The sequence below is a fragment of the Papio anubis genome, chromosome 7, assembly GCF_008728515.1.
Source record: "Papio anubis isolate 15944 chromosome 7, Panubis1.0, whole genome shotgun sequence".
Lineage (NCBI taxonomy): Eukaryota > Metazoa > Chordata > Mammalia > Primates > Cercopithecidae > Papio > Papio anubis.
In genome coordinates this window covers 111,376,204-111,446,440 of record NC_044982.1, presented here as the reverse complement: position 1 = coordinate 111,446,440, position 70,237 = coordinate 111,376,204, and the positions used below count along the sequence as shown (strand labels likewise).

Sequence of the window (70,237 nt, the reverse complement as noted above, 5' to 3'; positions counted from 1 at the left end):
ATGAGGTCAGGAGATCGAGACCAGCCTGGCCAATATGGTGAAACCCCGTTTCTACTAAAAATACCAAAATTAGCCGTGTGCGGTGGTACATGCCTACAGTCCCAGCTACTCAGGAGGCTAAGGCAGAAGAATCACTTGAACCTGGGAGGTGGAGGATGCAGTGAGCTGAGATTGCACCACTGCACACTCCAGCCTGGTGACAGAGTGAGACACCGTCTCCAAAAAAAAAAAAAAAAAAAAAAAAAAAGGAATAATATAGATTGTGTGATGGTTTGGCAAAAATCATGAGGTGGGCCTTGAATGACTGCAGTTTGGGAATCTCTGGACTAAAGTGGGGGGCTTGTTTTTAGCTGCACATGACGCCCATGCCTCCCAGACGCTGATGTGCTAAGGCCCTAGGGCTCTCAGCAATGCTGTGTGCTTCCCAGGGTCTCCAGGCACCTACTGCCCCTTGAATCTGAAAATGACCTCCACACACCAACCTTGCTCCATTGACCCCTCCTCTCATCCTACCTACTCTGGTAACTACAGGCGCTATTTCAGAGGCAGCTGAAAGATTAATTAAGAGCTGGGAGATGGGGCTCCAGGTGGGACACGGTTGGCTCCAAAAGCAGGGGCTAGATCCCCTGGTTACGCCTTTGTAACAGGGGCCCAAGTGCCTTTGCCACCTGCTCCAAAGGAGGGTCCTGGCGGATGTGGGAGGGGAGGATGCTGGGGAGCACTGTAATCACCATGGCTGTCACGCCCCTGAGCCAGCCTCCCGCTCTTACCTGCCCCTTGGGAGCTGAACTGTCGTCACATTTTCTCAGCTCTCTCTTCAATTGCAACTTGTCCTTTCTCCACATGCGGCCCATAGATCATCCTTAAAGGTTGGCGTGAGCTAGGAGGGAGGGAGGCCAGGAGGGGAGCAGCCTGCAGGGATGTCCCCAGGAAAGAGATTTCCTTTGGCCCCAGGTACAGTTTGTTTTCTGGTGGTTCCAATCAAGAAAGATGGATTTGGCCAGCCCCCTACCCAGCTTGGGGCTGGCTGGGGCCCTCTGGCCCTGCTCAGTACAAATCTGATCCAGCCGGATCGGCCTAGCCTGGGGCTGGTCATTTTGAGCAAGGTCATTGTCGCAGCTCTCGCCACACTGCCCTACCCACTCGTTCTGCACCATTTGCTCACTGGGGTCCCATTCTGGCCACTCTCCCACTGGGCACTTGCATTGGATCCCGAAGGCCTACAGATCTGGATTCAGGAAGAGTGCACCGAGCTGAGCTCTTATACTCCAAGCAAGGTTCCGGGTGCTTCCCCAGATAGCATCCTTTTAAAAAGACTCTTCCAGGACTCCAGGATTGTGTCAGCATCTCCGCTGGAATCTGACCAGGCCAGAGAAGATCGAAGTGGCCTGCTCAGACTGCTGCTGCCTGCTTCCGGACTAATGTCCCTGGGCCCAGCCCCTGGCCTCCCTCAGGGTCAAAGTTCCAGGGTGATGTGTAGGTTCCAGTCCTAGACCCCCTGGTGGAATCCACCTGGGATGCCCACACCCCAGAAGGACCAAGAGGACAGAGGACATGCGGCTTCTCAGGTGCCCTTACTTGGCACTGAGGCGCCCAGCTGCCCGCCCAGGGGCACCCCCATTGACTCCTCTCTAGCTGTGTGAGTTCCCCCCATGCCTGCCCCTCCAGCTGGAACCCATTTCTAGCCCTGGCTCTGCCATCCACTTACTACATTACCTGGGGATGGGGAGGAGTAGGGATGGACCCTGGACAGATGTGTCCACTCAGAAACCGCAGGCTGGCTGGCCTGGCCTCCTCCATGTAATTCTAGTCTTTGTCTGGGGCCAGCTCGGGCTGGTTACTGAGGTCCTAGATGGCTCCCTGGAATGCATCTTAACCAGATTTTGTAAACTACATGGCAAAGGAGGGGCACTATTCCTTCCTGGCCCCAGAACTTGACCTAGGAGGCTGGGTCCGCAGAGAGCAGGGCTGGTCAGGGAGGCTGTCCTGCCGGTTATGTGCCCTTCACTCTTGGAGAGTGGATGCCTTGCTGCCAGCTTCTTCTGGGAGCTGGCTGAAGGACCTCACTGCTCCTTTGCTGTCTTCTGGGTTAGCTGGGAGACAATCTGTCACATTTCTAGGGTGTTTTGGAGCAGCCCTTCCTAGACATCAGGAATGACAAGGAGAATTCCCAGGACCCCCCCCTCCCCTAAGGAATGGGGGTGCACCAAGGCCAAGAGGCTAGGCAGTGGGGTTGTGACAGGAAACTAAGCCCAGGATGGAGGGCATGTGGGACCCGGGGCGTGAGCAGCCGCGGAGTCCTCACCACAGCACCCCAGGTCCCAGGGCTGAGAAGTCAGACATTCACAAAGGCACGTGTCAAGGGCGTGCAAAGGAAATAAGTCCCAACTACAGCCCATTTGGATGGGAAGTCCCGGCATGGCCCGGGGTCCAGGCAGACCACTTCAGCTACAGTTGAGGCCCCTGCAGGGGCAGTGGGGGAGAGGCGGGCGAGGGCAGCACATTAGTCCAGCTCAGGTAGGAGCTCTTCAAACCAGACGTTTCTAAGGGATTGATGTACTTACACACTTTAGTTCCAGGCATCTTTGCAACACCTAAACTGGAAAGATCTAAGATGTGACAGTAATTCTGTTTGCTTGGTTTTTTTTGAGACTGAGTCTCACTCTTGTCGCCCAGGCTGGAGTGCAGTGGCACGATCTCAGCTCACTGCAACCTCCGCCTCCCAGGCTCAAGCGATTCTCTTGCCTCAGCCTTCCGAGCAGCTGGGACTACAGGCGCCTGCCACCACACCCAGCTAATTTTTGTATGTTTTAGTAGAGACGGGGTTTCACCATGTTGGCCAGGCTGGTCTTGAACTCCTGATCTCAGGTGATCCGCCTACCTCAGCCTGCCAAAGGGCTGGGATCACAGGAGTGAACCACCACACCTGGCCAGATGTGATGATAATTCTAAGGAGTGGAAGATTCCAAGAACAGATTGGAAGAGTACAAGAGTGAGGCTTCCCAACTCTTGAGGCCCCAGCAGCCGCGCCTTACTGGCTTGTGCCCGGGGGTCGGCGGGGGGTGGGGTGGGGGGCAGCGTACTTTCCTGGGCTTGAGTCAGGGCATGGGGGCAGTCACTGTAAGATGTTGATTGTGCTGCCTTTGAGCTTCTGATGTTTCTGAAGATGAAGCACTGATTCGTTTGGAAAGTGTGGCCTCTGCTTGCTGAAGGGACAGAGCCATTTTCCTCCTTTCCCTAGGCTGGGCCAGGCCTGTTGGGAACCCACCTCGGGCTTGTGCCAGACTCTGAGGGGGATTAAGGCAGCAGCACGCTTGTTATGAGGAGTGAGGAGCGACTCAGCCCAGGGCAGCTTTCCCTGCCTGCCAAGGGCGCAGGGGCAGGACGGGTGAGGGGGCCTGGACTGGGGACACCTACTCTGCTTACCTGTGCCTGGGTTCTCCCATGCTCTGGAGAGAGGGCCAGGGCTGCCTCTGGCTTGGCTCCCTCTTCTCCCCTACAGAGACCCCCAAGTCTCGGAGCGGCATCTGCTAGGGACAGGAAGGGACAGGGAGAGAAGAGTGAGCAGGGGATGGGGTTGTGGGGACTCAGCCTCCTCCTGCCTGCTCCCCCATCCCCCTTACCTGCCTAGAGTCAGATTTTCCAGGCTCTCTAACTCCTATGCTCTCCCTTCCCCAGAAACCGCCAAAGGCAGTAGGGAATGCACCTGCCACCTTACATTCCACCCTGAGGATTTTCTACCACAGGTCCCCTGCTTGAGTGAGTTCAGAGTGCCCTGAAAGTAGGAATCCCAACTTCTCCTTTCCCAGAGCATTTTATCAGAACACAGGGTGCTACTCTCTATAGCTACATTGTCTAATAGGGGAGCCACCCGTATTAGACACATGTGGCTATGGAGCACTCAATATATGCCTCATCTGAATCCAGATGGGCAGTGAATGTAGAGTACACAGATACGCCTGTAAACCTACCACTTTGGGAGGCCAAGGCAGGTGGATCACCTGAGGTCAGGAGTTTGAGACCAGTCTGGCCAATGTAGCAAAATCTCGTCTCTACTAAAAATACAGAAATTAGCTGGGTGTGGTGGTGGGTGCCTGTAATCCCACCTACTCCGGAGGCTGAGGCAGGAGAATCACTTGAACCCAGGAGGCGGAGATTGCAGTGAGCCGAGATTGCGCCACTATACTCCAGCCTGGGTGACAGAGTGAGACTCCGTCTCAAAAACAAACAAACAAAAAACCCACAAATACGTCCTGGATCTCAGAAGTGCAGAACAGCCAAACACATAAAAGATCCCATTAATAATGTTTAATGCCTATTGTTGAAAGGTTGATATTTTGGATATACTGGGTTAAGTGAAATATATTTTAGAATTCATTGCACTTCTTTTTTTAATGTGGTTACTAGAAAGTTTAACTTCCATATGTGCCTTTTGTGTGTGGCTTGTGTTATATTTCTCTGGGCCTGTGTTGCTCTAAGGGCAGAATTTCAGACTTCCCTGAACGCAGCACTGCCTGTGGGATCACGGGGACCTTTTGGTGTGGATCATGTGAACCCCGGCAGGAGTTTCTGCCTGTTTCCTGAGAGTAATTCTGGGGTATGTGGAGACCATGTGGCAGGTGTGGCAGAGCTGCTTGAGGAGGGGCTTGAGGGCTTTGCCCGCTCCTGGTGAGGGGGTGTCAAGGAGCCTGTGCCCTCCAAGGCAGCCCTTAGCGAGGTCCCAACATACTAGGGCCCTTGTGCATAATGGCTCTGGAGCAAGCGGGTCCTGGGTTCAAGTCCTAGCTCTGCCATCAACTAGCAGGTGGCCCTGGGTGCTCTGCGCCTCAGTTTCCTCCTGTTAAACTGCAGTTAATAGTAGTGCCTCCCTCATGGGATAGTTGTGAGGATCAGACGGGTTAACGCATGTAGAGAAGTCGGAACGCCTCTGGCACACAGCAAGCGTTCAGCACACATAGCTGGCGGCGTTGGTGAGCTTGTCTGAGTCATTCTAAGGAGGGAGGAGACAGGAGGTGGTGGCTGGGGCAGGCAGGCTTGAGTCTCAGTGTTCCCCATTCACATGAGTGTGACCAGAGCCCCGGTGGCCCAGGGCCGGGGTTGGGGGGGATCCAGTGAGTATGTGCCTTCTCCTGGGAAGCTGAGCGGAAGACTGGAGTCCTGTGCTGGCCTGTCCGGCTGGAGAAGGTGACCTTGAGGCCCGGCAGGCGGAGGCAGGCCAGGCTGGTGAGAGGCTAATAGCTGGAGAACCCAGGAGCCTCAGCTCTGCCAGACCCTCTGAAAGCCTGGTCTTAGCACTGCTGGAAATTCTTAAGCTGGGATTTCAGTTTAATTACATATTGATTAAATGGAACAAAGGCGTGGGGGCTCCAGGGAGCAGGCTCAGTGAGCGCCTGATGGAATTTCAATCCTGCTTTTTCCCTGCCTCCCACTCGCTTAGAGGCTTGGAGCTATCCCTGCTGGGGAGGTCCGGGCTCTGCATGAGCTCCGCGGGCATCATAGGCCCTGCCTTGAACAGAGGCGCAGCAGGTGGCCCTTGGCCACACAGAACTGGGTTTTTCTTCCCTGCCTCAGTGCCCAGCACACCCATCCACCTACCAACCCAAACCCAGATCAGGCCTGGAGAAACGCCCATGACCTGGACAAGGTCACGTCCAAGGTCAGAGGCAGATCTGGGACTTGTGCCCAAGAACAGTCTGATTTAACAAGTATTTATGGAGTGCCTACTCTGCACAGGTTATGCCGTAGGCACTGGGAAGTGAGTCGGCTGTGGTCCCTGTCCTTTTTCATGGAACCCTCCAACTGATTGGGGGACCAGGATGGTCTTCCGGAGGAAATGACATCTGGCTTGAGGCTTAGGGGACAAGAGAAGGTAGCCAGGTAAAGGCAGAGAGGGAGGCAGAGGATGGGAAAAGCATTCCAAGGAGATGGAACAGCATGTGTGAAGACTCAAAGGCAAAGGGGGGCACTCTGGTGGGCCAGAGGAGGCTGGATCAGGGGAACTTAGGCAGGGTGTGGTGGAGTGGAGCTGGATGCATGAGGCCAACCCATCACTCAGAGGGGAGCATACAGTGGACACAGTGGGCATCACAACATCCTCCCCACCCTTCCCCCAACAATGCAGTTTGGAAAACTGACCTTAATCATGGGAGGCCATGTTGCCAAATGGGTGATTCTATTCCCTAACCAGTGATTGGTTCAGGAATAGGCATGTGACCCAATTCTGGCCAATGAAAGGTAAGGAGCTATTACATCTTTGAACTGCTGAATCAACTAGTCCTGAGGCCCACCTACTTAAGCATTCATGTTTTGTGAGCCAATACATTTCTTTATGGTGTAAGCCAGTAGCACCTGGACATTTTGTTACTTGCAGCCCAAAGCATCTTGATTGATGCATCTGTGTAGGCCATGTTGAGGACTTTGGACTTCACCTTAAGAGCAATGGGGAGCCATTGAAGAATTTTAACATGAAAATGTTTTCTTTTAAAAAAATATCAGGCCGGGCACAGTGGCTCAGTGTAACCCCAGCACTTTGGGAGGCCAAGGTGGGTGGATCACCTGAGGTCAGGAGTTCGAGACCAGCGTGACCAATATGGAGAAACCCCATCTCTACTAAAAATACAAAACAAATTATCCAGGTGTGGTGGTGCATGCCTGTAATCCCAGCTACTCGGGAGGCTGAGGCAGGAGAATTGCTTGAACCTGGGAGGCGGAGGTTGTGGTGAGCCGAGATTGCGCCATTGCACTCCAAACAGGGCAACAAGAGCAAAACTCTGTCTCAAAAAATAAAAGAAAAAAAAAATTTTTAAAAAATATCACTCCAGGCCGGATGTGGCGACTCATGCCTGTTATCCCAGCACTTTGGAGGCTAAGGCAGAGAGATCACTTGAGCTCAGGAGTTTAAGACCAGCCTGGTCAACACGGTGAAATGCCATCTCTACAAAAAACACAAAAATTAGTCAGGTGTGGTGGCGTGTGCCTGTAATCCCAGCTACTCAGGAGGCTAAGGCAGGAGAATTGCTTGAGCCCGGGAGGCAGAGGTTGCAGTGAGCCAAGATCACACCACTGCACTCCAGCCTGGGTGACAGGAGTGAAACCCTGTCTCAAAACCAAACCAAACCAAACAAAGACATTGCTCCAATGATATGAGTGTACTCAATACCACCAAACTGTACACTTAAAAATGGTTGAGCTAGTACATTGCATGTTGTGTGTATTTTACTACCATAAAAAAATTGAGAAAAGATATATCACTCCAGGTGCAAAGTCAGGAAGGAGGAAGGGGTGAAATCAGAGACAGCAGCTGCAAGGAAGGGGCTGCCTAGCAGGGCAGTGAGCTCCCCCTGAGGGGTGAATAAGTAGAGGCTGGATGGGCATCTGTCAAGGGGCTGGAAAGACATCCCATGCCCTGGGCGGGGCCTGTGTGGGATGCCATCTGTCAGTTGTCATCCACTATAAGGTTCAACGTGTGCAGGTTTTCTTCCTGTTTCGCTGGGAATTGCAAGCTCCTTGGCCCTGAATGAAATTCCCAGACTTAGGGGGCCGCCCAGGAGTCAAGGGGACTCTTAAGCAGCACTCCCTATCCCCCTTGTTTGTTTTATTTTCCCTCATAGCACTTACCAACTGCAAATATTTGATGTATTTTACTTACTTATCTTGTTTATTATCTATTCCTCCTATGCTACCTGTGTTGTTCGATATTGTAGCCACTGGCCACAAGTTTGATCACTTGAAATGTTGCTAGTCCCAGTGACAATATGCCGTAAGTATAAAATACATACTAGCTTTTGATAAATCTTCAAAATCTGCTTGTGATTTAGTACAAAAAAGTAAAATATCTTATTAATTTAAAAATATTACATACATATTGAGATGATAATATTATAGATATATTGGCTGAAATGAATGATTTTACAAAAATTAATTCTCCTAATTTTGCTTTTTTAATGTGGCTACTCGAAATTTAAAATTAAATATGTGGCTAGCCCAATTTTTCTATTGGACAACATTGCTCTAGACCAGGGGTTGGCAAACTGTGGGCCAGCTTCACACAGCAGCCTGTTTTTGTGCAGCCCACAAACTAAGAAGTTATTACATTCTTCTTTTTTTTTGAAACAGAGTCTTGCTCTTTTGCACAGGCTGGAGTGCAGTGGTGGGATCAGGGCTCGCTGCAGCCTCAGCCTCCTGGGCTCAAACAATCCTCTCACCTCAGCCTCCTGAGTAGCTGGGACTACAGGTGCCCACCATCATGCCTGGTTAATTTTTTTTATTTTTAGTAGAGATGGGGCCTCAGTATGTTGCCTAGTCTGGTCTTGAACTCCTGGGCTCAAGCAATTCCCCTGCCTTGGCCTTTCAAAGTGCTGGGATTACAGGTATAAGCCACCACACCCAGCTAATTACTACATTCTTGAAAGGTTGTAAGAAAAAAAACAAAGATAAATATGCAACTGAGGCCGTATGTAGCCTACAAAGCCTAAAATATTTACTATCTGGCCCTTTACAAAAAAATATATACCACTTCTGTGTGAGATTACAAGATCGACAAAGGCAGGAACTTTTGTCAGTTTTGTTCTTCAAGATGTCCCCAATGCCTACAGCAGTAAGTGCACTGCTGGGCACACAGTAGGTGTTCAATAAACATTCAATGAATGAATGAATGAATGAATGCATTGCCGAACCTTGCATGGCTGCCTTTTGTTCCTGCCTAGCTGCTGGCTCCCCAGCCGGCCTGGCTGCTCCCGAGAGCAGAGATGTGCCTTTTCCTGTGAGCCCCACCACACAGCTGAACATGGGGTAGAGCCCATGGGCCGTGGACAGAGGCAGGAACACACTCAGGGCAGCGTACTGCCTCCTCCCATCTTTCTAGAGACCAAAGTCACCACTGTCCATTCCTGCTGCCAAGAGCCTTGGGGGTAGGGGAATTAGACAGGAATTCATCACTCCTTAAACCAGAGAAGTTCAGATTCCTCTGAGGGACAGGGCTCTTGATGGACAGAGGGAATCAGCCTCGGCCTGGGGAGGCTGGGGTTTGCGCGGTTTATTCTTCAGCGTCCACTTCTTCTCCAGGGGGTCTGTCAGTGGCAGGCAAAGTGACTCAGAACCCCAGAGCCAGGCCCAGCGAACAATAGGTTCTGCCTGTCCCACGAAGGGTGCTGTGGCTTTGACGGATTAGAAGTCAGGACTTGGCCATCATGATTACATGCTTTAAAAAAAATATGAGTTTTCTTTTCTTGTTTTGGGTTTTTTAAGGTGGTGGGGGGCTCCTTTGTGTTTAGCTTTTACATCCCTTGCAATAAAGTTCCACCCGTCCAGCTTGTGCAGTGAAAAACAGGGAAAGGATTTCAGTGGCTTTGTCTCGTCTATATACAGGCCAGAGAGAAAAAAGGAAGAGGGCCGGGCATGGTGGCTCACGCCTGTGGTCCCACCACTTTGGGAGGCTGAGGTGGGAGGATCACCTGATGTCAGGAGTTTGAGACCAGGCTGGCCAACATGGTGAAATCCTGTCTCTACTAAAAATACAAAAATTAGCTGGGCGTGGTGGTGGGCGCCTATAATCCCAGCTACTTGAGAGGGCAGGAGAATTGCTTGAACCCAGGAGGCGGAGGCTGCAGTGAGCCGAGATCATCCCATGGCACTCTAGCCTAGGGAATAGAGTGAGACTCTGTCTCCAAAAAGAAAAAAAAAGAAAGAAAGATAAAATGTGTTTCCCTTGCTGGGCATCAGAAATAATGGTGGGAAAGCCCCAAGAGGTGCTCCAATGATGGGTGAGGTATTGATCCCTCCCACGAGGGAGGCTTGCTCACGTGGACGCTGTGTGATTTAGGGAGGAGTGCAGACTTTGCAATCAGACCCCCTCATAAGGGGAGATTACTAAATCTTTTGGGCCTCAGTTTCCCCCTCTGCGGAATGACTTAGAGTGAGGGTCAGAAGTATTGGGTGAGCGAACTGCCTGGCAGATAAAAGGCCCTCAGAAATGGCCATTGTCATTGATTATCTTTATTTAGGAGATAATTCCCTCCCCAAGAACCAGAGAAGGGAGAGGCCTAGGCAGTTTCTATTCGCTTAGTGTGGTCAAGAAGTTCTATGTGGCCTGGAGAGGCCCCAGTGCATCATGTCTTAGCACTTGGGGGTTGCGGGGTGAGGGTTTAGGGGAGGAGGGTCACAGTACCAGCAAGAAAGACAGCAAGAGATTGAGAGAGCGAGCTGTTCTCTAGCCTGAAAGCCTCTGTTCCTCCCTCCCACCTCGTTTTATCCTGGCTCAGAGCTACTGAAATGTGGCAACAAGAGATTGACAGCTTCCTTGTACTTCTTCCCCTCCCTCCCTCCCTCCCTTCCTTCTTCCCGCCAGTTTATTTATTATTTGTTATATGGGCTGTAATTAAGGAGGAAAAGTCTGTAAAAATTAAGTGATTTTAAAGGTGCCAAGCAGGAACAGGATGGGGAGCGGGGAGGAAGCTAGAGAGGGCCATACCCTTCTCTCTTGCCGAAAACCCTTTGGAGAAAGGGTGCCAGAAGGAGCACCCGGAACTACCCCCTCATTGCCTGTTCTGGAAGCCCAGCTAAAGCAAGCAGCTACTGTGCACCAAGCCCTGGAGTAAGACAGACCTGGGCTCTGGCTTCATGCAGCGATGGGCAGCCTGGTGGGCAAGGCAGATGCTGAAACAGGCAAGAACTCTATTGCAGATGACAGAGGGAAGCAGGATCCCTGCTCCAGACCCCTGCTCTCTTCTTGGCTTGCTGAAGTACAAGCAAGCTCTCCTGGGCAACTGCTCATGGCGAAACTGGAGATTCTTTCAAATTTGTCCAAAACATAACTTCCCTTATGAGTGGTTCTCTTGGGTGGGAAACAGACCCCAGGGTGGAGGCAGACCCCAGCACACAGTAGGCGCTTTCCTCAGCTGGACTTTCAGAGTGGGCAATGGGGAGTAGTTCCAGGTGCTCCTTCTGGCACCCTTTCTCCAAAGGGCTTTTGTCAAGAAGGAAGGGCACAGCCCCCTCCAGCCTCCCTCCCTGAGCAGACCACTTAAGCCAGGCTGGGGTGGGGACGCGTCAGGGAAGCCTTCCTGGAGGAGGTAACCGTCACAGGCGTTTGAGGTCTGCTCAGGAGTTTAGCAGTCTGGGGGCAGGGTGAGGGAGAAACATGAATTTCCTGTCAGAGGGAACAATGTGTGTGAGGGCTGGAGACACGCTGATGCCTGGTGCATCCTGCTGGCTGTGTGAGCACATGAATCTGTATGTGGGGCAGAGGGGCTTCAGGAGATGGAAAGGAGCTGGGTCAGGAGGCCTTGAATGCTGACCTCAGCAGCCTGCTGGTGATGAGAAGCCATTTGAGGGGGACATTTATGCCCTGACTTACAGGGGAGGGCCCTGAGGCTCAGAGAGGTGAAAGCCTTGCCAAAGTTTCCCAGACTGTGGGTTGGGCCTAGAGGACAGGGGCCGACCTCTGCCTGTCTCTGATACCAGTGTTAATGACTCTAATTCACTTTGGTCCATTAACAAGTCTTTATTGAGCAGAAGCAGGCGCCAGGAGTGCGTGGGTGTGAGGTGCCATGCGGGCGTCCCAGAGCCCTGCCCCCAGAAAAGATGGCCATCTGAGCCTCCCTGGACAGCCACTGGGAGGCTGAGATACGGCCCCCTGCCCCCATCTCCACCCTTGGGCTGAAGTGCTCCCAGATGTTGTCCTAGGCTAGTGAAGCCTTCATTCAGGGAGTAAATGGCAGACAAGGAGGTGGGTGGTCACCGCAGTCTCTTGTGATCTAGCTGTAGCTTGGTCCCTCTTCGGGTCCAACTTTGGGGATGTGGTGCAGGGATGTGCAGCAGGACTGGCCCAGCGGACACAAGCATCACTTCCTAACTGGAGGAAGGGTGCAGGGGTGGCCAGGGAAGGAAAAGAGTTAACCTGGTATCTGGCTGTCCCCGTTTTAGCTTCCGCTGGAGGCTGGGATGGGACTTGGGTGGGAGTTGCTGGTGGTATGCTGGTAAGAGGGAAGGAAGCCTAAGGCCCAGGAACAGGGCGGACAGTGGGAGTCCTAGAGCACAGGAGGACCCCTGTGATAAGGAGGTGCTAGCTGGAAAGTGCCACCTAGCTCAGCCTAGAATAGGAATAACCATGCATATGTACGAGACCTCATGACTATACATGCTAGGACGAAGCTCAGAGGCTCCAAAGGGCTGGCTCAACTATGCTTGGGACAAGACAGGGTCCCCAGCCCCACTACCCCTGTGGGCCTAGAAAGCTGGCTTATACAGCTGACAGCTGACAGCTGTTGAAGGAGCAGGAACCCCAGTTCCTGCCTTTGTTTTGCTCCTGTCTCTGCTGTAACACTGAGCAAATCACTGGCCTGCACTAGGCCTCTACTTTCTCATCTGTACAGTGGTGATAAATCTCGGCTTAAACTGCCTCCAATGGTTGTGCTGAAGGTCAAAGCCAGGCAACAATCACTACTCAGATTGGATTCCCCTGGAAAGTTTAAGGGGTTTTAAGAGGCAGGGGTCGCCCAGGTTCCTGAAGAAGCATTCCTACATGAACCCTTTTCACAGATGCAGAAACTATGGCCCAGAAAGGTGGAGATGCGTGACCAAGGTGACACTAGTGGATTGTAAGCCTGTGGCCTGGTCCTTGCCCTAGTTGACGTTAGTACCCTGGACAGGACCGCTTCTCCCCAGCCTGGTACCTATGTCATTCCCATCCCTTTGCCAGGGCTTTTCTGAGCCATTTGTTTTTATGTTTGTACGTCGGGCAGCCTGCGAGCAAGGCTGGCGTCCGCCTGTGAGTATAAAAGTGACAAGAGGCGCTGGTGGAGTGTGGAAACTGTCAGCAGTGCAGCCGCCTGTGAAATTAACATGATATCGAAAGCGTCAATGTTTATTTACTGGAAATATCTGGACAGGATGCAAAGCAGGCCTGCAGCTGCTGCCTAGGGGCTGAGGGTGAGGGTCACCCCTGCCCATCCCTCCTCGCCAGCCACCAGGCACTGCTGGCAGAACCAGCTGACCCCCTAGCTGAGACCCCCACCCTCTTCTTGACTTGCTGAAGAACAAGCTCTCATGGAGAAAGTGGGGCTTTACTGAAATCTGTCCGAAGTAACCTCCCTCATGTCCCAGAGTTCCAGCGATGGTGTCCAGGAGCTAGTGAATAAGGTGGGGCCTTTCCAAGGCCCATAGTCTCTGGCGCCTCCAGGGTAGAAGTCACTACCCCCAGAGCTTACTATGCTGGTCATTGCTTCCCTCTCCCCAGCCAGGAAGGCAGCTAGTTCTCCATGGCAGCCCTCCCCCAGCCCCAGCTGATTGGGCCAGGCTGAGGCCACTTGACTCAACTCAGCCAATCAGAGTGTGTCTCATGGGAATTTGAAATCAGGGCACAGAGATTAGGTTAGCTGCAGGGAGCTGAAACACAAGGTGTGTTGGCTCCCGGCAGGGGCTGCCATTTTGGGGTAGTCAAGCTCAGCTAAGTTCAAATTGATAAATGAAGGAGAAGAAAGGACAAGGAGGAGAAGAGAACAGACATGCAGAGGGAAGAGAGAGGAGAGACTCTGCAGCTCCAGGTGGAGATAGACACAGAGAGGTGGTTTTCAGTTTGGGAGAGGGAGGCCTGGCAGTTCATTCTGCAACTGTGCTTTCTAAAATTTCTCTGTAACCTTATATTCAAAGGGCACTTTGTTTGAGAAGGACAGAAATCCACTGAAACTGGGCTTAAGAGAGAGACTGACACCAGGACTGAGGTGACAAGAAATAGGCCCTCAGATAAGATGTAGAGTTAGCTGGGAAAGAATGAAGGGGGGAGTCTGTGGTCCACGGTATGTGATAGCAGTGCTGCTAATTATGCTGTGCCCCATAGGTGTTGGGTCCCAGACCTCGGGACCTGCTGAAAGCCAGACTCAGGGGACCACAGAGAAAAGCAGAATCAGGGACTCCCCCTAGCCTGGCTCTGCCCCTCCTCACATCCTCTGTGACCTGAAGACTTGGCTCTTGGTAGCCCCCAGGCTCACCTTTCCCAGCCTAGCTGCAGAGAAAAACTCATAACGATATTCTCTGGTTCCAAGTTCAACTATCCTAAGGAAGGGTGCTGTTCAGCGGCACTCGAGGCAGGTGCCAATTCCTTGTTCACACACAGCGACAAGGAGATGTGGGTGTGATTGATCCAGCTTGGGTCAGGTGCCCTCCCCTAGACCAAGTCATGCCCAGGGTCGTGGGTTGCATAAGAAGACAGCAGTTGCTATTCATACTGTATGATTTGGGGTGGCAGGGCAAGGAACACCTCACATAAACAAGGGCCCTTCTAAGCAGACACACACAAAAATGTCCACTCTTCTTTGGCACAGAGATCTGGGGAGTGAAGGGCTGCTCCTACCACCTATTGCTCTCAGGAAAAGCAGAAGGGACTGGTTGGCCTCTGTTGATGACAATTGTGCAGTGTTGGCTAAAAACTTAGTATCCTCCCTGTTCGGCTACCCAGAAGTTTTCATTGCACTTTGGCTGACTTCCTCCCATGATCGTATGGCAGGTGTGTTGACAGGTAAAGCTACCACTTAGCCCAGTGTTCCCCAGCTTACTCGGTGACAAGACTCACCATGGGTCCTTCCCAGACATTTTGATTCACAAGGGCTGGACTAGGTCTGAGAATCAGAATTCTGACTTTATCTTCTCTTGTGACCGGCCAGGAAACCCTGATTTAGGCCATGGAGGGTAAACCTCTCACCTGGCCTGAAATAAGAACAAACTAGAGGAATGAATGCCATTTGCGGTGTGGACTCAGTTATCGGGAGGTCTTTAAAGCAGTGGTCTGTACCCTGGCTGCACATTAGAATCACCTGGGGAAATCTTGAAACTCTTATTACCCAGGCAGCACCCTGCACCAATGAAATCAGAATCTTTGGGAGTTAGATATCAGTGTGTTTTAAAGCTTCCCTGGTGATTACAACATGCAGCCAGGATTGAGGACCGCTGGTTTAGGGAAAGCCATCATTTTCACTCTACCCACACTCCTACCGCGAGATCCTGCCTCTCCCACAATGTGGAAAAGATGGCCTTCCTGACCTTCTGGTCCTGCTTTAGCTAATTGGACCAAGAGTGGATACCCGACCTAATCCTGGCCCGTTATGGTTTCTCCTGGGGATTTGGAATTGAACACAGTGGCCAAGTTGCTCCGAGGAGCCGAGGCTGCCATCTTAGGGTAACTGTGCTCAGTTAGACACCTTGGGCAGAAGAGGAAGCCACTCCTTCTGCAGACAGGGACAGGTGACCTGAGCCGATGTGCAGCCAGAAGCTAAGCCAAGGGGACAGAGAGGGAGTGCATCCCCATCCCCCAGGCTGGCCTGGGCTTCCCTGAGACTCTATCCTTACAGAAACCTCCTTGTTAGAAGATGTCTGCAAACACTGTTCCTTGCAGTCAAATAGTTTTGGATACAGAGCACTGAAAGCTAAAACTTGTCCCAGCCCAGAGCCCCACACTGCATTCCCTGGAGGACCCAGCACAGGGCAGCAGCTGGCACCTATTGGGAACATCCACAAGCCAGGTGCTTTCCATGGCCATTGTGTACAAGTTTCCCAATAACCCTGAAAGGTGGGAATTATTATCCCCTTTTATACAGAAGTGAGGTAATGTGCCCCAGGGTGTCTGGCTGGTCAGTGCAGAGCAGAGACATAAACCTGGGTATGCCAAATCACTTCCAATGGATCTCACCGGAAACCAATTATGCAAAACAGAGCAGCGTGGAGGTCCCGCTGTGGTAAGGGAGTAGGGGGCTGCTGCTTGCCCGTCCCGCGTGGGGACCAGGGGTGAGAGGAAGGCGGGCTCCCATTGAGGACAGCTCCACTTGGGCTCAGGCCCTGAGAGATGCTGCTGAAGAGGCAGGGCCCACAGTCCACACACACAGCGTGCTTGGAAGCTGAGACTGGAAGTTATGATTACTCCCATCGCTGTCATTCAGGCTAAAGAGCACTCAGTGAACCACACGCCTGTTCCTCTGCCATCCGGCATGGTTTCTCATGATGCCAGGGACTCATATCCCTGATCACAATTTTCAAATGTGTATTATTTGAGTGATCCCCTCTTTGGAGTCTGTCTCCTCCTCAGACTGTAAGCTCCCTGAGGGCAGGAGCTTTGCCTACTTTGTTCCTCATAATATTCCCATGCCTAGCCAGTGACTAATGAAACTAGGTGTTCAATGAATAAGTGGGAAGAAGGAAGGGAGACAGTGTCCCAGAGCAAGAATCATTACATCATCTTATAGATGGGGAAAGGAAACCTCAGGGAGGGGAAACTGACGGGGGTCACAGAGAGTGACAGCTTATCTGGACTAGAACCTGGCCCAGAGTCAGGCGAAAGGACCCAGAGAGAAAAGTAGGAGTGAGAATCTAAGATGGGTGAGGTATGAGCAATCATAAAATAAATGTATAGATAAATATAAATGTATAAAATAAATGTATAGATACAGACTGGGTGTGGAATGAAGGAGCGGTGAGGACACGCTGAGCAAAGCCCCTTCCTGCAGCCGAGACCACACTCTGGTGAGGAACAGCCTCCCATTCCAGTGGGAGCAGGAGGAATGAACAGTGACGGCTCTCTCTCAGGCCCTTAGTGGCAGTAGATGGGCCACAAGCTGGAGATTGCAAAAGGCCTGCAGGGTCTCAGCACAGCGGCTGTTAGAAATCATGCTTGCCCATAATGTTCCTACAGAGAGAGACAGATAAGCTTGTCCATCAATGTGGTCAAAGACAATTATGACTAGTGGTCACGATGGACTCTTAATTTTCTACCCCAATGAGACAAGTCTCCCTTTTGGGCATGGCACCTGGTGTTGGAATGGATCTGGCTGTGTGGCAAGGACATGCCCTCCTTGCCCTTCACTGTAAGTCACCTGGTCTAGGGGCCCACGACAGTTCTGAATGTTCTGAATGAAGGCTGGGGACTGGAAGCTGAGCGAGGAATTCCCAAGAATACTAACAGTAGAAGCCAAAATTTATTGGTCACTTGCTCTGCACCAGACACTGTGGTGAGTGCTTTGCGGGAATGATCTGACTTACTCCTTACAAGTTACATGGGCAACTTGCTCAAAGTTACATAGCTGGTAGGTTGCAGAGCCAGGATTTGGACCCAGGTCATCTGGCTCCAGACCCCATGCTGTTAAAACCATGCACTTAGCCGCTTTGACCAGTCTCCACCTCAGCATATGCCTTGTGTTTCAACGTGATAAAAAACTCAAGGACTGGTAGTGCCTAGTCCCCATTTACACAGGCCCTAAACCAGGGGACTGATTTTGAATATGTGTGTGTGTGTGTGTGTCCTATATCATGAGCTGCAGCTTGCCAGAAAAAAAGTGAGCATGTGTGTATGTGTGCGCGTGTGTGAGATGGGGGAGAAAGGGTAGGGAACCTTCGGAGCAGAGGGAGGAACACATGATGAGGCCTGGAGGGGAAGGAGCTTGGGCATCTGGGGAAGAGAAAGGAGGTCAATGTAATCTCTTCAGAATTCTGGGGAGGTGACAGGATTGAGTCACAGAGGCTTCCTGAAGGCTGAGCCAGGTCCCCTGACAGCCACACAGTTCACCTCTGACCAGGATGCACACCTGTTCCCGGCCCATCCACAGGGAAGGGCATCTCTGGGATTCATTTTGGGCTCATTATCAGGCGCCTCTGAGGCACCCCTGCCACACCTGCCCTCAGCCTAGCCCCATTCTAACCCTTTGAGAATGAGGGTCGAGGGCACAAGGATCGCGAGTGATGAGGGGGGTGGGACGGGGGATCCCTGTGGCCACGCCCCTCCCTGGCCCCTCCCATCCCATAGCCTGGCAGCCCCAGCTGGTCGCCTAGGAGACAGTGCCCGGTGCGCTCTCATTGGCCAGCCGCGGCTCCAAGGGCAGGAGCGAGACTTCCGGAGGCTGCCCTTCCTCCTCGCCCCCCTCCCCCCCCACCCCCCGCGCACGCCCGCGCGCGCGATCGCTTGTGTGTGTGTGTGTGTGTGTGTGTGTGTGTGGGGTGGGGGGCGGGGCGGTGAGCACTGAGCACAGGGGCCAGCCTGGCCGAGCTGTGATTCCAGGAAGGAGGGAGGCCGCGGCATGGAGACGGGCATACTTGCGTGTCTGTGCCTCTGTGTGCGTGCAGGAGGGGGCTGCTCTGTGGGTCTGTGCATTCGTGTGAATGCAAGGGTGAGAGTGTCGCGTGTAAGTGTTCCAATGTAACAGCTATTTATCTGGTGTACATTGACGGTTTGTGCTTGTATGGGTGCCCGTTAAAAGGTTTTGTGTGGACCCGAGTTGCTGCCTGGCTTTGTGGGAGAATATGTGAGGTTGTACATATGTGAGCTCCTCCGTGTGCCCACTTGTGCTTGCCTGCACACAAGGGGCATTGTGTGTGTGAGCATAGAGGTATGCATACTCATCCTAAAGAACAAGCCTGGCCTCTGTCTCCTCTGTTCCGACACCTCAAATATTTCCTCCTTAGATTCTGAGATGTGTCCCTCTCATGCTCAAGCACCCACCATAGCTCCCCATTGCGTGGTGGTGCGCTACAGAACGCCTCAGCTTCCCTAACCACCCACACTCGTCCTACACTCCACATGAGCAGCAAGAGCCAGAAGGAGGGGGCAATTCTGTCTCTGGCACAGGGGAGTCTTCAAGGGCAAGGATGGAGTATTCAAAGCAGATTTTCCTCATCCTAAGCCAGGGGAACTGGAGCTAAGGATCTGGGGACACTTGCAAAGCTGGTGCCTGCCTTTGATCTCCTCTCTCTACATGAATGGTTACTGTCCCTTCACCCACCACTACCTTTGGGACACTGGGCTCCGTGGCTTCAGGGTGCTCCCCGGGTGTGGTCCTCGACTTCCCGCAAAAGTGTTTGGAGAGATTTCTATTGTGGGGGTTGGGCTGGAGGTCAGCTGGAGGGCACAACTGGGACCTGGGAACCCATCACAGGCTGTCCCGGCCTCTGCAGCCTTTTGCCTCAACCCACAACAATCCCCCATCTATCCCGCACTTCCAGCAGTCCTCCTGCCTCTGGGTGACCCCGGGAGCGCATCCAGCGTCCCTGTCCCTTCCAGGTGCCCCGCAGGAGAAAGGGAACCTCTGTCCTCCTGGCTCCTGGCCAGCCAGGTGCCAGCCAGTGGTCAGGCAGTCCTGCTTCACAATTCTGGCCGCAGGGCTTCCCCACAGTCCCTATTTCCCAGCTGGGGGCTCCGCCTGGACTCACCATGGGCAGAGGACCTTGTTATTCCCCAGAGATCATCTTGTCTGGTTGGGCTCTCAGAGCCTGTTGTATCCAACTCTGGCTGTACAGAGAGGGAAAGTGAGGCAGAGGGGCAAGGACTCCCCCTACCTGGTTGATGATTGGCAGGCTGCCTGAGAAGGACACAGGAAGACTCCAGAAAGGTGACCTCTGGGTGGAGGTGAGTGACTGCTCTGATGGCAAGGATCCTGGGGGTTTTGGACCTCCTGGCTCCGGATTGAGCTGCGCTTGAGAAATGGGCAAGAGGTGGTCCTGAGGTGGCCAGGGTGGGGCAGGCGGATGGGTCAGCAGACCTCTTGCTCTGTTCTAGGTGACTGCATGGCGTGGAGAGGGGGATTTATGGGCCCAGGTATAGGGCTGGGCCATAAAGGTCGTTCTGCTAGAGAGGCTGTGACTCTGCCTCACTTTGGCAGTAGCGTGGGGGCAGGGAAGTTAGATAGGGGACACCCCTGAGGCCTGGGGTGAACCCTGAAGCTGGAAGAGTGTGAGAGACCCAGTGTAGGCTTCTCCTAGGCCCTTGGGAGGGGTCAGTCCAGAGATGCTCAGGGTCTTATACAAGGTCACACCACCTCCTGGCACTGAGCTGTGGACAGAGCCCAGGAAAACAGATGCCGCGAAAGCTTCCCCCAGCCCCAGCTCTGGGTGCTGCGGAGGGGCATCTGCATGCCTCCTCCCATCCAGGTCTATTCTCTGTGCCCTTGGAGTGTCCTGCAAGAATTCTGGCTGGCAGGCAACGAGGGACGAGGCTTTCCTGTGCCGGCTCTCTCCTCTTTACGACACCATATTTTTTAATGAGCTATGTAAATGTCTGCAAGTCAGACAGCAAGGGCAGGAAGTCAGAGTCTCCAGCTCCCGCCCCTGCCCCCAGGAATGGGTGTCCCCCTGGGGCCAGTCTGACCTTGTGTTTCCCATAGGAAGGTTTTCTGGATTCCATGGAAGTGGCCACCTCCCAGTTGAGCTGAGTCAGAACTGGTACTGTTGCCGACTGACTTGTTTTGTGACCTTAGGCCTGTCACAAAATGCTGTACTTCAGTTTTCCCTTGCTGTACCTCAGTTTCCTCATTTACAGAATGAGTGCACACAAGGGGTATGTTGTGGTTTCTGAGGCTCCATGGCTTAGCCATGCAACCTTGGGCGGTGGCTGGGCCTCTCTGAGGTCTGTGGTTCTCATCAGCAGAATAGGGAGTCATGCTGACCACTGCCTTTGGGCTGAGCTTGGACCCCGGGAACCAGGAGGGATGAATCACGGGGAGGGCCTGCCTGTCCTCTGTCCTGCCTGGCTTTGTCTTTCTTCCACCTCCAGCTTCCTCCTCCTCCTCTGTTCCTCTGGAACATCCTGCCACTCCAGCCCCAGGATTGGCTGTCTCTGTGGCCGTGTGTCACAGTCCAGACCGGGAGTGAGGGGGTGTAGGCAGTGGATGTACAGGGAGAGCCAGACCTTGGGTCCCTGCTGGGGTCACACCTGGGGCATGGAGGGGCCTCCTGGGTTGGCCTGAAGGCTGGGGTAGGAAGGAGCTGGGGCTGAGCACTGGGGCATCCCTCAGTCTCTGTGGCCCCTTCTCAGACACCAGCACTATCACCTGGCAGGATGACAGGGCTTGGGCTGGGGCCACAGGATGAGCCATAATAGGCTTATGGGGAGGCTGTAAATCCTTTTCCAGGCTGAGCAATCAGCTCTCTCAGGCAGGCAGAGGCTGGAGCTCCCAGGGGAGGGCCCTGTCCTCCTAGGGATGTGTTGTGTGACTGCTGTTCTTGGACCCCTGCCCTGTGGTCCCCAGTGGCCCAGCAGGGACCAGGCCAGTCCTAGAGTGCCAGTCCCTCAGAGCAGGCTGCGGGGCCTCGGTCTCAGGGCTCCACAGGGATGCCAGGTGGGCTGGGAGCCAGGACGGGGGAATCAACTGGCAGAAGCTTACAGCATGCCCCCGCCTCCATGTGCTCACCCACCCAGGCCACAGCACACCCTCCTCCCCTACCTTCCACAAAGAAAGGACGCTGTGCCTACTTCACAGATGAGAAGCCTGAGTCTGGAGTGTTTCCGGCCCAATGTGGTGCTTTGTTTCAGGGAAGTATTGGCGTCCTAAGTGTGAATCCTGGAGTCAGCACCTACGTGGTGGTGGGCCCCAGACAGTCACTTCTCAGTATTCTCATCTGAAAGGGAGCCTGTAAGCCCCTCCTCCTGGGATGATGAAATAAGAGAAGGCACATAGAACATCTGGCCTGGGGCCTGGCATGAACCCTCGATGAACAGTAGCTATTGTGGTTATTGCCATATTTGCCCCGTACCCTCGCTATGGAAAGGGCCTCAGACTGCACAGCAAACTTGGGTTCAGGTCCTGGCTCTTTCCTTACCAGCTGTAGATCGCTGGGACAGTCACCATCTCTCTTTAAGCCCCCTACTCCTCAGCGAACTATACAGGGCTGTGCACCCATGAGTGGTTCCTCAAAGGAATAAGGCACCACAGAGGTCCCTGTGGAGGGTGACTTCCAAAGGTGGCCGTGACAGTTCTCACACCCTGTGTGCCTTTTTGCATGTGACTGCAGCTTCCCCTAGTGAGAGCTGGGCTCTGTCCTCCCTCTCGTTGAATCTAGGCAGATCTGAGACTGCCTTGGCCAATAGAATGCAGCCAATGTGGTGCTATGGGTCTGCCTGGCCTCAGCGTCGAGAGACCTCGGAACTTCCATTTATGTCATCTTGGAGTGCTGAGCTACCCTAAACAAGTCAAACTAACTCAGACAGACCATGTGGAAAGAGAGGAGCCCGTGGCCCTGCAGCCCTTCCAGCCTCCCAGCCGAGGCAACAGACATGGTCAGAAGCCATCTGGGACCTTCAGCAGCAGTGAAGTCTCCCCAGTCGATGCCACACAGAACTAAGATGAGCTGTTCTCATCAAGCTCTGCCCAAGTTCCAGAGCTAGGAACAAATAAACAGTTGTTTTAAACCAGTAAGTTGTGGGTGTGGTCATTATGCAGAAATAGATAACATCCAATCCTTCATGCTTTCTGCACCATCTTCACCCCAACTTGGTTGTGCAAGTTGAGCTCCTTGGCCACAGCTGATTGGACAAGGGGATGGGCACCTGACTTCAAGGCAGCCAACTGATTGGCTGGTGAGTGACCATCCAGACTTTTTTTCTCTGGAGACTAGGAATGAAGAAATCAAAGGCCTTAGCCAGCCAGCCTACAAAGGAGGCTGGAGCTGGGGGTATTTGAATGGCAGCTGGGGGTGACTTTCAGTCCTGTACAGGCTCTCATGTCATCAGAGGGCACCAAGTTGGGGAAAGAAGCAGGAAAGGTGATAGGCTGTGGAAGCAGGTTCTCTGAGGGTTCCATAAATCACTTAGCTCCAGCTGGACTGTGCTCCCTGTTCCTTGTACCTCATGAACCCTGACTTCAGGCTCTAAAAGACTCAAGGGCTCTTGGCCAGCTGGTGACAGAACTTCCCCAGGGACTCCTGATACCAGCCAGGGGTCTCCACTCCTCCTCTCACCCCTTCTCCCTTGCTCTCTGTGAAATGTTCCCCTGCCTCCTTGTCATCCAGGGCCCCAGGGCACAGCCACTCTCTCTCCTGGGCAAACAGGGCTCATGGGCTGGAGTCTACTTTTATCCTCCCCACATAGCCCTGAGGCCTCCAGTGGCAAAGCAGAGGGTATGGCCAGGTTTGGTTTCTACCCCAACCCATTTGGCATTCCTGTTGTGTCCCACAGTCCCTTACTCTACCAGTTCTTGAGTTCAGCCACCACTCCCTTGCTTGCCCATAAAGATGTCATGCTAGTAACAGTGGTCATTAGTGTACCCAACAGGTGCCACACTCTGCGTCGGTGGGGACTTTACAACACTGTCTTCGATCTTCCCAGACACCCTGTAAACATAGGATTTAATCCTACTCTGCATGTGGGACTCAATGGTGGAGGTGGGATTTGAACTAAGGTCAGCCTGACTCCAAAGCCCACGTTCCATCTGCCATTCTGCTGTGTGACTCTAGGCAGGTTACTTTCCCTCTCTGAGTCTTGTATTCTGACTTGTGAGGGGTAAACCAGGGAGGGGTCCTGATGCTCGCTGCTCCCTCTAACACTCATCTTTCTGGTGCCACCCTCGGGCAGGTCCACTTGAATGTCGAGGGTGGGTTCCCAGTCTCAGCATCATTTCTGGTTCAGGCATGTCTGCCTCATAGAGTAGCAGGCCTGGAGGCTGTGCTGCTCTTTCAGTCTCCTGGAAAGCAGGCTGGACTCTCAGGATTCAATATCTTGCCTTTTCCCCAACAGCTTCCTCCACCCTCATCCCCTTGGCCCCAGATTAAAAGGTGAGCAGAGCAGCTCGCTCCCAATAGGGTTTGAGACAGCAGGGCGTCCTGACTCCACCACCCCATGGGGTCTGAGGCAGAGCAGGGCCATCAGGGCTCTGGGGGAATGTGGGTGGCCCAGGAAGGCTGTGGCGCTCCAAACCACCTCTGGGATCAGGTTCTAGCTGTGTGTGTGCCAGGGCAAGGCAGTATCTGCTCCTCCTTTCCCCCTCTCAAAGGCTGTCCAGGCATGCAGAAAGCAGCCTCTCCAGTCTGGCTTCCCGGACAATGCCCTTTAAATCCAGCAGAGCTTTTAGCAGCAGTTGAGTTCATAACCCTCTTCCACAGATGAAGGTTACACAGCTTGGAAGGGGCTGCATCAGGACTAAAACCCACCTGGCTCTGCCCAGTCCCCAGTCCTCTCTGCTTGGCCAACCCAGTCCATGGGCCCTGGGCACTCACATTCCCCCAAACTGATCCTGGCCCCATCTGCAAACAACCTAGTAATTTTCTCGTGTCCTTCAGTTTCCTCAGGGGGCTGTTCTCTCCCAGTAGCCAGGAATAAATTGGCCCCTTGACCTCTCTGCTCTTACCAGCCTTGAGGCATCCCAGAGGGGTTAGTTAAGAACCCATATAAGCTGCCTCCTGCAGAGGATGGTGCCAACTGGACTTCCAGGGCTGGGATGATGGAGGTGGCCTGTGTGCCAGTCTCTCCTGGGAGGAGGGGCAGGCTTGTGGGGTTCTTGAAGACTCACATGGCCTCCTGTTGTATACACACCCAAGGACCCCTCCCCCTGTCCCTCGTGCTCCTCTGAATGCTCTCCTGCCCAGAAGTGGCTCTGAGAAGCCTTGAGTCAGTTTTAGAAGTCTATGGCTCTGGGAGTCTGGAACCAGGCCCCAGATCGGTCACTTAGAAGCTGTGCGACTTAGGATAAGCTACCACCCTCTCTGGCCCACCCCCTCTGCATCTGTGTAAGGGTGGGGTCATCATCACCATTGCCAGTGGTAGAGGACTGACTGAATGGCAGGCACTGCACCGATCCACACGCCAACCCATGTGCCTTCATTTCATCCTCCTAATGACCCGAACAAGTGTTTACAGGCGAGAAGTCTGGGGCTCAGAGAAGTTAACAATGCTGAGCAGCTGGTAAGTGCTGGAACTGGAACTCAAACTCAGACCTGACCTCAAACCTTATAGCCTTATAATCACCAGTCTAGGCTGCCCACAGGGACCCTCAACAGTTGCACACCAATAGTCCAGGATCCTATGGGCAGAGGATCCTGTTTCTTCTCAGGGGATAAAGCCATAGTTCAGAGGGCTTGAGCCTCCCCCAGAACCAGGGACAGTCTTAGGTGGTGGTTGGGAGATGGGGAGAGGGCAGGCTGGCCCAGCTACGGCTACCAACTGCTTCAGCTGGAACCAGGAGGCAACCAGCCTCTCAGAGATGCCTTTAGATTAAATGAATGAGTAAGTGATGAGTGCCAACTCCATACCAGACTCTGCCCACCATGTCATCCCACCCGAGGTTTGGTTTAGAAGGTGATAGGCATGTAGCTGTGCGAGTTTGGGTGGGGGCGTGGGCTCTGGGAAGAACCCTGGTGGGAGGAGCTGCATCCCGGAAGTCTCCTGCTGTGAGGGCTGACTTCCCTATTGCTCCTGCTCCATGTTCAGCTGCGTCTGTGCCCATTGATTCTTATATCGCTGGAGTTCTCCCCTAGCCTGAAGAATGAGCAACAGGATCACCCTGGGTCCACTATGGGGCTGAACCCAAGGAGTTCCCAAGGAAAGAGGGAGCCCTGAGGGGAGAAACCAGGCCTCCCTGAGCCCGAAGCCCTTCCTTCCTGACAGAGATTGGTGGACCTACTGGCCCAGCTTTGTGGGTCAAGGTCCGTGGCCGATGGGAAACTTACAAGGTGACTGCCTGGCTCTTCACACTCTGTTGTTGGGGGCACCCCTCTCCAGGGTCAAGTTTGAAGCTGCTGGGTTTGGTTTGAATGGGCAGGGCTGCAAGCAGCAGGTGGGGAGCTGTTTTCTGAGCCTCTGGGTCTGCTCATGTGCAGGCAGATCCCAGCCCCAAACCCAGAAGCCCTAACAGCCCAGGACAGGCTCAGACCATGGCCTGGTGGAAGACGGGGCCAGACTGGGCCTGGGAAGCCTCAAGGGCAGTCCCAGAACTGCTTCCCCCAGTCCCCACAGCCTGGGCACTCTACATGGGAAATGGCATACAGTAGGTGCTTGATAAATGCTGTGCAAAGAAGGCTTGGGCAGAGTTGGTGCTCCCAATCCTTGCATCAGTCCAGGCCAATGCTATAGAGGGCCTCCAGCTTCTGGGGAGCTAAGCCTTGAGCCCTGTAGAACTGTTATCATCAGGCCTGGCAGTCAGACCCACCACGAGACCAGAGGTGAGGGACTCCCTATGCCCACGGCCTCAGGATCCCCTTCAGGTCTAGAGCCCCCCTCTCCAGCCAGTGCTGCCGGCCACAACCCCAGCTGCTGTCCTAGGAGGAGCCTCTGGAAGTCCCTGGAGCGCCACTCCCCTCGACACACCCCAGCCCTACCCTCATGAAGGGACCCTCGGCAGCCCCATCCCCCACAGTGAGATAATAATGACCATAATGAGAACAGTCACCCACACGTGTGCACAGCGCTTTACAGGTTACAAAGTGTTTCACATACATCATCTCATCAATTCCTCACAACAGCCCTGTGAGGTAGGCAGGGCAGGGGGTAATGTTCCCATTTATACAGATGTGGAGACTGAGGCCCAGAGAGGCCAGTGACCTGCTTGAGGCCACACAGCAAGTGAGCAGCAGAGCTGGGACCAGAGGCTGGGGTTGGCCCCACCTCCAGCCCCTGGCTCTCTGCACTAACTGTGCTGTCCCCTAGGAGGACCCCAGCCCCTGTCCAGAGTCTCAGCCACACCCAAGCCAGGCTCCCACCCCTGGCAGTAGTGCTGCCTGGCAGCCCAGCAGACAGGCTCCCACCCCCATCGGCAGACCTGTCCCCTCCACCCGCTCCCTGCAAAAAGCCAGCCCGGAGCTGGGCCCAGGCCTGCCCCCTAGCCTGCTCCTGATGGCGCCTGGGGCGGGGTGGGCAGGTGGGTGGGGCTGGAACCTCCTTTCCTGTTTTCCTGAGTGATCCCTCCCCACAGGGGAAGAGAAGAGAAAGGAGGAAGAAGAGGAGGAGGAGGAAGAGAAAAACAAGAAACTGAGTTGGAAGAGGGCCCTGGATCAATCAGGACGTCAAAAGTTTGCATTCCGACTAGCTATAGGAAATAGTTTTTTTCTCTTTTTATTATTTCAAGTTTTCATAAAAATCCATAATTATTGAAACCCAAGTTACAGAGAAAGTTCGTAACTTTTTTATTGAATTATTGACTCTGCCGCGTGTCGGTTCATTGGCTTTCAACTCCAGTCTGTCAATGCCCCTGTGCAGGTGGGGTCCCCAGGCCTGGGCTTCTGAGGTCCTGGTAGAAGGAGGGCAGGTGGTGAGGGCTGGCGGGGGGCAGCAGGGGACGGAGGCGGGAGGGAGAAAGAGAACGTGTGTAGAAGGTAGGGAGGAGGTGGGAAGGACTAGAGAGTGAGCAGGTGGCGGCCAGGCCCCTTCCCCTGCCCGGCCGCTTGGGGGTCCCTGCCCCCCGCCCTGGCCTCATATCATCTTCATGTTGAACTTGCGGGGCGCGTCGGCGGAGCTGATGCCTGCGTCCGACTTTCGGGGGACATACTCGATCTCGATGTTGTGCTTCGTGTTGCCCTTGCCCCGGCTCCAGAGAAACAGCAGCACCAGGCAGAAGAGGACGACGCCCAGGAAAGAGATGAAGCCCATGGTGGTGGCGATGATGAGGGTCTTGATGTCGAAGGGGAAAGGCACAGTGGCTCGGGTGCTGTTGGCCTCTCCCTCGCCCGGCTGGTTGGAGATGAAGGCGAAGGTCTTGTTGGGCTGATGGGGCCAGTCGGGTGAGTAGCTGCGCACATGCAGGTGGGCGGGCATGGAGTCGTTGCCGCCTGCATTGGCCGCGATGCACAGGTACGTGCCATTGTCCTGTACCTGGGCGTAGCGCACCTCCAGCGTGCCATCAGGGAAGACTGTGAGCCGCCCATTGCTCTTGGCTGAGACCAGGTGCTTTCGGGGTGAGAGCCAGAGGATGGCGGGCGGCGGGTCGCCATCGGCCCGGCACACAAACTGCACCGTGTGGCCCTCATCCACAAACACCTGCTGGGCCTTGCGATCCCGGATGCGGGCGCGGCGGCAGGTGAAGTAGTTGGGCAGTAGCACATCAGGGAAGTCCTTGAACTCCTTGCCCTGGACGAACTCGGGCGTGGCGCACGTGGGCTGCTGCCGGTTGAAGTTGAGCCGCCAGCGGCGCCGGAACACCCACAGGAGCCGACAGTCGCAGGCCAGTGGGTTGGAGTCCAGGATGAGCGTCTCCAGGTTGCCCACCGAGTGGAAGACCGATTCTTCCAGCGTGGTCAGCTGGTTGCCAGAGACATTGAGCACGCGCAGGTAGTTGAGGCCGCGGAAGGCGTAGGGCTCCACCATGGCCAGCTGCCCGCCCACCAGCTGGATCTCCTGCAGCCGGAGCAGCTCATGCAACATGGAGCCCTCAATGGTGCTGATGGGGTTGTAGGAGAGGTTGAGGAAGCGGAGATAGACCAGGTGGCGGACGGCCAGGTAGGGCACAGCGGTCAGATTGCAGTGTGTGATGGACAGGGACGTCAGGTTGAGGCCGTAGAGGCAGTTGGGTGTCATGGTGTCCAAGTAGGGCCAGTGGGAGATCTCCAAGACCTTGAGTCGGTACAACCTCTTGAAGGAGTAGTCCCGGATGGCATTGATGTTGAGGTGCCGGAGCCTCAGGACGATGAGGCCGTGCAGGTGGGACAGCGCCTCGGTGGGGATGGAGGTCAGGTTGCATTTCTCCAGCGTCAGCTGCTCCAGGCTGTTGAGGCCGCTGAAGGCGCGGTGGGAGATGTAGACGAGGTCATTGTCGCCAACCTCCAGTGACTTGAGGTTGTACAGGTCCTGGAACATGTAGTCCAGCAGGATAACGATCTTGTTCTCGCTGATGTCCAGCTTGGTCAAGTTGCTGAGGCCAGTGAAGACGCCCAGCGGGATGAGCTTCAGGCGGTTGCTGCGGAGACCCAGCGTCCGGAGGTTGAAAAGGTTGTTGAAGGCGCCAGGCTCCACGGCGCTCACGATGTTCTCGTTGAGCTCCAGCTCCTCCAGGTGCGGGAAGCTGGCGAACTCGTCCTGGTTGAGTGTTTTGATGCGGTTCTTCCCCAGGTCCAGCAGGCGCGTCTCGGTGGGGATGCCCTCAGGCACTGCCACAAAGCGCTTGCGGTGGCAGAGCACAGCCCGGTCCTGGGCGGAGCACTCACAGCGGGGAGGGCAGCCTGTGGCCGAGCCTGACAGCACCGAGCCCAGCACCAGCAGGAGGATGGGCTGCCAGCAGGCCAGGAGGGGGCTGGGCATGCTCCTCACTCCCCCCGCCAGCATCCTCTCGCTCACCTGCAGCAGGGGGCAAGCACAGGACAGAAGTGGCAGTTAGAGGGCAGTGTGTGTCTGGACCCCACCCCAAGCCGCCTGGGCCCCCTCCTGCCCTGTCACGACGACCCTGATGCAGATAGAGAGGCAGGGTCCAGATACCCATGCCAGAAGGGCCTCTGGCCTCCTCATGCTGCCTCCTCCTTGCCTCTTACCCTGCCTGGAGTCTTCCCAAAGGACCCTCCCAGCACCCTTGGGATGGAGGGGCTCAGGGAAGGGACAGGTCACCTCAAAGAGCCTGGCATTGGCGCCATCTCCTTTACATTTCACAGGCGGTTGACTCCAGGCACACACCCTGCCCAGAGTCACAGTTCCCCTGGTGCTCATCAGGGATAAAACCAGACCTGCTGTGCCGCCCTTGGGCTCACAGTGGGGATCAAAGGGGCTCAAGGGCTGAGGCCTCTAGGAACAGCCCCCAAGAAGCCAGAGCAGCCAGAAGTGTGGCTAGACCCCAGCCTACATGGCCAGGGCTTCTGAGGCTGCTGGGGGCCCCACTCACTCAGCCCTGAGCCCTGAGCCTCCCCAGGTGCAAACACCATCCCCCCTCCCCATCAGCTCTGTGGCTGGGTCTGCAGTAAACCAATGGCACCTGTCACTGTTCACAGGTCGGTCACCCATGGGGTTCCTGGATTGCTGGAGGACACCTCATCCAGAAGGCCCAGCCTTGAAGCTACCCTCCCCCCGCCCCCTGCACCTGCAAATCCAAATCCAGCCTGGACTCCTGGTGGGATCTGTGACTCTCCTCTTCCTCTGGGTCCCATTGGTGACCCAGCTCAGGCTCCTGAGCCCAGTGCCTGGAGAATCTTGTTTTCTGCCTCCCGGTCTTGGCTCCTGCAGTTCTTTCCTGCGGCAACGCCCCTTCCTTGGCTGTTGAAATTCCATCCTCAAGGCCTAATTGAAGTCTACCGCTCTAAGAAGTGTTTTCTGATACCCAATAAGAAGTGAAGTGTGCTCCCCTTAAAAAGCCTCTCCAGCCTTCACCTGTCTGTCTCTCAGGGCTCCCATCACCTTTTTCCTAGTACAGCTGCTTGTCTGAGGAAGGTGCAGATTCCCACAGGCCAGGACAGCCAGGCAACCCCGGAGGAGTCTGCCCCTACTACAGCACCAAGGCTTGTTCAAGCTGGGCCCTGAAGCCATGCAGGGCTTGAGGGGTGGTGATATGAGAAACCGTGCAAGGAGCAGGGTCCAGTTTGCATATAGGCTGCAGGTAGAGTGAGCAAGGGGTATGTGGGAGCCTCCATGACCCTCTCCCACCCCCTGTTCAGAGGCCACTTGTCCCCACTTCTGCCCCGAACTGCCTCCCGTCTCCTCCTTCCCTCCTCTCTCTCCATCCACCCCCATGGGAAACTGGCCTGGCAAAGAGTGTGAGTAGGGGGGTGGGGGGAAGGTAGGTCAGACCCTAGGAGCTGCTCCACGGGTGGACTGGATGGCCTCTGGGAGCCAAGCTGCAGTCATCTCACTGCTGGTGGGGTAAGGACCCACTCCCGCTCCTCCACTCCAGCCTCCAGTGCCCCTGGGGCTTTGCTGCCATGTCCACACGCTGAACTCATGGCCTGGAGGGGGCTCACTGCAGGAGGGGGAGGCCCAGACTGCATGTCCCCTCTCCACCCTAGCTCAGGCCCTTTTCCCACGCCTTCCCACACCTCATACAGCCCCTGCTCTCATGGCCACAGGCCATCCATCCTTGTCATCCATGCATCAGCCATCAAGGCAACTGAGGCTCAGAGAGGTTGTGGCTGTCCAAGGACACCCAGCCAGTAGAGGGCGCAGTTCTGGGGTGGGAGCTCTGGTCTGTCCACAAAGCCACACACTTGCAAATGCTCCACCAGTCTCCCAGGACTGACGGGAGCTTCGTGGTTGTTGATTAAGTCACTGATTAAGCAGAGAGGACTCAGGGTGTCACTGACATGTTATGGAATCTGCAAGGGTTTTGTCATCCCCAAGGGCTTTGTCCACCCTGACCCTCCCTTTGGCCCCTCTCATCCTCTCTCCAGGCTCTTCTGCAGTTCCGCTTCTCCCCACCCCACTCCCACCAGGCTATTTTCCACAGTCACACACGCTCCAGTGACCCACCAGAAAAGCAAACATCCTGACAGGCGATCAATAAGTAATTGGGCCAGCAGCTGGGGCTGGCGCGGGTGTGAGGCTGGGGACCTCAATAGGTAAATAGGACTTTTAGCATCCAGCTTAGGGCCGGGCTGGTGGGTCGCGGGAGCTGCTGGAGAGAAGGCTGGGGAATGAGGAGGGCTAGTGAGGACACAGGCCACCCCAAGGTGCTGGTAAGCCCCTCTCATACAGACACGAATCTGGCACACAGGAAGCTTGCACCACCTGTCCTCAACCTGCCCTGAGCCCTCTTTTCCTCTTTTCCCACCAGTCCCTGAGCAAAGACACCTGGGCCTCCCCACTTTGTCCTGCACACTCCTATCTCTAAGTCATCTTCTTCTGGAGCACTGTCCCAGACTCCTGCCCCAGCAGTCTTTGTAACCTTCCACCCCAAAGGCCACGTCCTCCAGGAGGCCATCCTTGACCTACTCGGTCAGATATCACCTCTTGTCCCCAACATTGTTATTCTTATAGTAGTGATTTTATGTAATTGGTGTATAGCACACCTCATTCCCAAAGTGATTTGAACCAACTGACAGAAAAATTATGCTACAAGATGATAAAAAGATAAAAGCTAAAAAAGGGAAGCCAGTCAGGAAAGAATGCCACCAAGTCCTGCCTAATGACAAAAGGTGAGAGCTTCCTAGTGACCTTGAGCAAAGAGGGAAACATGCTCTAAAGCCTCAGCATTTGGCATCTCTCCTGTAATGTATGTTTAATCCTGGCTCAGTCATGGGTGTGTGTGTCTCACCTGCTAGAGAGTGAGGTGCTCAAGGGCAGAGAGTGTGTCTGTAGCTCAGAGTGAAGTGTGGCACAGAACACACCCCCACGAATGTTCTTTGAAAGGAAACATGTGCATGAGTGAGTTTTTGCAGGGGTGGAAGCCCTGCTGATGGGGCTGACCCTCGATCAGGCCCACTGAGCAATGAGAGACCTGAGGAATTGAAACATGTTGGAAGCCGGGCATGGTGGTGCTGCAATCCCACTGTTATCCCATTGTAATCCCAGCTACTCAGGAGGTTGAGGCAGGAGGATCACTTGAAGCCAGGAGCTCAAGACCAGGCTCAGCAACATAGTGAGATACCCATCTCCCACAAAAATTTAAAAATTAGCCAGGCATAGTGGGGCACACCTATAGTCCCAACTACTCAGGTAGACTGAAGTGGGAGAATCCCTTGAGCCCAGGAGTTTGAGGCTACAGTGAACTGTGATTGTGCCACTGCATTCCAGCCTGGGCAATAGAGCAAGACTCTCCATCTGTAAAAACAATAAATAAAATAAAATAAAAAAGAAATACATTGGTAGAAAAGCTGGTCAGCCTTGCCCTGTACAGCTGCCACCCAGGCCTGGCAGTTGGTCCCACAGAGCCATGGGCCATGCTCCGTGGGAGCAGGACAGCTCTGGGAGGGTATGGGCTCTGAGATGCCTCATCCCATGCCTCTTACATGCAGCTGCCCTAACGGTGGGGAAGCTGAAGCTTGAGAGAGGCTAGGATGCCTGCCCAAGATGACACAGCAAGGGCACAGCCCGCTGGGCCTAGTCTCCTGGTCTCCCACCCCCATGGGGTCCCTGTCATCTATGGATGGTGGCAGAGTCACGTCTGAGGGGTCACCCAAACTGCTGAGTGGGCAATGTGCCGCTCCTGCCATCCTGGCACCGTTCATTCTGCCTGCTACTCCTGCAACTGTCAAGAAGAGGTATTTTATGCATTTTAATCAGTGTTTTATTTTGGATCCTTGCCCCCAAAGGGCTTCCTACAAGGGTAAGAGTTTAAAAATTGGACCAATAAATACAAAGGAAATAAAACATCAAAGGCAGGCAGGTGGGCAGGAGGCAGAGAGCTGTGCCTGGAGCACCACACACAGACCCTAAAGCATCCAGAGTCCTTCCCAGGCTCAGGTCAGTGGGGGACCCTGAGCCATCAGACCAGCACTGCAGAGGGCTGCCCCAGGCTCTGTGCTGCCCCACAGTGGAAGGGACAGGCTGCTGGCCACCGGTCACACCCTCCTTCATGTCCTGGGGCAGACACGGCCTGGTTCAGGCAACGCTCCCTGACACATGCAGTTCTCTGTGGCCAGCCTGCTAGAGAGTGATGCCTCAGTGATGCCTGCCCACTCTGGCGTGCACAGTAAGGGCTCCACTTCAGGATCCCTGAGGGTACCGCCACCAGAAACTAGCCCTTTTCCAGCTGGAAGGTCGACATCCTCAAACCTTCCTAAAGGGTAAAGGGAAATGGGAGGCTCAGGCCAAAAACTGCAGTTTCACTGGGGCTGGAAAAATCTCTCTGGGGGCGGGGGGTGGCACAGAATGGTGGGCTTCCTTCCTTGGGGCATCACATTCAGGGTGTGCCCCCAGGGTCTCAGGGTGAAGGAGGGTAATTAGGGGAGATGGAAGGGGCCTGGGATCACCCATGGACAGGTTCAGAGAACACTGAGAGGGCTCAGGAGTCACTCTGTGCAGCATCTGGAGTCACAGGCAGATGCTCAGGAGTCACAGGCAGCACCTGGAGGCCCACGGGGGCAGGGGCATGACTCCCCCACAGCATCCTCTCTACAGGCTCATCCACCAGGCACCTTCTTTAGAAAAGGGGAGGGACTAACACTTGGACAGCCCTGGCTATGGGCCAGGTTTGGGGCTTTTTTTTTTTCATATGGGAGTCTTGCTGTATTGCCCAGGCTGGAGTGCAGTGGCAAGATCTTGGCTCACTGCGACCTCTGCCTCCCAGGTTCAAGCGATTCTTTGGCCTCAGCCTCCCAAATAGCTGTGATTACAGGTGTCCACCACTACGCCAGGCTAATTTTTGTATTTTTAATAGAGACAGGGTTTCACCATGTTGGCCAGGCTGGTCTCGAACTCCTGACCTCAAGTGATCCACCCACCTCAGCCTCCCAAAGTGCTGGGATCACAGGCATGAGCCACTGTGCCCAGCCAAGGTTTGGGGTTTTATACATATTGTCTCAGAAATGCTTTCAAAAGAGATCTTTCTTACCCATTTTACAAACGAGAAGAACAAAGGTTCTGAAAAGGGAATTTGCTTGCCCTGGGCCTGGGTCACAAAGCTAGAGGGTGGCAGAGCTCTGTCTCCTAGCTGGGCTGCCTGCTCCAAGAGCTGCCTGATGCGACACAGCGCTTAGACTCTGCAGGCCAGGCCAGGGGAGGGGCTGTCCTGTCAGGGTGGAGATAGGGTGAGGCCCCAGGGCTGAGGGAAGGCCCTAGTCCTCAGAGAGCTAGGCATCTGCCCACAAACCCGACAAAAGCATTTGGGGACAGGCATGTGCCCCAAAACCTGACAAAAGCCTTTCCCCAACTTCCAGAAAACGGTGTGTTACACGCACCATGTGTGCTCACTGTTTTTCCTCCACACTCCTTTCTTTCCTGTGCCTGCTGCTGCCGCCTGGGCCTCAATCTCACCTAATGTGGGGCTAGCTGAAGCACAGAATGGCAAGTTGAGTTATTTTAGGTTTATGGTATCAGTATTTCATAGTGCTCCCACTCAGCTTTCCTCAGGGACCGCAGGGATCCCCCCCACCCCCCGCCCAGCACACAGGCATGCAATCTGGCATGGAGGCATCTGCCCCATGAAGGCTGGCGCCCAGGGTCATCTGGGAGCTCAGCCTGGCTGTGTGGCCGGGGCAGTTCCTCACGGGGAAACGAGGAGGTGGGGAAACGAGGAGGTGTGTACAGTCTTCGTCTTGCCTTGATGCCTGCTGTGCCTGTGAGTGAGTGGGCAGCAGGAGGGATGGAGCGAGGAGGACAGCAGGCCTGGGAAGGGGGCTAGAGCACTTTGGAAAGTCTGCCCAGGGCTCTGCCCAGATCCACTGCCAAGAACTGATGGGGAGAGCAGGAGAGGGAAAGAGACAGAGACCAGGAGACACCCAGGAGACACGTGGTGGGTAAGGCTGCAGAGGAGAGGAAGAGAGAGGCAGAGAAAGCAGAGCCGGGGGAGGGGAGAAAGATAGGGACACAGGTTGGGGGCAGAGAAGGGAGAGACAGAGGCCAGAGCTTGCTCTGCAGGCACAACCACTTTCCCAGCCCCCACCACCTGTGCATGTCAGCCTGGGGCCTGTTAACACAGCCCCATCTTCGCCACTCCACTAGGTGAGTCTGAGCACTTCCATATCCAGGTGGGGAGGGAGACTCAGAAAGGTGAGGGGACTCACGCCGGATCACCAAAGAAGAGGCAAGGCCCAGCCTGGGCTCCTTGTGACTTGTCCTCTCCCCGAGTCCCTGCCTGCCTGAGGTCCCTTCTTTGCTTCAGCTTCAGTATGACGGATCCGTTTCAGGAAATGATAAAGTGTGTTAGCGGGAACTGCGCCTGCTCAGAGATGACTGGGGTCAAGTGGCCAGAAGTGGAGGCGCAGTGGGGCCCATCTAGAGAGGACTGTGACGGTCACCCCGGCCTGGGTCTTTCATTCTGTCGCAGTGGCCAACCATCCATTCCCCCATGCCTAGAGGCCTCCTACTTGGCCTTCAGAAGCAGCCCAGGGTCTCTCCCCTGGTGGCTCTCCTCTAGCCTGGGAAGAAGGGACAGCCTCTGGTGGGTCCCCTCTGGATCTCTGGCCACCCTCTGCCCGCACTGCTGCTGGGCTTCTCCCAGCTCCGTTGGCACTTCTGCGGCCTCCTCTCCTGCGGCCCCCAGACTGAGCGCCTCCGAAGTGGGACCGGGCCTGACACAGCTCCACACTCCCAGGCCCTGCCTGCAGACGCGCCCACCTCAACGGAGCAGAGAGAGCCCACCAGACAACTGCTGCGAGGGGCAGGACGCGCACTCTGCTCTCCAACTCCTAACCTAGCTCGTAATGAAGGAAGGCTTTGTGGTGAGGGGAGGTGCTATGTGAGCTCAGGCTGAAATACGAACATTTCCCACAGGCCTAGAAAGAGGCAGGGGGAGGGCACGTTCCACAGAGGGAACAGTGAGAGCAAAGGTGTGTAGTGGGGAAGGGACTTGTGGCCTGGTCAACTTGAGAGCATCCTGGGACTCCTAATGGCTTCTCTCCTAGCCCAAATCCTGACCCCAGTCCCTGGACTCCTTTTAAAGATGCTCCATTCTGGCTTTCCAGGGCTAATCCCCGCTGAGGTGTGAATGGCTGATAATGGCATAAGGTAGGAGCTGCTAATGGGAGAAACAATTCCGTCATTGGCCAGTCTAATCTTGGGAGCTGCCTCCTGGTCCATGGGGAGGTGGTGAGGCTGGAAGGCGGACCCTGAGAGTTGCAGTCCTGCGCCCAGGCTGAGCTCCTGCAGGAGAAAGCCTGGCAGAGTGCGCGGCTCCACCAGTCGGACCAGGCAGCCTGTGTCTGGCCGTCTCTCTGGGGGCTGGTCCGCCCTGCCCCCACCTGCCCCGCCTTTCCCCTCCTCCTCCTCAGCCCCCCAAGGGGACAGAAAAATCAACCTGGAAGAAAACTGAGGTCATGTCCTTTGTCGTGTATAATTCTTTATTTTCCTCTCGCTCTTGGTTCTGGCAAAAAGTTGTTGGGCCCCCGGGGTGTCTGTGTGTGTGAGTGTGTGTGAATGTGTGTGAGTGGCTTGTGTGTGTGTGAGTGGCCTCTGTGTGAGTGTGGTGTGTGTGGCCTCTGTGTATGTGTGAGTGGCCTCTGTATGTGTGTCTGTGAGTGGCGTGTGTGTGGCCTGTGTGTGTATGTTTGGCATGTGTGTGGCCTCTGTGAGTGGTGTGTGTGGCCTCTGTGTGTGAGTGGTGTGTGTGTGTGGCCTCTGTGTGTGTGGTGTGAGAGTAGTCTCTGTGTGTATGGTGTGTGTGGCCTGTGTGTGTGATGTGTGTGAGTGGCCTCTGTGTGTGTGTGTGGTGTGTGTGAGTGGTCAGTATGTGAGTGTGTATGTGGTGTGTGTGAGTGGTCACTGTGTGTGTGTGGGGTATGTGTGAGTGGCCTCTGTGTGTGTGTGGTGTGTGTGTGTGAGTGTGGTGTGTCTGTACGAGTGGCCTCTGTGTGTGTATGAGTATGGTGTGTGAGTGGCCTCTGTGTGTGTGTGTGGCCTCTGTGTGTGTGTATGGTGAGTGGCCTCTGTGTGTGTATGGTGTGTCTGTGAGTGTGCAAGTGGCCTGTGTGTGTTTGGTGTGTCTCTCTGTGTGTGTGGTGTGTGTGAGTGGCCTGTGTGGTGTGTGTGTGAGTGTGGTGTGTCTGTGTGAGTGGCCTGTGTGTGTGTGTGTATGTGAGTATGGTGTGTGAGTGGCCTCTGTGTGTGTGTGTGTGTGGTGTGTCTGTGAGTGTGCAAGTGGCATGTGTGTGTGGTGTGTCTCTGTGTGTGTGTGTCTCTGTGTGTGTGAGTGGCCTGTGTGTGGTGTGTCTGAGAGTGGCCTGTGTGTGTGTGGTATGTGTGTGTGAGTGGCCTGTGCATGTGTGTGTTTGGTGTGTCTCTCTGTGTGAGTCTGGTGTGTCTGTGAGTGTGATGTGTCTGTGTGTGAGTGGCCTGTGTTTGGTGTGTCTCTGTGTGTGAGTCTGGTGTGTCTGAGAGTGGCCTGTGTGTATGGTGTGTCTCTGTGTATCAGTGTGGTGTGTCTGTGTGAGTGTGGTGTGTCTCTGTGTGTGAGTGTGGTGTGTCTGTGTCTGTGTGTGAGTGGCCTCTGTGTGTGGGTGGTGTGTGAGTGGCCTGTGTGGTGTGTCTGTGAGTGTGGTGTGTCTGCGTGTGTGTGTGTGTGTGAGTGGCCTCTGTGTGTGTGTGTGTGTGTTGGCTGCCCCTCCTCCCCCACACTCTGGCCCCCAGCACCATCACTTAGGTGCGCTCTGGGAAGCTCCATCCTCTCGCACATGTGCTCACTGGCCTCAGTGCCCGCTGCAGGGTGCCGACTGGGCATGGTGTGGCTGTCTGCCTGTCTGGGTCACCCTGGGCAAGCACTCGGCCGCCCTGCACTGAAGGGAGGAATGCCCCTGTCCAGCTCACCAGGGCACAGTCATCTCAAGAGCTGCCAGCCTTCCGGCCAGCTCGCAGCCCCCGGCCATTTGTGGGATAAATTATGAATTTTAATTGTCAGAGCATCTGAGTGTTTCAAGGCTTCTATATATAGGCTCTGCCCTCCAGGAGCGGCAGGCTTGGTGGAGAGGAGTGGGAGTTGGGCAGGGCCAACAGGAGGCCCATTCTGGGTGAGTAAAGTGGGCTTCGTCCAGTGTACCCCGCCCTGCTGTGTGATCTCGGGGGAGTCCTGGACCACTCTGGGCGCTTCCTGCCCCTTGCACAAGGTTGCCCAGTACCCCCACTTGGATGGGAGCTGTCCCAGAGCTGAAGTGAGGCAGGTAAGTGCCTATTTGGGGGGATGACCTGAGGGGGACCCAAGGACAACCCCAGTCCTGCACCCCAGTATCTCCCTTCTCATGTCTTGAGATGCCAACCCAGGCTCTTGGGGACAGGAAGATGCCCCTCAAGGCCCCCAGCGCCATCCCCTGCCCAGGCCAGTGGCCCCTTGGGACATGCTTGCCACATCCCCATTGGTCCTCTCACACTTTCCTGGGGCTCCCAGGGGGACCCCTCTCTGCAGCCCCAGCCCTCAGGGCCTCTCTATTTGGGAACAGCTCAGGCCTGGAAACCAGTCAACCCCCACCTGGGAGAGCTATAGGCCTTGTGCTTGGGGTGGGGGGTGTCACAGCCTCATAGACTGAGGCTGGCAGCGAGAGGCTGAGAGGTGTGGTGGAATTAGCCTGGGATTTGGGATTAGCCAGAGAGCTAAATAGAATGATGATGAGAATGATGATTGGTAAAACCCTCATAGGTGGCCTTCGGTGTGCCAGGCATTATTTCAAGCACTTTGCATATAAAAATTCATTTAATCTCACACAAACCCATTGAGGTAAGTGCTGCCATTATCCCCATTTTGCAGATGGAAAAAGCAGAAGCACAAAGAGTTTCCATAACTTGCTCGGAGTCAGTGTTAGCATGATTTGAACCCCAATGGTTTTGTTCCAGAGTCCATGCTCTTCATCACTTCCCTACAGTGCCTTTTTTTTTTTTTTTTTTTTAAGCTAACACTAACATAGCATTGGCTATGCGCCAGGCATGAACCTGTCTGATCTCCATAACCACCCTAAGAGGCTGGTATTATCCCCATTTTACTGATTAGAGAACTGAGGCACCAAGAGGTGATGCACCTTGCCCAAAGTCCCACAGTGATGAGTGGCAGAGCTGGGACTGGGCCTGAGGCAGTCAGACTCCCAGCTGTCCTGCCCACTCCTGCATACTGCCTCCTTCTGATTCAGGTTCAGGGGACTGCTGAGCTACGTGATCTTGGGCAAGTGGCTTTACCTCTGGGGACCACAGATTCCTCACTGGGAAGTGGGGACGGCAGACTTCACACTGTCCTCACTGCTGGGGGTGGAGAGTTCCGGGAGAGGGAGAGGAAGAGACATTTATATCGAGCACACACAGTGCTTTGCTGAATGACCCCACCACCCCTCACCACGCTACACACCCACTTCACTAATGAGGAGACTGAGGCTCTGAGCCATTAGTTCACCTGTCCAAGGTCCTGAGCTTGTCTGGTTCCAAAGGCATAACACCCTTAGAGACCCTCACACAGATGAGGAAACTGAGGCCCAGGAGCATCAGGGACTTGTCCAACATCCCACAGCATCTCTGGACTAGGGCCTTGGAAGGACCCCAGCCTCCCAACCGCAGCCACCTTCTGTCCCCAACATCATACAAGGGTCACATGGCCACCCCATGGCAGGGCTGGGTCATGGACAGGTGAGAGTTTGGGTTATTTCTGCCTCAAAAGGGGAAGAGTGAAAAATAACCCTCTAAAACATCACAAACCAAGGTCCAGTGAGTTCTGTATAACATGGACAGGCAGATTATAAATAAAACACTTGCCTCTCTCCCAGCACTGGCAGTTCAAAGCCCTCTCCACTCAAATGAATCTTGGCCACGCCACTGCCAGAGTCCATTTTTCCAACCTGGTAAACTGAGCCCAGTATCCAGGAGGTGATGGAGGCTCCAGTCAGACACATACAGGAGGAGTGTCCTGTTCAGGCACAATGGATGCTACCACTCAGCTGCCCGTTCATAAGAAGCCCAGACTTGGGGGAGGAACTGGCACCTCTGCAAATCTCTAAGGAGCGTATCAAGGCAGAGGCTGCAAAGGTCCACTGCAGGCCCAGAGAGGGGAGCCAAGACCCACGTTCAGCTCAGTTTGAGGAATCCGATGAGCCATTACATGGCTCAGGACAGAAGGTCTGCCTCAGTGGTAAGTGAGCAGCCCATCATGGGAGGCATGCAAGCTGAGACCATGGATTAAAGCGACTACAGGAGGCCTCCTCTGCTGGGATCTATACCTCAGTAGCCCCTCTCAGCTCTGAGATGCCCCTGTGTTGCACCCAAGTAAAGGGACTTGAGATAGCTGGTCCCCGCCCCCCCCCCCTCCCCCCCCCCCGCCATGTGCTGTCCTGCATCGGGCTAGGCAGAAGAAACGTGCTGGCCAGGCCCCCACCCCCTCCCAGAGCTGAGGGCAGGTTTTCTGCAGAGGGAAGCAGAGGAGGTGGCAGAGAGAGATTAATTCCCCGAAATGGGAAAAAATAGAAAAACACACACACCACACACCCTAATAACATGTAATAAGAGGTTGGAGACGAGGAACAATGCCCTGGTAATGTCACCCTGGCGGCAATCAATTTGGGTGTCACATGAAATAGGCATAATTATTCCGCCAGCCCCGGTGCTCGTCTTTAACCAGCTCCAGGGGCCCAGGCCCAGGCGGGAAAGGCAGCGTGGAATCAATCGTTGATGCACCAGGCTGGCAGAGGAAGCTGCTCCAAATTAGCCTGGCAGCACCCAGCTTCTCAGACCCTCTGGACCAGCAGGGATCTGGACGGCCTCACGTGAGGGGGCCCTGCAATGCCCAGGAGTCACCTTGCTCAGCCACCCCTCATTCCATCCATGAGCAGGAGCAGTCAGAGAGGACTCCCCAAGGAAGTGAGAATGGAGGAGGAGCAAGCACACATGTGTTCCATCCAGGGTTCATTCCCTGGGTCACCAAACTCTTATTAAGCACTCACCAATGCCAGGCCTCATGCCAGGTGCACAGGGCGGCTGTGCAGGAGGTGGGGATGCTGAAATAATGAAACACAGGCTCCCTCCACCTCCTAAGTTAGGACTACTCCTTCCCATCCTGGGATAAACACAAAACCTCTGGGGTTCCTGGAATTTGCTATCCTTTGTTTGCACTAAACATGCAGGGACTTAAGCCCTTCTTGCTCCTCCTTCATCCCACTTGCTTGTGGAGTCCTCCCTGATTGCTTGTACCCATCCCAGACTTCAGGGATGGTAGAGACAGCATTCCCACAACTGGGGGAATGGGTGCCGATGGGATGACTGCTTAGTGAGCACCCAGTACACACTGGCTGCTGCCCATCTCAACCCCCATTTCATATACCAGAAACCTTGAATTCCAGAAATGCAAATCAAGGCCATCATGAAATACCATCTTACATTCATTCAATCAGTAAAAATCAAGCCCCCTGACAATACCAAGTGTTAATCAGGATGGGGTGCAATGGGAACCCTCATCTCCTGCTGGGGTGACACAAACTGGTCTAACCAATTTGGAAAACACTTTGGCAAATATCCTAGTAAGGGTGAATGTGAACATGCCCTACAGGCCAGCAATTCCACTCCTAGCTCTGTGCCCCAGGGACACTGCACGTTGCCTCAGAGATGGGAGGAGAAGGTTCCTGGCAGTACTGTTTCTAAGAGCAAAAAATGGAAATAACTTAAATGCCCATTGGTAGGAGAATGTTAATTACACTTTTATGATCACATGACAGAACATTATACATCAGTAAAAATGAGCTACATCTATTATTCACAATATAGATGAAGCTTAAATGTGATGAAGAAAAAAGGTAAATTCCAGAGGACTGCATACAGTTCATGCTCTTTTTATAAAGTTCAAAAATAACTAAAACAGAACCACTTATATATGTTAAAATATATAATTTTAAAGAGGCAAGAGATTGTTAAATATATGATTTAGAGTAGTCATTGAAAAAGAGGTGATGGGACGGGGTGTGCAGGAGCACATGGGAAGGTGTACATCATTATTGGATTGCTGGTGTTTAAGTTGGAGAGTAGGGTAACAGTGTTCATTTTAGTATTATTACTACTACTATGATTAATACTAAATGCCTCGATTAATTAATTAACAGGCTAGGCCTGGATTAGTGAGTAACAGCCGCAGCCTAGAGGTCAGGAAGGACGCATTCTAGACTGAACCGCAGGCTTGCAAGCTGGGGACTTAGAGCAAGTCACTCACCACCTCTCTGGCTCTGTTTTCTTAGGTATAAAATCAAACCTCTGCACCTACCACCTACAAGGATAAGATCATGAGCATATCACTGATGTAAACTATGAGTAGCTAGCACTTCTTAAGGGCTTATTGTGTACCAGGCACTGTTCTAAATGTTTTGCATATGTTAGCACACCTAATTGTCACATCCTCCCTTGAGGTGAATACTATTGTTACCCTCACTTTATGGATAAGGAGACAGGCCCAGAGAGATTAAGCAACTTGCCCAAAGTTACAGAACTAGGCAGTAGTGGAGCTGAGACTTGAGCCCAGGCTTTTGGCTCCGGGGTCCACACTCTTGACAACTTCGCTATGAAATAACATTGAAGAAACTGAACACACACAAGTAGATTGTTGTCAGCACAGCTCTACTGAGCCCATACAGCACCCAGGGATATTCATTCGTTCATTCATTCACTTGTTCGTTCATTCATTCATTCATTCATTCATTCATTCATTCATCCACAACTAAACAAAGGTCAGCATCAAGAATGCCTCAAATGTATTGGGAAATGAATCTGCCTTCTCACACTCTTTCTACAAAGAATCTTCCCTGATTCTGGAGTCCCCTGCTTTCTGTGTCTCTGCAGTCTGCTACTTCCCTAGGACTCAGCCAGTCTCCCTCTCTTCCTAAAGCACCTCTGACAACCTCAACCCCCAGGGAGAAATCCCACCCTTCTCTGAGCGTCTGTGTGGGCCAGTGAGTACCGTTTGTCTCTTCCCAACTCCTGCCTGGGGCATCTTTGACATCACCTAGCTCTGTGCATTCATGCACAGGTAGTCCTTGCCACTAGCCAACAGCTACTCTCTTGTACCTCCAAGGGTCTGTCCCATCCCAGGGGCCAGGCAGGAGGGCCAAAGGAAGGGTACTAGGATTGCTCAGGGTGTTCAAGGCAGATCATGCTTAGCCCAGAGCCGAGCAGGCAGCTTGGTTAGGATGTCCAGAACAAATGCATGCGTGACTGGGCTGGTACAATATTCAGTGCAAACAAGTGTGGTTTTATACTGTGGGTGACTGGGGAAGGAGGGGCAGTGACCTGAAGCAGGCAGAGGCTTCTTGGAGGAGGGGGTCAGGAGAAAGAGAGGAAAGGACCTCTTGTGAGGGGATGCAGGGCCAAGCCAGGTGAGGATGGGTGGATACGTGGCGGAACTGGTGGAAACAGAACAGAAAGCCTCCAGAGGCTAACCATGGAGGTGGGTGGGGCTGGAAGGCCACTTTCACAGAGTGCCACACACAGGACAGCTAGCCCAAGAGACTCCAGCCAGCAAGCTAAGGTTCTGACTCTGAAACCACCACACCTACTGCACCCCCCTCCCTGGCCCTTCCCTGTTCCACTTCCTCTCTCCTCCCACCGACACGCTGCCTCAGGCCTCCTTGGGACACTGCACGAATGACTGCACTGCCTTCTCTCCCAACAGGAACACACCCCAACCCCAATTGTGCTTCTCCAGATATCTGCTTCCACAGGTGCCTGAAAAGCAGCACCACAGGAGCCCTCACTGGCACCAGGGATCCCGTCCAGCCTCATGCAGAACCACCACCCGCCTCCACAGGGTTGTTTTTTTGGGGAGTGGGGTGGGGGAGGTACCTCTGGGAGTCTGGGTTTTAGAAAACAATACCCAATATAGGAAAAATGGATGCCCAGAGGGCAGAGGATGAAGATGAGCCCAGGTGAAAGAGGACTATTGCAAGGCGTAGTCTCTCCACTTCCCTCCCAGTCACACAGGGCCCTTGGCTTTGAGCACATGCCCATTCCCCTAAAAGCTGGTTCCCACTCTAACTCCAGACCCTGGGGACCACTGCAGCTTTAACTAAGCCCTACCCACGGGCTCACACTTAAATTATCAGGGGGTGGTGAGGGGGGCAGAGACAACCAGAACACCACAGGGGGCCTGTCCGTGCCTTCGCTAAGCCCCTTCCAGGAGGGGCAGCTGGGTGCTGCTGGGAGCCCCGATCTGAGTCCGTGCCCTCTTTCAGCACGGTTCCAAGGAGTTCTTGGTCTCTCCCCTGTGCCACCCTATACTCTCCTTCCCACCTCGGGCCATGGGTAGAAAGCAGGAAGGACAGGCATGCTGTCCCAGTAGACCTGCTGCTAGCGCCTTCCCAGAGGCGTGAGGATTTTGAGCTCCTTCCTGGCTTATACAAGGACAAAGGGTCTGGGAGCAGCTGGCCCTCTTCTCCTCACTGACACTCTGCGCTGGATCTGGGGAAGCCCCAGGCTCTCTGCCGCCTGGGTGTCCCGGCTCATTGCTCCCTGGGCATAGGAGACACCCATGCTGAAGCCGCTGGCATAATGACCAGCAGGGTTGAGCCCAGAGCTGCGGGCCAGGCTGGGCTATGCGCCCTCTGGCTGCCCAAGCCAAGCAGAGGACTGATGGAGGGCTGGGCGAGCAGGAAGGGGCTGTCCAGATGCCACAGGCCCCACCTCAGGGCCTCCTGCACTCCCACCTGCTCAGGGCAGAGCCGTTCCCATCCTCTCAGGCTCCCTTCTCCCCCACCCCAATCCCAAGGCCTCTGAGAACAAAGAGGAGGTGCTGGCACAGTCGGGCTGGACCCGGGCTGCGACCCCAGCAGGAACCTGGAGGGGGCTGCCCACTGACCTGGCCCCACCCCTCCTCAAAGTGGGATCCGCCCGGAGGGACACATCTCCTGGCATGCCTTGAGAGCAGAGAGCCCACAGCCCACCCCGAAAAGGGCGTGAGGGGGAGCAGGAGGCTCCCTCCTTACCTCCCTCTTCTCAGCTGGTTCCCACCTCCCACCCGCTCTGCCTTAGAATGAAAAGTGGGGCAGGAGGAGGTGAGAAGCCCAGGCTGAACGCAGACAAAGGGGAGGCCCCTAAAGGGTTCCTGGGCTCTCCCGGTCCCCAACTCCTTTCCCTTCACTCTCCCTCCTCCCCATCTCCTTTTCACTGGGCTGGAGCTGGAAAGGGGTGATGCTTGTGTGTGGTGGGGAGCTGCCATCCAGGCTGGAGCTTGTGGAGAAATCCAGTCCCTGACCTGTGTCCACCAGCTAGGGAGTGTCTGGCGCTGGTGGGGGCTGCCTGGGGTCACCTGGGGTCCACGAAAGGAGGTACCTACCCAGGGCTGAGCAGGGGGCTTACCCTCTAGAGTGACCAATACTCAGAATGGGAGGGGGGACAGGGAGGGAAGACCAGAGAAGGGCTGGGACACCCGTGGGGACCCCGCCCCAGCTCCAGGCTCCCAGCTTACAAACCCTGAATTTGTTGGGGTTGGAGGGAGGGGAGGTGGGAAAGGAAGAATCTTCATTTCTGAGGCTTGAGGGGAAATCGGGCCTGTGACCCCAAAGGAGGTCTGGGTGGCACCGAGGTGCCCTGCAACCCCAGGAGGGCGCAGCCAGGGCCGACGGCGGCCCCCAGGGGCGCTCGCCGCGGGGCTGCCCGCTTGGGGCTCGGCCGCAGCCGCCTGGCTCACCTGCATCTCGGGCGCGCCTTCGGTCCGCTCGGCTCGGTCAATCGCATGTCTCTCCAGCCGGCCCGGCCAGGCCCCAGCCCCTGCCCAGCCCCCTCCTCCGTCTCCTCCTCCTCCGACACCTCCCGCCCGGCAGTCCCGCGCGCCCTCGCCGTGTGGCCGTCATCTGTCCGCCCCGCACTTGTGAAGTGAGGCAGAGCAGGGCCGGGGCTCAGGAGTGGGGAGGCGGGAGGCCGCGGCCCCGGCGGGCGGAGGGGCAGGTGCGCTCAGGATGCGCGACAGGGGCTCCACTTGCGAGCCTGCTTCAGCGCCCTGGGCCGGCCCGGAGCCGCCGCCGCCGCCTCTGCCGCTGGGGCCGGGGTCGAGGCCGGGCGCGCTCACTCGCAGGGCCGGGGCCACCGGCGGGCGCGTACTGCATGCTGCTCGCGCCCCGCGTCGGTAGAGGGGCCGGAGCGGCGCGGGTGGGGACTCCGCGCCCTCCGGGGCCAGGACCGGGACCACCGCCGCCGCCGCCGCCTGCGCTGTCGTCCGCCGCCCGCTCCGGCTCCCGCGCCGGCTCCCGCTCGGGCTCCGCGCTCTGCAGCGGCGCGGGAGGAGCGTGGGAGCTGAGCCAGGGGAGGGAGGAGGACGGGGAGGGCAGGCGAGCGAGCGGCGGGAGCCGGGCGGGGGAGGAGAAGGCGCGGCCGCAAAACCTGGTGGTGGTGGTTGGGGGGTGACTCGTCTCCTTTCAGCGGAGGGGGCGGAGAGCGAGGGGCGCCCCAGCCGCTGCCCTGCACGTTTAGGGCAGCGAAACAGGCAGGGGGGCGCAGGCGAGGGGCGCACCAGCCAGGCGCTCCAGCTCTGCACACGGCCGCGCCCCTCCGGGTTGGGGGCTCAGGGCGAGTCCCGGGCCAGCCGAGTCTCTGGGAGTCGGGCGTGTGGTCCTCCCTGGGTGTATGCGCGCACACCGTTGTGTGTGATTTTGTGTGGCCACATGCGTGTGCATGTGAGCGCGCCAGTGTGTTTACACGTGTTAACTGGGCTGTGGACGAACACACGCACGAGGACGGACAGGGCTCCCCACCCGAACAGGGTTGTTTGGAGGGCGGCATAGGAGGCCGACCGGGAGCCCCCGTCCTGGCCCTGTTCCCTCTTCTCGGAAAGTCAGTGAGCCTGCAGGGTCCACATCCTGGCGCGGGAGGGCGAGTCAGTCAGAATGGGAAGCTCCAGGGGACGGCGAGGAAGCCGCGCTGGCCCGGCAGCTCTACCCAGGAGCGGGGTCTCGCGTACCTCCTCGCGGCCAGGGTCCCCGCCCAGCCTGGCTTCCTGCCCAGCAGAGGGCGGCAGGCCTCTCTGACCCGCTCCGTCCGGAGGCTCTGCACCCAGCGGCCAGCAGAGGGCAGCGCAGAGCCTCCGTCTGGGCTTGACTGTTCCCTCCTCCCGGAACGGTCCCGGGGATCCTCGGCTGGGGCCACAACTTCAGATGGGCCCAAGGAATGGGACCTTTCCTCGGAGATCCAGATCCTCCTTGAAACTCAGATACAGAAACTAGGCCAGCAGGGATGTCTTGGCAAAGCCTGCAGACTAGGTTACCACTCTCAGGACCTCACCTGTTTTCCCTGTACTACCCCCTCCATCTCCTTGAAGCCAGACGCCCTTTAACACCAAGCCAGTTTTATTAGAATAACCATCAATGCTGACACCACCCGGCACAGGCATCCCCTCTCCACTGCTGGGAACAACCCATTAGCACAAGAATAATCCTAATAGCTTGAGTCCACAGGGGCAGCTGAGGCTGGGGGAGGGGATCTAGCCTAAAGCCTCTCCGATTCTGGGGCAGACCCTGGAATCCCACTTCCAGTGACACCCCCTGCCCGACATCATTGCAGAGATGCCTGGCTGCCACGGAGGGACCTCTCCCCACCCCCAACAGCACCTTGTTTCTTCGCTGTTCTGCCTCAAGCACAGCCCAAAGACTTGCACAGACCTTCTGTTCCAGCTCCACCATTTCTGGGTACTTCTCAGGCTCTTTGGCACACCGTTGCTCTGGACAGTCCTGTCTGGAGCACTTTCTCCTGTCTCCCATCCTCATCCTAGGCCTAGCTAGAGCCGCCTCCTAGCACGTGTCCATGATATGCTCAACTGTGAACTGTATGTTCACCCTCCAGCAACTCTGGGGGAGGCACTATTGTTCCCCTGTGACAAAGGGAGGAAAACCCAGGCCCAGAGAGGTTCCAGGCTCTGCCCATGGTCACACAGCCAGCAAGGCACACACAGCAAGGCACGGAAAGGGAATTGGACTCGCCTTCTAGGGCTGAGTGGACCAGCAGGGGGCAGGCTCGGCAGAAGGACTTACAGGTGGGAGGGGAAGCGGGGAGGGGAAGCGGGGAGGGAAGCACAGGAGTCCCCCTCCCTCTCAGGGCCCAGCGCAGGCGGCTCCCCGGTCCCTCAACTCCGCGCTGCCTGGACCCCTCTCCAGACTCCCCAGCCCCCCCACCCCGGCTGTTTGTGAGCTACCCGTGCGCTCCCGCCCTCCCGCGCCGCCTCCTCCCACCAGCCCGACAGGAATAGACGCTCGCTGGCTTCTGCGTAAAGGCTCCGCCAGGCACCCGGCGGGCGCGCAGTCCCGCTGGGGGGCGGGGGCGGGGGCGAGGGCTATTCCTGGTGCGGTGACTGACGCACGCAAGGCGCGGCCACCACATCTCTCCGCCCCCGACTCACCTGCTCCCTGCCTCAGTGATCTCGCCGGAGAAATGGGGGAGAGACCAGTCCTTCCACCCCCCAAGCCCCAGGTGCTACCGGAGGAAGCTGGGATCCTGGGTTGGGGTATTCTGGGGTCCTGGGTTGGGGTATTCTGGCGCCCTCAATGATCCCTCCGCGCCTCGGAGGCAGCAGGGATGACCACAGAGCTGTGTCTGGGAGGACGGGCCCCTTGGCCTCGGTTCTCCACTGTCAATGGCATCCAAGCCATTACCCCTTCCCTTTGTCTCCAAAAGACATGACCTCTCCCAGCTCTCCCTGTTTTATTCCAATGGAAACGATGGGGAGCTTTGGGGGAACAACCTGGAGGAGAGGGCTTTTTTAGGGTCTAGCTTGGGCCTGGTGAGAGTATGGGCCCCTGACCTTGTCACCTAGAGACTCCAGGAAAAGGGGGTCTGTCACTGGGTCCCCACCAGTCACCTCTGCATGAGCTGTGGAAGAGGAATCTCTCCTCTCCTGTCTGGTGGGGTGGTTCCCAGCAGAGTCCTCTCAGGGGTCCCAGGGCCATGGAGAATGTGACACAGCGGAATGGCCAGTCCAAGTCTTCTCTGGCACAACCAGGGGATCATGTCCAGGAGCTACAGCTGAAGAATGTTCCCCCGCACCCCAGGCCGCTGGCCCACTCGTGCCATGCCTTTTCCCTGATTTCTACCTGTGCTTTAAAACCTAACCAAGACCCATCTCTTCTATTCCTGCCTCCTCTTCCCAGACTGAAATGACCTTAGAGGCAGGGCCCCAGTCTTTTCCCTCTATCCTTACACTAGGAGCTCCCAAAAGCAGGTTTGAGACTGCGTGTCTCATAGGTGGGCACACAGCAGACCCTGGCTGCAGGCTGAGAACTCAGCAAGTCCCAATAAAGCAGGAGCCGGTGGCTGGAAGGAGCCAGCCTGACTGCTCACTGCAAAGCGGAGAAGCTGGAATGGGTTTGCCGGGGAACACAGGAGGAGGGGATAAGGCCCTCCAACATGTATTCAGCCCTTACTATAAGCCAGACTCAGCCACACTCCACACCTTCGTCTCTCTGCGAGATTGGCATTGCTGTCCCTACTGTACAAATGAGAAGACTGAGGTTCTGGGAGGGCTGGTGACTTGTTCAAGTTCACTCTGTGCATGAGTTACAGCTGGGCTTTGAAGCTCTGTGTGTATCTGATGTTAGTCCTGCTCTCCTCTCACAAAGAGGCTGAGAAGGCAGGCGGCGGAGCTGGGGTGAGGACCAAGGGTCCCCCAGGCACATAAAGGAGAGGGTGGCACACACAGGCCTGCCTACATGCCTGCTCTATGCTGGTCCTATCCACTGGCATCCCAGTAGCTCGCAGGGTTTTACGATGATGATTATTTCTGAAGGCACTTGAAATTAATGACGGCTCTAAAATGGCTGGGACAGCAGAGTCATTGCTGAGACCTCTAATTAGCAAGAAAAACAAAGACCAGGAGCCTGGGTGGCGAGTGGGGGCTGGGCAGCCGGCACTGGGCATGGAGCAGGGCTGGGGGAGTGAGGTGGAACCAACATCCAGCTGGTGGGCCCTGTGGAGCTGGGTGCTCAGGTGGACCCCGTGTTCTACTTTATGCCACAAGTTAACTTGTTAACTTGCTGTATGACCTTGAGGGGATCACAGCCCCTGGGCCAAAGATTCCCCAGCTATGCAATGAGGGGTTGCCCTGGGGGGGTCTCTAAGTTCAGGGCTCCTTGGATGACCCTGAGCCCCTAAAAGGCTGAAGTCCAGAAGCTGGGGGCCACGTAGCCTCCAGAAGCCACCACAGCGACCCAAAGCCCTCTATGCCGGGGTTGCTGGGGCCGCTGTGTAATGAAGTACTAGGCTAGAGTGAAGTGGATCGAGAAGTGGCAGAAAATCCATAGGTCAGGCTGTGTGCTGGTGCACTGTGGAGGCCAGCCAGGGATGGAAACACCTGAAGGGGCTAGCAGGACAGTCCCTTCTTGGAGGTGGTCCTGGAGATGTGGCCAGGTATAGAGCCTTCCTGTCCCCTCCTGACCCCCTCCTCGAGAGTCAGAGGGGACTTAAGGACACGAGCTTCCCATGTAAGCATGTCACAAAGGGTCAGGCCTGGGTATCTTAAAGGAAAGTCCCTCATCCACTGCTGCCCAAGTCTGGATCCTCCACATCCTGCATGGAGCATCCAACATGGGGAAGGCAGAGGGGCTCACCTGGAGGGGTCCTCTTCCCATAGTGGCTGGCCCAAGTTGGTGTGGAGATATGCAGGTTCCCAAGGAGCATCCATGGTGGGTGTAGGCTGAGGCCAAGACTCAAGGGCAAGGGTGTGGGAGGCCCACCCCCTTAACTGAGGCATCCTCTTCCCTGGCATTTACTTCATGCTTGTCTTGTCATCGACACCTTTCTCAGCCCCTCAAATCCTCTCCCCTTCCAATTCAAGTCCCTGTGTGTCCCCTTCCTTCCAAAAACCTGCTCTGAGAACCTCACTTTCCCCTCAGGTGGGGCTATGTGTCCCTGGGCACCTTCCTGAATCTCAGTTTCCTTCTCTGTGAGATAATGTCAGTTTCATGGGGGTGGTGTGAGGGTCTCATGACTTAATGTGTGGCTGGTATCTACCTGATGTCGATGCGGTAGGAGCCTGATAAACACAGGTATTTTTAGGTGATCATACTGACTGTCATGGTCACTGGCTGCCTCCTGACCCCTCCTCTGTAAAGTCAGGACTGTATCCTAAGGTCCCTTTCAGCATTCTGACTCGGAGACATCTGGACCACATTCTCTGTCCCCTGAGAATCAGGAACACCCTGAGGGCATGCATTGATCTTGCCTCCTCCAGTTTCCACAGCCAGCCCAGAGCCCTGATTCCAGAGGGTCTGATGTCTGTAAATTACACCTGACTGAAGTCTCTTAATCAGGAAGGCCCAGTGGATTCCCCTAGAGAGGAGGGCCAGGGTATGGGGGCAGGGATACTCTTGAATCCACACTTCTTACCCTCTCTCACCTTGGGGCTTTGGCCACCCATGCCTCCGTGGAAATGTTTCAGCACCAGTGACATGTCACTTGTCTAGAAGTAACGTAGTCAGCAGCCTCCCCTACTGGGAATCTCACCGGGAATCAGGGGAGGCCCAAAGGCTCTTGGAGGACTCATGACAGAAGCCCTGGCAGAGAAATGAGGTCTGGGCCTGGCCCCCACTCAGTGCTGCCACAGCCCTTCTGCACTTAAGTTTATTAACTTAAGCCCTTCTGCACCGGGTGGCCTGGCTGCTGTGTCTACAGTGGCTGAGAAGCAAGAAATTGGTCTGGGGCCAGTCAGTGAAGCGTCCCTCAGCACTACCCGCTGAAGTCCCTCCAGGAAAACACCCAATGTTCCTGACCTTGAGTTAGGATGCAGTTAGCTGTTCTTAAGAAGTCAAGGAAGTGTGCACTCCATTAAAAAAATTAAATTAGGAGCAAAAACAACAACAAAAAAAACAAATAGAAAATGTAAAGAGATCACTCCCTGGCTCCATGGGAACTCGGGCTCTGCTTGGCAGAGAGGTTCCTTCTGAGAGCCTGGCTCGGCTGTCCCCATGGATCATGTCAGGGGGAATTTGAGCTAATGTGTGCAAACAGGCAGCGCTATTAGCAATCCATTCATTAAGCGCTTGCCTTAAGTTCTGTTGTGCAGGAGACTCGTTTATTAACTTAAGTCGGAGCCTGTTATTAAGTCAAAGACAGCATAGTGGCTTGAAAGGTGCCCAGCATCAGGGCCAGGCAGTCTTAGGTTCCAGTTCTGACTCTGTCTCTGACTCCTGTGTGACCCTAGGCAAGTCACTTTACCTCTCTGAGTCTCAGTTGCCCAGTGATAGGCAGCCCCTAAGCCCACTCCCAGTGGTCCCTGCCCTACTTGTGTAATCCCCTCCCCTTGAGTGTGGGCTGGATCAATGGACCCACTTTTAATGAATAGAACACAGCAGAAGTGACGCAATGTCACTTGTGAGATTAGATTACAAAACAACTGTGGTTTCCATCTTAGGTACCTTTTCTTGATCACTTGCTTTTTGCTGTGAGGAGGGCCAGTTGCCATGTTATGAGAAGCCCACATGGAAAGGAACTGATGTCTCTAGTCAACCCCCCATGAGGCCCTGGGGCCTTCCAATAGCCACTCGAGTGAGCTTGGAAACAGCTCCTCTTTGAGTTGAGCATTGAGACGACTGGAGCTCCGGCTGATGTCTAGATGGGAGCCTTGTGAGAGACCCTCAGCTAGAGGTACCCAGCTAAGCCTCACCTGGATTCCCAACTTACTGAGACTGGGAGGTAATAAATATTTGCTGTTTTAAGCTAAGTTTTGGAGTGATTTGTTATGCAGCAATAGATAACTAAACCCATGCTCCATCTGTAAAATGGGTATAATAACTCCTTTCTCCCAGTGTGGCGAGGGCATTGAGATAAGGCAGGCGAAGTGTCTGCTCTCAAGGGGGGCAAGGAATGGCACGGCAACTTGGTGGTTATCCAGTAAAGGTGAAAAGATGCACACCCTACGACCCAGCAGTTCCCTAAAGTATGAGCACAAGAAGGCAAGCAGAGGAGCGCTCATGGCGGGATTGTTTGTTATAGCGAAACACAGGATGGGCCTAAGTGCCCATCATCAGGAAAAGGAATGTACAGAACGTGGTACATTCGCACAATGGAATACTATGCAGCAATGAAAACAGCTATGCTGGAGTTACTTGCATCAGCATAGGTGATCTCATAAACACGATGTGGAGGAAAAAACATATGTACAAGCTATACCATTTATCTCAAGTTTAAAAACAAGCCCCAAACCCTATAAACTGAACATGGATACCTACAAATATAGGAATAGTATTAAAACATGCAGAACAGTGATTAACACCAATTCCAGAGGACTGTCACCTCGAGGGAGAGCGAAGGGGAGGTGGCAGTCAGGCCTATCCTGATCCCCACACTTTGAACCCCACACCATGAGCAGCACAGTGGTTCTAAGTGTGTTATCCACTCACTCAGCAGCCCACTCAATCCTCTCAGCAATGCTGTGGGCTCCCTTCTATTATTATCTCTTCTTATGGGAGGAAACTGAGGTGCACAGAATCCAGGGAGATATTCCTGGGCTTTCCAGTCTAGTGGGAAGCCAGGGCCTGGTTCCTCACTCTGTCATTAACTTGGAGGAGTCCACATTATCTCCCTGGCCTCAGTTTATTCTTCTGTGGCTTGGGAGACACTCACTCCTTTCTCTTGATCGGTGTGGCTTGAGAGACTTGCAAAGTCTTGATTAATCAACCTGGAATATTTGCAGAGACCCTGTGAGCCAAGCCTGGTGCCAGCTACATGGCAGGGGAGACTAAAAACAAGGAAGTGTGGACAAGAGAAGGTGTAAATAAGACAATTCAATCCAACATAATTCAGTATGGTTCATTTTCACATGGGCTCAATTCACAGACAGACAACAGGTGAGGTTAAGGATATTACTTGAGCACCTCTGGCATGCTAGGCCACATACTAGGTGCTTTTACAAATTATCTCATACAAGCCTCAATCACACCCTGTAAAGTAGGGACTATTATTATCCTCATTTAGCAGTGAGGAAACAGGATCAGGGAGGGTGAGCAACTTCCCTAGGTCACACTGACAGCTGAGATTGCCAGGATGTGCCCTCCCTCCATTCTGACCTGTCCTCTGTTTGGTGTTGGGGACACAGATGGAGAGACCAGGCCTTGGTGCCCACTGGGGGATCTCAGCACAGACCAGGAGAGTCTGGAGGAGTCCGGAGGAGGTGAAGCAAACAGGATTCCTGGAGGAGGAGGGTGAAGGCAAATGCTTCAGTGGGCTGACTGGTGGTAAGACAGGTGGAGGCATCTATCCATCCATCTCCTAATTAATTAATTAATTAATTAATTCATCAAATGCCAAACATTTGCCACAGTTTTCTCTGGGCTCCAAAGCCCATGGTCTGGCAGGCAAGACTCAACCTAGTGTGATCCAGGCTGAGGTGGGAGAAGTGGGGGTGAGGCTGCACACACACAGCAGACAGGAAAGACATCGAGGAGGAAGCAATGGCTGAGCTGAAACCAAAGGGTGAGTTGGGATCAGTCAGGTACACAGAAGGTGGAGGCTGGTGCTCCAGGCAGAACAGCAGGTGCAAAGGCTGGGCCCTGGGATGGAGAGGAGGGAGAGACAGCCAGCCCTGAGGAAGGCCGCTGTTGGCCAAGGACGCACCAGCTCAGCTGAGAGCAGGGTGCGGGGCTGAGGCTGCCACCACCTCTCGCCCAGGTAGGGTGGCTGCCTGCCTTCTTCAGCCGATGGGTCCCCACGCCATCTCAGCCCTGTTGGGCAGGCTGGGCCCCTCTCCAGAGAGATTAAGAGCAGGGGAGTCTGAACCATAACGGTGCATGTAATTATGAGCAAAAATGAAGGAGGGTTCCTTAATAATTGATGGTGGGAGAGAGTAAATATCGGCAGAGGCACCCGGCTGCATCGCCCCGGCCCGTCTGGCTGGGACCCAGGGCAGCTGGTTGGCCGCTAATATGCCTATAAATTATTGAAGTTATAAAGAAGAAAGCAGGTGTCATGTCGCACCCATAAACAGCTTGTTAGCTAAGACTAACGAAGGGGCGGCCGGCCTCTTGGCACTGCATGGGCTCCCCCTACACCCTCCCTGATTACAGAAGGAGACAGATGAGGGGTGGGCGTGGTAGGAGGCTGAGAGCCTGGCTGGCCCCACACCCCGTCTCCCACCATCTTGACCCACTGTAGAGTCAGGTGGTGCTGGGAGAGAGAGGAGGCCCAGAGACACAGAGAGCCAGAAACGGGGCTGTGACTGTCCCAGCACTGTGGGTTCAGATAGCAGCTGGACAAACCTGCGACAGAGGATGTCAGAGGTCCTGCCAAGCCTGATAGGTTGAGGCCAGCTGGGATGCTGGGAAGAACTAGACACTGGGGTCAGACACTCGGGGTGCACATCCCAGGGAAGCCACCTGTTGGCGGAGTGGTCTCAGGCAAGTCACCTGCCCTCTCTGAGCCACTTTCCATTCATGCCACCTGGGGATACTCATGCCTATCTTGGAGGGTTGTGGAAAGGGTTCTAAGAGCATATGCGTGTGACATTTCTTGTGGACAGTAGGCCCTCATGAATGGGGCGCTCCTCCACCTCCGCCTTCCACCCCCATCTCAGGGGTTCCTAATTAGATCAGGCCTAATGAGGCTTCCCTCTGCCTGGCTGTTTACGCTCCATTAAGACCTGAGTCCAGGACAGCAGTGGGAGGCAGACTGCTGCGGAGGGGGAAGGTGTCCAGTTGCCAGGGCTTGGTTCATCCTAGGCTTCACCATGCACAGGGCACCCCCACCCCCAGGGAGTGGAGAAGGGAAACAGAGGCAGGCCTCCGGAGTCAGAGCTGCCAACAGGGAGAGGCCTCATGGTGTGGGGAGAGGGAGGAAGGAGGATAGAAAGAGCAGCTGGGAAGGTTGGCATTTTGGCTCCTCTGTGTGAAGAGCTTGGAAGCCCACTTTCCCTCAGGCCGGGGGTCTCTCTGAGATGTTCCCTTCCAGGCAGCCTAATTCGGATACTTAGGTGCCCATGGAGTGCTCAGCTCTGCCAAGGGCCATATGAAGGCAAGGAGGGCAGTCTGGGTGTAGGGAAGGTGCCCCTCTCCCCAACCTGGCCCTAGGAAGCCCTTCAGATCCCCCATAATCTGCTCCATACCTCACAGGGAGCAAGGCTGGGACTGCCACTTGGGTTTGGGCAGCAGACAGGCTCCTCTCCAGGTCCTGAAATCCCCCAGCAAGACATTACTTCTGCAAGTGGTTCCCTTCTCCCAGAGGAAAAGAGGGAATCCCAAAATTCTTATCAAATATGCTTTGAGCCTCTTCTCCCAGGGGTCCTCTCTGTACCCCTTATCTCACTTGTGCAGCCTTGGTCTATCCCGCTGATGCCTCTTTGCAGAGGCACAGAGAGGTGCCTTAGCTGCCTGAGGCCATGCAGCGAGTCAGCAAGGAAGCTTGTAGAGCCTGGGCTTGGTGCCTCTCCCCACACCGCTGGACTTAGCCCTGGGAGGAGACAGAGACTCACACTCAGCGCACTCTCTGACAGCCACTGCGGTGTGGTGGGTGGCATTCCCAGGAGCTCTCCTCCTGCCCAAGAACTCCCTGTGCCCTGGACACCTGCCCGTCTGTCACCCGCTTATCAGGGTGGGGGCAGCTGGGGCTGGCACTTACAGTATCAATCGGGGTGGCCTGGTCAGAAAGGGGATGGAGATGTTTTCAGGTCCTCTGGATGGTGCTGGGAGCAGGGGAGCAGGTGCTGTGGGCTGAACCAGGCAGGAGAGCATGGCTGTCCACGGGGTCAGAGGAGACCCAGGGCCCTGGGGCAGGACTCAGGACAGAAGCAAACCTCAGGGTAGGGAGGTCCGCAGTGGGAAGGGCCCTCTCCCCTCCCTGTCTAGGTCAGACCTTCATAAGGGCTGCTGGGACAACAGCAATGGTCCGGTTCCAGGGAGGAGCCAAGAGGCCCATGGGCCATCGGGGTTGGATGGCGGAAGGGAAAGCTGGGAGCCTCAGACCTGCAGAGCTTCTGTAGGGGCTCTCCTGGCTCCTTGGCCTGCCACCCCCTTCCCTGCCATTCTTGGGCATGCTATCCCTTTGGTTATGGGCAAAGTGTCTGACAAACTCGCTCATCACATGGGGAGTATGGAGGTGGGGGTACTGAAGGTGGCCACCCCAGCACCATGGTTCAGGGCTTACCCCCCAGAGAGCAGCAGCCACAGCCCTGGCCCAGGGGCAGCAAACCCAAGGGAAAACTTCCTTCCCAAGAGTCTGCTGCCGCCTCCAGGGAGGACACTTTTCATTCCCACCTCATCCTCCTCCAGCATGGGAAGGGGCAGAGGGTGACAGCTGTAAACAGGGAAACGGGGGCGGGGTGCAATGGCTCAAGGACCTCCTGAAATGTGGACTCTGCTGGGCAGAGCACTACGGTCAAGTCCCTCCCTGCTCTGCCCTCATTCCTGAATGTGGCACCTGCTCCAAAGAGTGGTGAGGACACGATGGGAGAATCCATCAGAGTCGCAGGGCAGGGCCCGGCACTCATGAGCCCTACAGGGAACAGCCCTTGTGACCATGAGTCCAGCTGGGGCAGCGGTGTCTGCTTTGCGAATGTATCTACTCTGGGGGAGTTTAGGAAGGATACGTAGCTGTGTTGTGTTGTAGATCTCTGTGGTATGTGTCGTGCTAAATGTGTGTATGATGTCTCTGTCGTGTGTGTTGTGTTGTAGAGCTCTGTGGTATGTGTCACGTTAAACGTGTGTGGGGTGTCTCTCTCATGTGTGTCAGGGTAGGTGTCCCGAGCAGAACTTTTCTTCAGCTCCTTCATCAGTCCACAGGCAAAAGATCCAAGCTCCTATTCAGGGCTTCCCAGCTGTGCTGGAGGAGCCACAGCTGTACCCGGGCTGCGCCCTCTCTCTCTATCCCTTCTCTGCCCAGGCCATCCTGGAAGCACAACCCCCTCAACATGGCTGCCCCGAGCCTGCAGGGCAGGTGGCCGAGGAGGGGTACCTTGGTTCCAGGGGTCCCCAGACAGGCTTGAGCATCTATCTGCTTCTTCTGAGCCCACCACCTGCCTGTGGTATTTCCGTCACCTGGAAATAAGGATGGCATTGGTGGAGGTGCTAGTGACACCAGGAGAGCAAGACAGAGCCCACGACGTGGACCCGGAATATGACAGGAAATGGGCCCCAGAGCAGAGCTAAGCCCAGGGGCAGGCTGAGCCCAGGCTGGCCTCTCACTGGCCACTTCGGAAGCTGAGGGACACAGTGCTGGCTGGCTCCCTCAATCCCTCCAGCAAACACAGACATGGCTGCTGTGCCCATTTCACAGACGAGAAAACTAGGGCTAAGAGGGGTGAGGTAAGTTGCACCGGTGGAGCCAGGACCAGCAGCCAGGCCTGGCTCTGGTGATAAGCGGTTTAGGGTTGGATAAAGGGCCTCTGGGTGGGCTCTCCTCTATGGGATAAACGATGTGGCTCAGGCCGGCAGCCCGAGGTGGAGAGATCTAGAAGGCCCCAGACGATGGGAGGGCTCCCCACACTCTCAAATCAAAACATGGGCGTTTACACTCAGACACAGTGTGTTCACACCACCTGCTGGGGCGTGAAAACCAGCCATAAATACCTGCACGGTGGTGGTGGCTCATCAGGAGTGGGGAGAAAGGCCTGGTGCGCTCTCAGGAAGTTCCCAGTGACTCACAGGCTGTGGACCCCTCTCTGCACTTCCACACACCCCTCCTCCCAAACATACACGCTCAGAACGGGCAGTGCAGGGAGCAGTACCCACCCATTCCCCACACCAGGGGCTGAGGGCATTGGGAGGAAGGAGCCCTGGCCAGCCAGCTTGCAGGGACTCCACACATCACAGCCCAAGACGCTGGGGCAGAAAACCCCAGAGCACACAGTGGGGTGGGTGGGATAAGGTGGAGGCATGGTCCTGAGGCCCACGCCTTATCACTGCCTCTCTCCCAAGAGCTACCCAGGCCGCTCAGCAGACCAGTGCCCAGCTCTCTTTCTATGCTTACACTTGGCAGCAGAGTCCTCACATTTACTTAACCTGCGGAAAGTAGAGCGGGGGGTACATGCATGCCTCATGGCTAAAGATAAATGCCAGCTAATGCCTGAAGTGTGGAAAGCATTGTGAACAAATTCAGGGCTACTATGTTCATCCTCCCATCCTTAGGCCAGTGGGTCTCTGACTGGTGAACGCAGGGCTGCTGCCTCCGTGGGCCTTGGTTCTGCACCTGCCCGCACTCTGCATCCCACACACGTCTTCCCGGTCCCATCAGAGAGCTGGCTCCAGACCCACTTTAGAAGAGCTGGCGGTCTTTCCTGAAGCCAGCCGTGTGCACTGGGAACTGAAGTGTAAACAGGAGCAAAGCTCAAGGCCTTGCTGGTAATTCTCCCTTTGTGGTGGACATTAGCTAGCCTTACTCACGAAGGGGACGGCCCAGGGGTATAAGATCCCAAGTGCCCTTAGACACCTCCACTGCCTGGGGGTGCCAGTTACCCTCAGTGTGGCTGGCAGCCCAGGGTGAGTCCTGTGAATGAGCAAGTGCATGAGCAGGCCTTGGTTTCTCTATCTGCAAAGCAGGGATGGTGTCTGCCTCATTTAGAGGCTGGGGAGTGGGCGAGATAAAAGGGTGATTGAAGGGGCTTCAGCATGAGCCTGGTGGCCTGTGATGGAACAGACACCCAGCTGCCAAGGGGCAAATACATCCACACCCCTGCCCCACTTTCTAGGCCCAGTAAAGTTGTAAAATAGTCAGTAAAGACACCGATTGTCCCCACCTGTGTTTAGCTGCACGTCAAGGAAATGTGCCTGGGTCCAGACATGCGACCTGTAAGGGACTCCACCCCGCCCTGCCACACAGCAATGGGTGCAGGACCTGGACCTACATGGAGGCGCCCCCCCCAGCCCGGACATGGTACCCACTCTGGCACCCTCTGGTTTTGTCCCCACAGGAGTTCTCCCTCCCAGCACCCCTCTGTCATGGCGACCAAGAGGGCTACGGGGCAAGGAAGGCGAGAAGAGGGAGGAGACTCTGCTGTGACTCATAGCAAAGTGAGAGCTTCTTCCCTCCTCTCTGCACCCCAAATATGGGTCATAAGTCTGTAAGCAGGTGGGGCACACACAGGCAGGAACCTGGGGTTTCCCCCACTTCCAGGAGGGACAGACCAGGGGCCAGCCAGCCTCTCTCCTGGGGGCAGATGTGGCAGAGCATAAACCCACCTTGTCCCTTGCCATCGTCTGCCCCGATTATTCTCTCATCTCTATCCCCACAACCTGGGGCTTCTTTGTCCCCAGGAGCACCCCAGGAAGGGATGGGAGCTTTGACAGTCAGAAGTGACCAGACAGGATTAGCTGATAGCCAGGGAGGGTGGGCTCTTCTCAACTGACCAGAAAGGAGGCAGACCCTCACTACAGAACCTGGGAAACATTAATAATGTCTAATATCTATCAAGTCTTTCCCCTGGGTCAGCAGACACCAGGGCCCACCTGGTGTCTGCTCCCTCTCTCTGGGCTCATTTACTCATTTCATACTCTCAACGGCCCTATGAGGAAAGTTCTGTGACTATCCCCACTTTACAGGGGAGGGAACGAGCAGGGGAGGCTAAGGAGCTTGCCTCAGGTCATGGCGAAGTGAGCAGTGGAGCTGGGACGGGCGCCCGGTGTTCACTCTAGCTAACGAGTATGAAGGTGCAGGAGGGCTCGGGGATGGGTGGGTGTGGGGTGGGGGACTTGGAGCTCTTTGGTCCACTTTCCTAGTTTACAGGCACTCCCACTGAGGCTGGAAGGGCAGTGTCAGGGGCTTCACTGGTGGGAGTCTAGGGATGGGCAGGGTGGCTCTCGGATCAGGTCCTGGTTATGCCCCCTGGGCTGTCCTGCCCCTGACAGGAGATATTAGGGAGCCAGGGATGAAAGGGTCAGTCTAGCAGAGCACAGTCCAGGGGAGAGGCCCTTCTCTATGAAAATTGGTGCCACCATTGCTAACTGATGGACAGACAGTGAGACATCTATTTCCTTGCCTCCTTCTTTCTTCCCTCTCTCTGGGCTCTGTCCTCAGGCATCTGGGAAGGACAGGGCAGTCAGCCAGCCAGCCACAGGGAGAGGCTGGTAAGTGGGGAGGACTTTGGTACCAGGTGTGGGCAGCTGGGGCCCTCAGTATCATATTAACTCCATTTTACAGATGAGGAGACTGAGTCCCAAGATCACCCAGATGCAATAATAATTGCAATATTACATTAACCATAAAAGTTAGCATTGAAGGAGCACCGGCTGCGTTCTAGGTGGTGTGCTAGACACTTCACATGCAATGAACCTGTGAGGCAGATCCATGACTGGCAACATCCATGACTGGTACAGAGGGGAAAACTGAGGCTCAAAGAAGGGAAGTCACTAGCCCAGCTACTGTCACAAAAGTGGCAGTAGAGGACAGTAGAGTGGCAATGTCCACTCACGCAACCATGCACATGGCCACTGTGTCAGCTGCACGCCTTCCCCACTCCCCAGCCAGCTGGAAAGTGGTGGAGCTGAGATCTGAACCTACATTTGTCCATGTTCTTACTCCAAGGCTGGGCTCTACTCCCATGTTGACTGCGGCTGCCAAGAGAACTTTAAACAGCAGTTCGAGCCACAGGAAGACCCAGCCTGATCCTGGCCCCAACCTGTAGCCAAGGGGGACAGAGATCCAGGCCCAGCTTGTCTCAGCCTTGGGCCTGACCTCTTTGGGCTTCAGAGGCCCTGCTATGAAAGGGGGAGCCCTAGGTAGAATAAATGAAGTGAGACTGAGGCCCCTTGGGACCATACTGACTCACCCACGGTGGCCCAGGGCATACCCACTTCCCAAGGGTCACCCCTCGTGCACTCTGTTCTCCAGAGCTGGAGACCTCAGGCAGGCCCCTGATTCTCTGGGACCCCAGTCTGCTCCCTGCTGCCCTGCTAAACAGAGTTCCCAAAGAGAGAGACAACAGGAACCCAGGCCTTGGTCTCAAACCTGCAACCACACACCCCAGTGGCCTCCAGGAATCCTGCACACACATCCCAGAACCCCCCAGCTCTGCACGTGCTATTGTGGGTCCTGGTCTGTGGAGCCCCAAGTCCAAACATAGGGAAGTGCCTTTCAGACACATCCAAGAAATGACCCTTAATCCTCCAAGCTAAGAGAGATCATTTGGATTAGACATGGTAGTGACACAGGCTAGTAGTCTGTATTGTCTGCAAACCCAGAACTGTCCTTGGCTGGCCAATGTAAATGCGTTTTCATGGCAACACACATGGTCATATAAATGGCAATGTTCTAGACAAACGTGTGGTCTATGTAAATGTTCATCAATTCAAAGTAAACATGTTGGGTGGTGACGCCTGTGTACAATGTAAATGTCCATTCTTTGGTAAGACAGAGGACTTTACGAAAGATGCGTCTGGCTGATGCAAATACACACATGTGAAGTCAGTGGAAATGCCTGTTTAGTACAAATGTAAGGTTGAGACAAATACCCATGTGGGTCTGTAATATGGGAACAACCATCAGAGACGGAAGTCACCATGGAAAAACAGCAAGGTCATTTCCACCCAGGGACCAGGAGAGCAAAGATTCGGGAGTACCATGTGGAAAGGAGAGAGCAATTTGGAGGAGGAAGGGGGTTCAGGAAGGAGCTGAGGGATAGGGCACTCTGGCTTCTGGGTCAGGCTAGAGAGCTGGGTCGGCTGGGGCTAGGGGTGCTGGGGAAGGTTTCTAGCTGGAGGACAGAAACCAAGGGAACCCAGAGGGCAGTGAGGGGCTCTGGAATCTAGTGTGGCAGGCAGGACTCTTGCTGAGGCTGGACTCCCACAGCCTGCCCCACTGAGTGCAGCAGCTCCCAACACTGCTCAGGGCTGGGCAGGTGACGGCCACCAAGGGGATAGTGGAGATGATGAAAGGGGGGAGATCTTTACCCCCAAACAAGACTTAGTTCCAGGTCCACCCAGCCACTGGGTAACATTGGCCAATGCCCCCCAAATCCCAAGCCTCAGTCTTCTCTGTGGAAAATGGGAGAGGGGATAAATACCACCCACACATTCTCACATGAGCTCAGAGGTAAAAGGGCTTTGCAAACTGTTAAGTGGTGAACAATGTGAGGTGAAGGTGCTTTGCTGGCCCTGGGGCTTTGTTACCAATTAACAGGCACTGGAGTGGCCGATTTGATGTCTACGGCATGGTGTGTAAGCCTGTGCACAGCATGTGCATATGTGTGTGTATGTGTTTAAGACTTGAAGCTTTCAGAGACTATGCCACAGAGGTTTGGAGTGAGGGGGAGGAGAAGGAATAATCTTAAAAGCAAAAAAAAAAAAAAATTATTATGTGTCAAAAGGAGTGGGGAGGCTTAAATGGCTCCCAGGTGGGACACAGAATAAAATAGTCCCTGCTATTATTTTTTGATTGTCTCCATGCAGGGAAGACTAGCAGAGGGTCGCCATAGCAACCCTGGGCATCCGGCAGGGGGCAGCCTGGACCCCACAGGTTTGTCTGGGCTGAGCAGTGTGAGTCAGCCCATCAGAACCCAGAGGCCAGGGCTGGGTTCAATCTAGGCAGGACCCTTGTCATGGACTCCCACTTCCTCTTGTTCTGCAAGCCACACCCGCAATGGGGAAAAGGGCAGACTGGAGATGCCCAGTAGAGGGACTAGGCCAGGGTAGGACTGGGGGCTGCATCCAAAGATGGAGAATCTCAAGATGGGGATGGGGTGAAGGCAGAGGCTGAAGGTATGCTGGAGGCAGTGAGGAAGTCCTGCAGGGTGGTCACAGAGGGCAGAGGCTGTATATGGCTAACACAGGTGATGGGATAAGGACTGGGAGGTGGGGTATGGGAAAGAGAGGGTGGGAGAGTCTGGGTGCTGGGGTGGACAGGGCACTGTGTAGAGGCTTGGGTTTGGTGGCTCTCCCAAGTCCATCCCTGAGCCTTTGCTACTGCAGCGCAAGTAGACATTTCAGAGGCTAGGTCCGGAGTGGATCTGGCCTCACTGGAGGGCTTCAAAGGTAGGGGTCAAGCAGAAAAGGAGGGCAGAGAAGGAAAATCCTGACTGGAAAAAAAGTAGCTATGGCAGATTCACACATTTGGGTGCACAGGCAGAGGCCGCTTTTGGTGGAAACTGCATTGTAGGGAAGAGATAGTTGTCTACTTGTGGAAAGGTAGCTGTGAGCTTGCTGTCTGTTTCACTGCTGTATCCCAGAGCCTGCCATTCAAGAAATATTTTTTGAATAAATGAATGAATGACAGAAGACTGAATGAACAGTGTTCAGAAAGCTACATGGAAGCTCTAAGGAGGCGTTAACATCCTCTTTCTGAAAATTTGCAGGCTGCATTAGAACTAAGCAAGCTATTGATACCACACTGACCTAAAAATAGCAAATGGCGAAGTCACTGGCCTCGGAGGCTGGAGAATCTTAACACCAGGTGGCCCAGCGCATACCCAGAGCTTCTGGCAACCTAAATCCGGAAAAAGTGGTAACAGTTCCTTCTGGTCAAATGACGAAAGCCTAAATTTGTATCAAGTAGTGGCTGATAACAGTCAATTTCTACCTAGAAGGCACTACATTGGATCTAGGTGTTCAGGGTTCTTTAAATCATGCTCTGAATGAATAAGCAATGATTCCAAAGTATGTGAAGCTAGCCTCACAGTTTGAAGTCCTTGAAATCACACTTTCCAAACAGCTTCAAATGAAGAACAAGCTCATACAAACTCAAGAGTGCTTGATCGATGAGCAGCTCCAGCAAGTGCAGACATCACAGTCTGGGGCAGTGCGTGGCTGACCCCTTTACCTGTTGAACTAGCTGCTTTGGCCTTTGTTTCAAGGGAAAAGGGCTTTAGAGGAATTGAGGGTTTGGTGCTCTTAAGGTTTGAGGTCTTTTGGGTCTCTGGGTTTGGCCAGGCCCTTAGGGACTGTGGGCTGAGGCTGAGCAAGGGTAGCCTTGGGACATGTCTCAAACTCTGGTGAAGTCAAGAAAGGCCACAGAGTGGAAAATCCAGAATCTACATCCCATTCACGCCATCCACCCTCTGAGCAGATGTCCCCCTACAAAAGGCCCAAGGGGCTCCTGAAGAGCAGGCATAAATAGACCACAGAGTTAAACAGTGCAAGGGCATGCTGTGGACCCACCAACTTTGGGCAAATCTTTTGCCTTCTCTGTGAATCAGAGAATCTATGGGATAGACCATGCCTCACAGGCTATGGTCCCATGCCTCACCCTAGGGATCGAATAAGATGACGGATACCAAAGTGCTTCATTAACGATAAAGTGCCAAAAAGAGTTACTACTAATTTTGTTGCTATTATTGATTCATTGGGTAGAAGGGGGTCTGTTCCCGGAGTCCCGGGGACTTGAAAGCGTCTCTGGGGTTTCCAGGGGCATCCCTTCTCTGCACTATGAAATTATGACTGACAGCTCTTCCATCTTCCTGAGCAACTCCAACATCTTTTACCTACAGCTGCAGCTGGGGAAGGAGTGTGTGTGTGTGTGTGTGTGTGTATGTGCGCGCGCACACGTGTGCGTGTGTGTGTGTTGCCAGAACAAGGAAATCACATTTCCCTGTGTCAATATATCCTCCAGGTGACGTCTGTCACTCACACCCACTCCAGACATACCCTACCTCTCAGCTGTTGCTCCTGCTGTTCTCCACCTGGAACCTGCTCCCAACTCTGCCCAGCTAAGTGGTTCAGGGTCCAGCTTCCATTCCTCCTTCACCAGGGAGTCCTCCTGGATTTTTCCAGCCCAGTGGTGGTCAATGGCCAGCACAGTGTGGGAGGAGGGAAGGAAAGTGGGCTTAACCTACAGCCTGTCTGGTCTGTGCCTTGGCTGGTAATCAGTGAGCCTTCTTGGAGGGAGTGTGCCTCTGTCGCCCCACCTGCCTTTTGTGTTTCCTTCCCTGACTGTGAGCTACTGCGGGGGAGTGCATGGTTTGACCCTCAGGACCCAGCCCAGTGGGTGTAGGGCAACACAGGGTGGAAGGATCAGGTCTCTTTCCTATTTGAGCCACCTCAGATTGGGAAGGGGGAAATGCAGGTTGGCAAAGAAGCTCTCAGAACCTTGATGTCAAAGGTGGGGACGGGGACATAGGCCAACCCCTTAATTGGGGGAGACTGAGTCCCAAAGAGGAAAAGTGACTTGCCCAAGGTCGCACAGCCTTGTAGTTTTGGATTCAAGGTTGATAGTCAAGGTGGCTCTGGATTCCAGGGGTCTCGAGGCCCCATCTGCTGTTCTGGGTTTCTGTGGGCTCAAGTGACCCCAAAGTCCTTAATCACTGTCCCTGCCTGCTGTCCTCTCCCCAACAGGCCTTGGCTACTCATCTTGAACTGACCTTAGACTCTAGGGCAGACCTGTGGCCTCCAGCCAGGGAGGATGGTATCTTCCTGAGGAATGAGGGAAGTTGCTGAGTGACAGGGTCCTCCCCAGCCTGGTGGGCCATCCAGACCACCCCAGGCCCTCTTGATATTGAATGGAACATTTGTTGAGTGGAATTGAATTAACTGTTCGATTGCAGGAGATGTAATTTGATCTGGATCTTATGAAGCCCTTAATAAAGTCAAGGTATTACTGGTATCTGCTGCTTTTTCATCTGTTAAACAAGGCATGGGACCAGGGGCAGGTTACTCAGCTGGGAGTGAGGGTGTCCGTCCGCTCTTCCCGCCTTAGCTGCCACCATGCCATGTGCCCCTCGGGAAGTTGCTACTTGTCTCTACCCTAGAAGCAAAAGCCTTCCTGCTCAACGTAGGCAGTGCCCATCAACTCTAACAGTCCATCTGAAAGGGATGGCTTGGAAAGGAAGCGGGGTTGGATCTCTTTGGAGCTGGGGGTGGAGGGGAAAAGAGTACCATTTATTAGGTACCTCCTGTGTGCCAAGCTCCCATTCCCTTCAGTTCACTGAATGTTCACAGCATCCCTGTGTGCTAGTTGCCTGTGGGAGTCATTAAGGAATGTTAACTAATATACCAATTTTCTTCCTCTTAGGCACTTGGTGCGGAACTGCAGTTCTCTGTCCCCTTTAACATTAGGTATGGCTATGTGACTTGCTTTGGCCAATGACATGTTAGGGGAAGTTACAAGTGTCACTTACAAGAGAAGGCTTTAAGACCCAGGGTGGCCTTGGCCATGCCTTTTCCTGCTACCATGGTAACTGGATGCACAGGTTGAGATGGTAGGCACTTGCTCAGCCTGGGATCCTCAGTGAGGAGTGGATATCCCATGCTTGGAATGGGGGTGAGAAATGACCATGAGTTGTTTGAAATCTCCGAGATTTTGAGGTTGTTTGTTACTGCAGCAAAACCTAGCCTAGCCTGACTGCTCCAGTGCCACTATTTTCTGGATGACAAAATGGAGGCTCAGAAAGGTCCAGAAACTTGCTGGGGAACCAGGGTATGTGAGTGGCAAAGTTAAGAGTCAGTCTCAATCCATCAGACGCCAAGACCATGCTCTTCCCTAAGTAGAGGAGTCCTGGGGCTACCTCAGGCTGGCTAGGTATGGTTAGAGTCCAGCTGGTGGGGATTGGGACTGGGGTCTCAGCACCTGTTTCTCCTAATTTCCAACCCATCACTGAGCACAGTGCCCCTGAAATCCTCACTGTGGCCCATTGGAGATGTAGACGGGGCCTTCAGTCTGTGAGAGGTGGAGGGAGTCAGGGGAGAGAGACCTGGAGAGGTCATGGAAAGGGCTTGAGAGCTGGACAGCGCTGGGTTCTAACCCTGGCTCGGCTGCCACTAGCTGGGTAATCTTGGGTAAGTTACCATCCTTTTCTGAGCCTCGGTCTTCTCATCCAGTGTCAAATGGAAATAATGCTCCTTCCCTGGTTATTGTAAGAATGAAATGAGATGTAAAGACCTTGGCACAGAGTAGGACTCAATACTTGGGCTCTGTTGCTATTGGAGGCATCAGCCAGAGCTGAGGTGGCCCTGATGCTTCACCCCTCCCCTTTCCTCTCTGCTCAAGCAAACAAAGCCAGATTTCCTTCCTGTTTTCCCTAGACACACCTTAAAGGAGTCTTGCCCATTCATCTCATGGGCTCCCATTCAGCCCCTAGGGGAGGAAGGAACAGCCATCTATAACCCCATTTATAACTGGGAAATGGCAGTCCAGAGGGTCTCACACCGAGGAAGCTCTGCGAGAGCAATGTCACAGTGCTGGCCTCTCTTCATGGCAGCTCCATTTTGCAGGGTCTGGAGGGAACTTCCTGGAAGGAGGGCTGGTTGCCCCAGACACAGCAGGTGAAGCTCCAGGAAGAGGAGCTGGAGAAGAGCTAGAGATTCCACGGGGCCAGTTCTGCCTTAGAGCTGCCCATGTGGCCTGGGTTGGGCCCAGGCTGGTTCTGCCCCAGCTCCCAACTGCCTACTTGTCATTCATAGACTTCTTCCTCCCATCCCACCCTCTCTTCTGCCAGGATAGCCCCTCCCTACAATGCCACTTCCCCAAACATAGACATTCTGGGTCCCACTGCCACACCTCTGCTCAAGGTGGGCACTTCCTCCGGGATCAGGACCACATCCGTTTGCTTCTCCTTATGTCCCCAGTGGATACTGGCAACCATGACCTGAGTGAACATACCAACAGCAGCTGCCACTTAATGACAGCCACTCTGGCCTCTCCACTGGCTGCACACCACAGGAAACCTTCAAGGTAGGTATCAACAGCTCCATCTTACAGACTGGAGAAACTGAGGCCTAAGGAGGTTCATTTGCCAGGGGTATGAAGAGATGCAGCCAGATTCATACCCAGGTCTGTCTAACCCAAGCCTGTGTTCTCAGGACACCCAGCCCCAGTCCCTGACGAGACAGGTGGGGCTGATGGGTGGACACTAGCCTCTCCTGCCAGCTCCCCACATCCTCCCAGCCTTCTCCTCCCCGTTGCTCGCCTCTGTGTAGTTTCCGGTTCTCCAAGCAGCCTTCCACATCTGCCCCAGCCACGTGGAGTTCCACTGCCAAGCTACTGAAGCCCAGGAGGTCTGCTGTGGACTTGGGTTAGGGTGGACTCCTGCCCCTGCTGGGACCCTGGGAGCAGGGTCTGCGTCCTCTACCCTCTGCTGCTTCCAGTGTGGCTGCCCACAGGGCTGGGCACTCAGGGGACAGAGGTGACAGTAAGGAACCCAGAAACAGTCCAAATAGTTGACTTGAATCTCAGGCAGGATGCAGGACTGTGTATTTTAAGGAAGAGGTTTACCCAAGGACTGGACAACGAATTAGAGGGAACTCCAGACCCCACTTTGGCCCTGGACTGAGCTTTGGGGAACAGAGGTCCCTGATCAACCCTTGCAGCTCCAGACAGCTCCACTGCTCCCTCTTGGCTCCCTCTGACTCTCTCTCTCTCTCCTTGCCTTTTTCCACCCCCTTCCCCTGCCCTTTTTCCCTTCCTAAAAAACACAGAGAAATGGGATTCAGAAGCCTACACCGCCTGCGAAGTATGGTTCAGCCTCCCCAAAAGAGGAAATGCCAGTGTGCGGGTTCTCATGGCAACTCCAGCTCCTCCCCCCGCAGCCGCCCTGCGCCCATATGGTGAGACTCGCGTGGCACCGGCTCAGAGGGGCCTTGGGGTCTGGGGCTTGGGCTGCAACGGGGGCCATGTTGGTTCCCTCAGCTGCCCTGTCCAGAGCTCACCCTCCTGGGCACACGAGACCACTGCCTGCAGGGACTCCCAGGCCTGTCCTTGGCCCTCCCCAGGATGCAGAGATGTGGGGTGATATTCAGAAGCTGCTCCCGCCTAAGTGGGGGGCTTTCTGTGGTCAACAGCACTCTGGGGCAGCCTTTGAACTCTGCTTCTAGCTCCTACCGGTAGAAAAGAGTGCGTTAGGCACCCTCTGCCTCTCCCATCCCTCTGGCTTTGTCCATGATACATGCCCTGGACTTTGGGAGTTCCATGTTAGGTGTGGAGGGATGGGGGAAACAGGAGTGCAGCCAGGGGTTGGTTTCTTTGTCCCTGGAAGTGGCACCCTGGCTGCCAGCCCCACCCCATCCCAAGCTACCACACAGGTGCCCAGCAGACCTGGTCTCTGAGCTGTGGAGTGAGGGAGCAAGGCTTGAGCCCTTGCCTTGGCTGAGCTGCCCCAGGACACTGCCCCTTCATGCCCCTAAACTCTCCCCATGCCCATCCAGGGCAGCTCCTACCAGCTGTGTGGACTCTTGGTTTTTG

General features: G+C 54.9%; 1 protein-coding gene across 1 annotated transcript; it reads right to left on the bottom strand.

Annotated features, from left to right (window-relative positions):
* Window positions 1-26,117: 26,117 nt before the first annotated feature.
* LINGO1 (leucine rich repeat and Ig domain containing 1) lies at window positions 26,118-46,466 on the bottom strand. Its single transcript, XM_003901257.4, has 2 exons — window positions 45,864-46,466; window positions 26,118-29,002 (listed from the first exon to the last, which is right to left on the bottom strand). Exons 1-2 carry the CDS (start codon window positions 45,867-45,869, stop codon window positions 27,146-27,148), a joined length of 1,863 nt encoding a protein of 620 aa, XP_003901306.1. The 5' UTR covers window positions 45,870-46,466; the 3' UTR covers window positions 26,118-27,145.
* Window positions 46,467-70,237: the final 23,771 nt, after the last annotated feature.